The 62,019-nt window shown below is 46.3% G+C and overlaps 3 protein-coding genes across 5 annotated transcripts in view; all 3 read right to left on the reverse strand.

The window, feature by feature from the left end:
* The window catches only part of CXCR3 (C-X-C motif chemokine receptor 3), a 19,228-nt gene extending 10,629 nt beyond the window's left edge, over positions 1–8,599 (reverse strand). Inside the window, exons 1-2 of one of the 2 annotated variants that reach the window (XM_083627706.1) lie at positions 8,372–8,599; positions 2,546–2,673 (exon numbers count right to left, since the gene is read on the reverse strand). In XM_083627706.1, coding sequence (XP_083483832.1) covers positions 2,546–2,548 — 3 coding nt within the window. In that variant the 5' untranslated portion in view covers positions 2,549–2,673; positions 8,372–8,599. Of the gene's footprint in view, positions 1–2,545; positions 2,903–8,371 lie in introns of those variants that run through there. The other variant, XM_083627705.1, reaches the window with a different exon arrangement.
* Positions 8,600–26,911: 18,312 nt separating this feature from the next.
* LOC310769074 (galectin-5-like) lies at positions 26,912–42,468 on the reverse strand. Of its 2 annotated transcripts, none has more exons than XM_083628160.1 (6): positions 42,358–42,468; positions 39,903–39,997; positions 35,879–36,116; positions 30,382–30,501; positions 29,937–29,987; positions 26,912–27,875 (listed from the first exon to the last, which is right to left on the reverse strand). In XM_083628160.1, exons 1-6 carry the CDS (start codon positions 42,358–42,360, stop codon positions 27,867–27,869), a joined length of 516 nt encoding a protein of 171 aa, XP_083484286.1. In that variant the 5' UTR covers positions 42,361–42,468; the 3' UTR covers positions 26,912–27,866. The 2 variants fall into 2 exon arrangements, with proteins under 2 accessions (XP_083484286.1, XP_083484285.1); XM_083628159.1 differs by having other exon boundaries at positions 26,912–27,878; positions 42,358–42,467.
* Positions 42,469–45,410: 2,942 nt separating this feature from the next.
* On the reverse strand, positions 45,411–56,154 carry LOC310769098 (galectin-9-like). Its single transcript, XM_083628199.1, has 5 exons — positions 56,016–56,154; positions 53,665–53,753; positions 50,649–50,844; positions 46,564–46,672; positions 45,411–45,551 (listed from the first exon to the last, which is right to left on the reverse strand). Exons 1-4 carry the CDS (start codon positions 56,043–56,045, stop codon positions 46,565–46,567), a joined length of 423 nt encoding a protein of 140 aa, XP_083484325.1. The 5' UTR covers positions 56,046–56,154; the 3' UTR covers positions 45,411–45,551; position 46,564.
* Positions 56,155–62,019: the final 5,865 nt, after the last annotated feature.

A 62,019-nucleotide genomic window follows, 5' to 3' on the forward strand; every position in this document is an offset into this window, starting at 1 on the left:
AGCTGTGCACTTCAAAATGCAGCCGTTGCTCCAGCCAGCTGCTCTGAACAAAGATAAATGTGGACGAGCCTGGGAGTTCAGGGGCAACAACACATGAGCAACCACGAAACCAAAGGCCCTGTGTTCGATTCCTGGCACCTCCAACTCAGAAAAGAATCAGGCAGCAGGTGAGTCACCCCAGAGAGCCCCGTCAGTCACAGTTTCCAGCCCTGATAAGTCTGTTCTGGCAAAAACAGCAAAGGCACACACTTTACATTTATAGCACTCCCCGCCCCCTGCAAGAAACCCAGGAACTGTAGTTTGCCTGCACAGAACTGCATTCCCCTGCACCCTTAACAAACTACAGTTCCCAGGATTTCTTGGGGTGCATGCATGTGCTTTAAATGTATGGTTGTGTGCATAGCTGAAGAGCCTTGAGGTGTGACATCCCATAAATGCACGCCGCATAGGTCACAGATGGACAGATAAATAGCCTGACCTGGTTTGTATCCTGCACAAGTTGGAAGGAGGCAATCAAGCTCCTTTGCCTCTCTCCAAACAGCTGATAGGAACAATCACGGATTTTTCTTAAAAGAAGAACTCTGCACATGCCTCTAGGGCAGTGGGATCAGGGAGGGAAGCATAGGGGATGCCTTATTCTCTGTTAGCATCTTGACCCGCTCAGCTCAGCGTCGTCTTCTCTGACCTGCAGTCGCTCTCCAAAACATAAAAGTGTTTTCAACGTATTTTAAAATGTTGTAACCTACCCTGGGGCCTTTGGGTGAAGGGCAGGTAATACACTGAATTTTTTTTTAAGAAAAATAGCAAAACCATTACTACAATCATGGCAAGAGCAGTCAAAATCCAGCGACTAACAAGAAAAGCAGAAAAGAAAAGCTATTGCAGGTCATGAGTTGCAAATGAAAGTCAACTGCGGCAGCAGTCTCTAAAATAGTTATGAATGAATCTCTGTTCTACAGTCGCAAGCACACCCCCCCCCCATTTATTTCAATATAAGTGTCATAAATATCCCCACATGGCTTATCCATTTCATCAGTAATGTTGGTTTGTTGCTCATGAGAGTTATCTTCTTGAGGATTAGAGACATGTATAGTGCCACCTGAAATAGGTTTAGAGGAGGTTCTCCGTTTTGCTCCTCTGTAGCTTTAGAGGTAACAAATCTGAGACTGGAATCCTTCGAACATCAGGGAGTGGGCTTCCTTGAGCTTAATAGGACTCCCCACTCCCCAATTGTATGCACGTAGGATCAGGCTGAGAGGAACAATCACAGGTTTTTCTTAAAAGAACTCTGCACATGCCTCTAGGGCAGTGCGATCAGGGAGGGAAACATAGGGAATGCCTTATAGATCAAACCTCTCCATTCTTAAGGAAATCAGCCCTGAGTGCTCACTGGAAGGACAGATTGTGAAGCTGAGGCTCCAATACTTTGGCCGCCTCATGAGAAGAGAAGACTCCCTGGGAAAGACCCTGATGCTGGGAAAGATGGAGGGCACAAGGAGAAGGGGACGACAGAGGATGAGATGGTTGGACAGTGTTCTTGAAGATACCAGCATGAGTTTGACCAAAGTGCGGGAGGCAGTGGAAGACAGGAGTGCCTGGCGTGCTCTGGTCCAGGGGGACACGAAGAGTCGGACACGACTAAATGACTAAACAACAGCAACAGCAACAAGGATCAGGCTGCAAAATAATCTCAGAAGGCAAATCTGGATGGATGGCTGTCCGCGCTTTTGGCAATGTTGCTTCTCGCGGCACAACTCTTGATTCTTTAAATGTCTCAGAGGGGCTTATTAGAACGGTGATGCTGGAAGTTTGAATCTAATATCTGGGATATGGCACCTGTGGTCGTCTAGGCGATGCTGAACTCCCAACTTCTGTCAGCGCAGCCAGCATGGTCAGTGCTGGGAGTTGCAATCTAACAACATGTGGAGGGCTACAGATTCCCCATTTCTGATCTGAATACAGCCTGATATTCAGTTCCATTCAAACAAGGGTAGCAGTCTAGTGAGAAGAGTTCCTGCCTTCAATGCCCTCTGGCAAACTGCATTCCTAAATTATTTCACATGGGTTAGTTCAGTGGCTAGATCACGAGACTTTTAATCCCAGGGTTGTGGGTTTGTGTCCCATGTTGGACAAAATATTCCTGCTTTGCAAAACTAAATGACTCTCGTGGCCCCTTCTAACTCTGCCATTCTATGATTCTGTCCCCGCACTTGTTTTTTCAAGGCATCAGGCTCCCCACCCACCCATGCTCTGTGAATTTTTACGTTCCCTGCCCACCGCTTTGTAGGATGTGCAGCCTACAAACGTGCGTAGCCCCATCAAAACCCAGACCACAATATCATCAGCTAAGTGTTATTGGTAGGTTTTCTTTCATATTAGTAACCCACTTTAAGCAACTTCTCTGTGGATGGGGAAAATGACACACACAAACACACACACATAACAATTAACCCAGTTTTAAGAGCAAAGTAGATTAGATTCAGCACTGTCTATGCCTTATTTGATTATATAATCACAAATCACAACCAGAGATGGAGAAACTCACCATAGCTAGAAGTGTTTAGACTCCACGTAGCCCAACGGAGTACACGGGAGGAGGTTCTGCAAAGGATGGAGCCTTTGATCTGGCCTAGACTTTTATATCCTCTCTCTGCTGAGCGGAGGGCAGGAAGTCTGTTGAGGTAAAAGTATGGTGTGATTGCACAGCATGAAAGGGGGCTGGAGATTTGCCTCCCCCTGGCCTGCCAAGGCTCCTGACATCGTGCAGAGTGCATGTCCCCCTCCTCTCAGCAACGACTGGATGGGTCGAAGAATCCAGGGCAGAGAGAAACCTCCCAATGAGGCTTTGAAAGAGGCACTTCTCAATTCAGAAATTCAGCATCAAGTGGAAAGTAGGAGTGAAACCTACTTTCCCTCAGTGGAATCCATTATGTACATTAAAAAGGGGAAAGAAAGCTCTGTGTGTGTGTGTGTGTGTGTGTGTGTGTGTGTGTGTGTGTGTACGCGCATGCATACTTGAAGCCAGAAGCTGATAAACTATTTCATCACAATAAATCATTAATTGATTTAGGATCACCAAGCCTGCTCCCCTCACCAGATGCAAACATGTACAGAGATCTTGTATTTTTAAAGCGCATGTAGAAGAAAGAGAGCGTTGTCTTAAGTGCATCAAAAGATGAAATCTTCCTCCTAAGTGTAGATCACCCGAGTCACCCGGAATAGGCATGGCAAATGTTTATTAAACACATAAATTGTTCAGAACGTGGCAGGAATCCACCCAGGAAAATGTGGCACCATCTCTTAGAGTAATCAAATGAAACTTTAACACATGACATGATAAAAGCCTGTGATTTTATCACGGCAAGTTACTTGTTTACTGTTGTAACAACTGTTTTCTCAAAATGTATCTTCTGTACCATGAAAATAAATAAAAACAGTGTGTGTGTGTGTGTGTAGGCATCACTACATATTGCAGAAGTGTTTCGCATCAGAAAGGACTCATCCAGGCTACCCTTTGCACCACACTTTCCAAGCACAGGTCCAGTATTTAAATCTCTTTGTCTGAGCATTCTATTTCTCTCTCTCTTTTTTGGGTGTGTCCAGTTCTTTCCCTGGGAAAACCTGAGTTTTGCTGCTGAATCAGAGCAAATGGCAAATCCGGGGGAAAATTGATTGCCGTTTTCTCCGATTCAACGGTAAAACATGGGTTTGCCCAGCGAAAGCACAGGGACCAAAAAAGAGAAAGTATGGCACAAAGGGAATTCTGGAGGAGCCCCCAGTCTGCACCAATTATGCCTGATTCACTGAAATATCACACATCACAGTATCAATATGGGTTTTTACGTGTGCTAGCTATACAAGTAGTAGATCCTGCAATTCCAGTCAAATGATACATCAAATTGCCATAGTATTCACAGACTGGCTCCTGAATCCAAAAGAACCATTCATGGCTCAGATCGCAACTCCCCCTGTTTTTCATATTTAGCTAACACCTAAGGCACTGTGGGTTAAACCACAGAGCCAAGGACTTGCCAATCAGAAGGTTGGCGGTTTGAAACCCCGCAACGGGGTGAGCTCCCGTTACTCGGTCCCAGCTCCTGCCAACCTAGCAGTTCGAAAGCACGTCAAAGTGCAAGTAGATAAATAGGTACCGCTCCGGCAGGAAGGTAAACGGCATTTCTGTGTGCTGCTCTGGTTCGCCAGAAGCGGCTTAGTCATGCTGGCCACATGACCCGGAAGCTGTACGCCGGCTCCCTTGGCCAATAAAGCAAGATGAGCACCGCAACCCCAGAGTCGGCCACGACTGGACCTAATGGTCAGGGGTCCCTTTACCTTTAAGGTCTTCCACTGCAATGTGTTTGTAACGCTGCTACAATAGTCCAACCTCCACAAGGGCCACTAAAGTTTAGGTCTCCCTATCCGTCACCTTCTCCTTTCATCTCACTCTGAATCACAGCAAGGCTTCTGCCTTGAGCCTGAACTTCAAAATCAGAGCAAGGTCTCTGTGCATTCCCACCAGCCCCTGTTTTATCAGCTTGCCCGGCAGGATCGATGACGCGAATCCCTTTCTAGCACAGGGCTAAGGTCCGTGGTTCATTATTATAAGCACAGGAGCAGGGACTGGTAAAATGGTTGGCAACATTGCCCTGAAGGTAGGCTGAATCCAGTGCTAAACCTTGGCTGGACTGAACCTGAACCCAACGGGCAGAGCTTTTGTCAAAGTGCAACCCAAATTGAAACCAAATTGAAACACTCCCTATCTGAGTAGATCTGAGCCAATTGGGATTCTGTTGGTGAAAGGCTCCCTAGCAGCTGCACATTTCCTTGCTATGTGCCTGCAGTCAACTCTACTTTATCTGTTGCCTTATTATGAAGCAAACAGGAGTAGCTGGATCAGAGGGAGTGTACTGGCTGGCTGTATTGACATTTGGAATCTTCTTCAGCGATCACTCGTAGCCGAGTAAGATTGTCTTCCATGAACGGTGTGTCCGTAGGTGACTATGGAGGCCAATTCTGAATCCACACGTCCTTCCACAGTGGGGACATTGGTTTCCAGGCAGGAGTTGATCACAGTAAGGATTTGCCAAATTTGCCTTCCTCTTAGCTCGTTTCTCCCTTTCATCCTGAGTTCATGCTTCTTCAAAGTCCACAATGCCTTTGGTAAAGGCTACCGTATTTTCCCATTGGAGCGCTCGCAGGCCAGTGTTTCCCAATTTTCTGTGCTTATGCTGCATTTCTTTTTAGATTTGCATGGAGAGCATCTTTAAACCTCTTTTGTTGTACTGGAATAACCCAGGCCAGACTGAAGAGAAGTGAAACTCTTGGTTTTAAGAAACGCAACAGTTTCTTTTCCATGCTCAGATCATCAAGAAACTTTTAACTTTTAACTTTGTGTCCATACACTCAAGACAATACACATAAATGAATGTTCAGCTTGAATTCTGCCGACCGGGCATTTGAAGTCATATCTGCAGAACTGATGAAACCAGGAGGAGCAATTAACTAGCAGAGGTGTGAAAACGTTCAATTGTGGACAGCCATCAGAAACATTTCTGGTTGATGTTTTTTTAAAATTAATTTTTAAAAAAATTAAAACATGCCAAGAGAGAGCAGCAATAAATATGTACCGCTAATTTGCCACCGTTTCGTAACTCAACCAATCTGAGTTTGTTCAGGAGGCCCACAAGCTGTCCATCTCTTATCTGCACCCAAGGTTGCCCACTGCCCCCTGCCCTACCCTGGCCAGTCATTTTGAAAGACTGAATCACACATACATGTGCATCATGGGAAATGGCAAGAGCATCTGTTTTGCATGCAGTAGGTCCCAGATTCAACCCTCAGCATCTCCAGGTAGGGCTGTGAATGTTCCTCACCTGAATTCCTGGAGGGCCACTGCCATTTAATGTAGACAAAAGCTAGATGGACCAACCTCTGCTGGGTGTAAGGCAACTTCCTCTATGAAAGTTGTTGTTGCTGCTACTGCTGCTGCTATTATTATTATAACTATTTCCCACATCTCCTCCAAGGAGCTCAAGGAGGTGCACGCATGGTTCTCCCCGCTGCTATTATTATTATAACTATTTCCCACATCTCCTCCAAGGAGCTCAAGGAGGTACACGCATGGTTCTCCCCTTCCCTATTTGTGTCCTCATGAAGAAGAAAAAGAGTTTGGATTTGATATCCCGCCTTTCACTCCCCTTAAGGAGTCTCAAAGCGGCTAACATTCTCCTTTCCCTTCCTCCCCCACAACAAACACTCTGTGAGGTGAGTGAGGCTGAGAGACTTCAGAGAAGTGTGACTAGCCCAAGGTCACCCAGCAGCTGCATGTGGAGGAGCGGAGACGCGAACCCAGTTCCCCAGATTACGAGTCCACTGCTCTTAACCACTACGCCATGCTGGCTCCCTGACCTGAGGCACATCAGGGTAATCAGGTCTGTCTGAGAAGTGGGCTGGCTCTGGAAGACATTTGTTTACGCAGTGCCCACCCCCATTTCACCACTGTCACTGGCTCCTGACAACCTGACAAGGCAAGTCAGGCTTAGAGAGACTGGGACTGGCCCACAGTGAGTTGAGTCCAGAGGCGTCAGCTTCTCCAGAGGATCGGGGGAGCCCTGTGTGACATTGAACGTTGTTGTCAGGGAATCAGGAGCAGGAGCACTGGGGAGAGAGGAATTGGAGAGCGAAGGGGAAGAATCCGAGGGCAGCCTAGGGGAGTATGACAGTGGCCCGAGAGATTCTATGAGCTTCTCCAGCGAATCAGAAGATTCCCAGAAGGGGGCTCCGATGGTCAGGGCAAGGGAGGTCCCAGGGGGGACGCACCAGAAACAAGGAGCCAGAGGGGAACCCCAAAGCAGCAGTGGAGGATCGGGACCAGTTTCCCCACCAGAGCGTAGTGGGGGGGAAGAGTCACATGTGTCAGGGCCAGCGTCTCCTCCGGAGGGGAGGGAGAGTGAGTCAGGGCTGACCACGCCTCCATCGGAGAGTGGGGGAATGGAGGGGAGGTCAGTTGCAGCTAGCCCACCTGAAGGGGGAAGCAGTGACAGCAGCAGTGAAACGGTTAGGAGGAAAACTGCTGGCTGGGCGCGCGCGCCAAGTTCAAATGTACAGGCGCGCGGGACAGCAGGAGACCCGGATGGGGAACCAGCTCCTAAAGCCCGCCGGAGGGAGGGAGAAGGCTCAGGGGAATCAGCGTCAGAAGAGGCTAGGAAGGGCGAGACCCTGGCAGGCAGACGGACCCAGAGGAGGAAGGAGCAGCGGAAAAGGTGGAGCAAGGCGAGGGTCTTAAATTGGTGTACAGGGGGAGGAGATTCAGAAGGGTCATCAGCGGTCTAAAGCTTGAGACGTGGGGCTGCGCGCTGCGGCTCTGGAAGTGAAACTGAACTTCAATAAAGACTTTTGTATTTAACAACAAAGCAGCGTTGGTCCTTTGTGAGCTGGGACCTTGGGCAGCTCTGACAGTTGTCCTCTGAATATTCAGGGTGCTGAAACTGCCTCGGCCCCTAGGAGTCGGCACCTATGGTTGAGTGGGAGGATTTGAACCCTAGTCTTCCAGGTCCTGGTCCAACATTCTAGCCAATACACTTGTTTCACACAAGCTGGCTACCTGCAGCAGGAGTTGAGATCCCTCTTTCAGCCTGAGGGTTGGCTTCCCACCTGGCCAATCTTCCAAGTGCCAAAGGCGCAGGTTCCAGAGGCAAAGTGGGGTGCGTGGGGCAAGATGTTGAGCCTCTTACTGTGATGGCCTGGGATTCAGACTCGGATGCTGAACCTGAGGGATTCCAGCCTGCAATGGATTCCCCGCCTCCAGAACCAGCTGAACATGAGCCTGAAGGGTCTTCACCTGTGCTGGATCCTCAGGTGCAGGCACCAGCTGAGCCTGCTCTGGCCCCTGAGGTGATGGAGGACCCATTGCCTGCAGGTGCTCCACTCTCAGCCCCGTCAGAGGAAGCGGAGGTTGCCTCTGGGTCCGGTAACCCTCCAGCCTCTCCTGAGCTGCAGAGGCTCAGGTCAGAGAGGCAGAGGGAACTAAGTTCCCGCAGGAGGAGTGCTCACCTCCAGGCCAGGAGAGGTGAGTCACCAGAGGATCGGAGCCGCCCTATGCCTCGGGGCAGATAAAAGCCGGCCAGCCCCAGTCCCGAGTTGTGGGAGCAACATTGTTGGTTGCTAGTTCCTGCCTGAACCTGGTTCTGCTTTTTTGCCAGAGCTCCTGACCCGCCCTGGCTCCCTGCTTGCAAGCCTGTTCCTGACTTCACCTGACTCCCTGCCCTGCACCCAGCTTCAGCTACTACGCACTGCCTCTACGTTGCACCTTTGACCACGGACCGGACTTGGACCTCGCCTCTTGGGTAACCCACGGGACCAGCACACTTACCTTTGCTGCAAGTGACAGAAGCATCTGCATCACATGGCCTCTTGCTGAAATTCTTGAGGGGGCCTCATTTCCTCTCCACGGAAATCCCAAGAGGGCTGATTGCCATTCCTGCACTCCAAGATCTTGAGAACTTCAGACACATGCATGCACAGGAGCATGGTGTGAAACTGGTTCTCGCTTCTGCTCAGCAAAAGTGGGAAGTGTGTGGGGTGGATCTCTGGAAACGGAGGAAGAGCTCAGGAGCCTCAAGTGGAGATTTGGCAGAGTGGAATGGTTCGCATTGGCAAGAGTTGCGGAGATAAGGAACACTGAAGGTCACTGTCTAATTTGAAATATCCAGTCAAGCTGTTGTCTGCAGGTGGTAAGAAGTGTCTTCTGGGTGAGACAAAATGGCCACCTAGTTAAGGATCCTGTTCTCAGAGTGGCTGAAACAAAAGACAGATAAAAGGGGTAGCAGAAAGATGGCCCCTCCCACTTTTGCTCTGGCCACACCCGCTGCAGGCTTCATCCTGCCCTCAATTGGTGTGTGGCCCTGAAAGACAGACTATGAAGGAATGTGTACAAAAACTTGGTCTACACTCTAGCTCTGTGATACATCCACATTTCCTCCAGTTCCTTAGACAGGGATTTGCACATCAAGTACAGTGGTACCTTGGTTTAAGAACAGCTTAGTTTATGAACAACTTGGATTGAGAACGCAGCAAACCTGGAAGTAGGTGTTTGGTTTGTGAACTTTGCCTTGGATTAAGAACATTTTCCGCTTCCTGTTGAGTGTGTTCCATTTGTAAATTGAGTCCCCCACTGCTATGGGAAAGCACGCCTTGGCTTAAGAATGCTTTGGTTTAAGAACAAACTTCCGGAATAGATTAAGTTTGTAAATCAAGGTTCCACTGTAATCTAAAATTGACAATACCTACCCAGTGAAGACGCGGGTGGCGCTGTGGGTTAAACCACTGAGCCTAGGGCTTGCCGATCAGAAAGTCGGTGGTTCGAATCCCCGTGACGGGGTAAGTTCCCATTGTTCAATCTCAGCTCCTGCCAACCTAGCAGTTCGAAAGCACTCAGTGCAAGTAGATAAATAGATACCACTCCGGCGGGAAGGTAAACGGCGTTTCCATGCACTGCTCTGGTTCACCAGAATCGGCTTAGTCATGCTGGCTCCCTCGGCCAATAAAGCAAGATGAGCGCCGCAACCCCAGAGTCGTCCGCGACTGGACCTAATGGACAGGGGTCCCTTTACCTTTACCTTTACCCAGTGAAGAAACAGAGGGACAAAGTCAAAGTGTAACCCAGAAGAGGGCTGATGTGGTGCAGCAGTGAGAGTTTGGGATGTGGACAAAGGTGATCTGAAGTGAAGACCAAGGGAGCAAGAGATGCAATTTCCAAGTGCTTGGAAAGATTTCCAAACGAATAGCCTTGAATTTTGTTGGCACCTGCCTGTCTCAGGAGTTAATGGAGGAGAGGGCCTTTGGGGGTGAAGTCAAACGCTTAGAAGGTTGCAGCGCCTGCTGTGGCTTTAGAAACTGATAGGGGAGAGACATGTTTTGTTGCAGCTGGGGCAGATGGGGGTTTCTGGTTGTGCTTCTGCAGACGAACCATGGTGTTTCTTCTCTCTGTGTTCCTCTCAGAGGTCATCCCTCCTTTGGTCACTGCTATGGATGCACAACCTGATGCAAGGGATTCGCACATGACAGGCTGATGTTAAGACCAAACTCTCTGCAGACTTGAACAAAAGGGTTGGTGAGTCTCTGTAGAGCTTCTTGGTGTGCTGTCAAGGTTGCATCATCTGCAGACACCATCTCTCAGAGAAAGGCCCACCATGATTTTTTCTTGGTGCGCAAACATGCCAGGTTGGACAGATGCCCATTTCTCTTTGATGCAGCTTTGACCATCTTCAGTCGAGCTGAAGGCACATGAGAGCAACAGGGAGAAAAAAGGGCCAAAGGTAGCCTGGAACCTGCAAGGCAGATGCTTATTAATTAAAAAGTGGAACAAGCGAGATTTTATTTATTTGTCTGCTCAATTCTTCCAAGTGATGATGTTATCGTAGATGATTTATTTGCAACAATCCTCAACGCCACTTTACGTTCAGCTAATTGGTTCGCATTGAATGAGACGGTTCCTTTTGTGTGCCTTTCTTTAAATTTAATAAAAATCATTCAAACCAAGAAACCAAAAGTAATATGCACAGAGCAGTTGCTCAGCAGGTTTCCCCCCCCCCCCCACAATCTGAGCTCAGATTCCCAATTTGCATAGCAGACGTAGGAGGAAATAACTCTTTGGTTCAGTTCGCCTTCCCCTCGATCTTCATATGGTCTGCTGCATTCCAGTCCTTAAAAAAAGGTAGGCAAGCAGGTAGGTGGAGTATTGCAAGCCTGTTCAGATATATAGAATATTAGCATGTGTTTTAATCTGTTTTTAGGGACGCAGGTGGCACTGTGGGTTAAACCACAGAGCCTAGGACTTGCCGATCAGAAGGTTGCTGGTTCGAATCCCCGCGACGGGGTGAGCTCCCGTTGCTCGGTCCCTGCTCCTGCCAACCTAGCAGTTTGAAAGCACGTCAAAGTGCAAGTAGATAAATAGGTACCGCTTCAGTGGGAAGGTAAACGGCGTTTCCGTGCGCTGCTCTGGTTTGCCAGAAGCGGCTTAGTCATGCTGGCCACATAACCCGGAAGCTATACACCGGCTCCCTCGGCCAATAAAGCAAAATGAGCGCCGCAACCCCAGAGTCGGTCACGACTGGACCTAATGGTCAGGGGTCCCTTTACCTTTACCTTAAGCTTACTATTGGTATTCTTTTTCGAACGTTTAAAACAATTGTTTTTACCTATTTTGCCAATAATTTTATTGCGCTATTCTTTACACAAACCGCTTTGAGCGTTTCTTTCAATGATCGTGCGGTATAGAAACGTTATGAAATAAATAAATAAGGGCTCGTGGTGTGGAGTTGTTTGAGCTTTTCTGTTCTGAACATCTTTATCACACCATCTCGACACCTGCTCAGGTCCTTTCAGCATCGGCTCTGCCTTTCCCCAGTCTGATTGGCACGACGGAGCTCAACAGGAAGACCAAGTAAGTCACACATGGCAGTTTCGTTTTCGCACCTTCATCATCGACGAAAAGGCTGGCAGGTTTTCTGACCTCCCCTCTTCTCGTTGCGGTTTCTGAGTTCGCACTTTGCTTACTTTGCAGCCAGGTGGAAAGACATCAGAAAGGGGAAAAAACCAGGACTGTAAAAGAGAGAGAGAAAGACGTTACGTGTCATGTCATGAGCTCAGCGACACTTCCACTTCTCATTGGTGTAGGGTTTTTTTGTTTTGCATTGAGTTCAGTTTCAAGTAGGGGCATTTGATTTGGCTTGCACTTAAAGGTGAACTTTCCTAATTTGCCCGTTCTGAGACAACGTGCACACTGGAACACACCCATCCTTTGAAATTCACACTTCCCTGAATTTTGCAGTTCTCCAATGTTTACAAAACTGCATATTCTGAGGTTGTTATGTACTGAGTTGAATAGGATCCAAACTGCAGCAGTCTGATTGGTCCTAGAACAATAGGATTCAGAATGCAGCAGTCAGATTGGTCCTAGAACAATGCAGCAATATGATTGGTTGGCAGGAACCACCCAATCATGCTCCAGATAGAAGTGAATCCACAACCTGATTGGCTTACAGTAGAATTCCGGAATTAGCCAATCATGTGCAGCCCATTGTGTAAATAATGTATATAAAGCAGATACCTTGAGGGGACTTTCATTCATTCCTCCTCACCACTATGAGCTGAATAAAGAGCATGAAATCACTTTGCGACTCTGAGTATATTTCACTGGCGACGAGGATGGGATCCCGCTGAGCTGACTGCCACACACAGCACCGCAGCACCGCCACCTGCCGCACCGCTGCCTCGCACCGTGTATCCAGGCTTCAGCTCCGGGACACAAGGAACTCAGAATGGCAACTGACAGCAGCTTCTCGCCGTTCAACCCAGCATCTGGAGACTGGGAAGCGTATGCCTCCCGTTTCACCTTCCTCCTAGAAGCCAAAGGGGTCACCGATGAAGAAGACGCCAAGAAGAGGGCGATATTCTTCAGCGTCTGCGGAGAGGAGACGTTTGAAATCGCCCGGGCTCTCCTTGCACCCGAAGACGTCGCTACTGTTCCATACAAAACAATAATGGAACAGCTGAAGGGGCACTTTTCGCCACAGCCCTCTGTGGTGGCTCGTCGAAATGCCTTCTATGCAAAGCGGCAAGCCCCTGGGGAAACCATAACTGGGTTTGTGACCTCTCTCCGCCAAGCTGCCCGGTTCTGCAACTTCTCAGAGCTGGAGAACATGCTTCGTGACCGCCTCGTCGGTGGCCTGAAGGATGAGAAGCTGCAACGACGCCTCTACGCTAAGAAGGACCTAACGTTCCAGGTCGCTCTGGAGGAGGCCCTGGCAACGGAAGCTGCCGAGAGGTCGACGCAAGAGGCACGGCCGAGCCAGCCGTCCCAACCGAGGGTCCACCACGAAGACCTCACCGACGACTCAGGATCCAACAGGGAGGAGGTGCACCGAGTACAGCAGCGCACTCAAGCAGCCCACATACCACAGCTGCCTCGACGAGAAGCAGGGAACTGCGCAAGCTGTGGAGACAGTCACGAGAGGAGGACCTGCCGTTTCCGCAACGCAGAGTGCAGGCAGTGCAGAAAATTGGGACACATCGCCCGGGTGTGTCGAGCTCGGCCCACCCGACGCCAGGCATCAGATGACCAATCCAAGAGCCCCAGGTCCCGGGGCCCAACACACCAAGGCAACTCGACGGAGCTCACGGACTTCCAGGTATACCAGTTGCCCCACCCCAACGTAGAGAAAATTTATGTAGAGGTACAGATAGAGGGGGCCCCATGCCGCATGGAGCTTGACACGGGTTCAACTCTATCCATAATCTCGGCAAGGACCTTAAGGAAACTGTGTCCTACTGGGGGTCCCAAACTCAGGCCGGCCCCATTCACCCTCCGGGACTTCCAGAAACGTAAGGTCCCCACAATGGGGGTGGGGACCTTCAGGGTGCAATACCGAGGGCGGACGCGGCAACTGGACTTGCTTGTGGTCAAGGGCCCCTACATTAGCTTACTGGGATTGGCATGGTTTGGACCACTGGGGCTAGCCGTCACCGGGGTGAACCACACGAGCTTACAAGTGGACGTGGACGCCATATGCAAGGAATTTCCGGGGGTTTTTGATGGGAAATTGGGACAGTATACGGGCCCCCCCATTGCTCTACAGCTTGACCCCGCAGTACGACCAGTCAGGCTCAAGGCCCGCCGGGTCCCGTTCGCCCTGAAACCCCGTATAGACGAGGAATTGGACCGACTCGTGGAGCAAGGCGTGCTGGAGCCGGTGCCTAATGCCCCCTGGGAAACCCCAATCGTCACACCCGTCAAGCCGAATGGTTCGGTCCGCATCTGCGCAGACTACAAATGTACCATAAACAAGGCCCTCACGGCCCATGCATACCCAGTGCCAGTGGTCAGCCATGTCCTTGCCACCCTGGCTGGGTCGAAAATTTTTGGCAAGCTGGACTTGGCCCAAGCATATCAACAACTGCCAGTAGATGAGGCCACAGCAGAGGCACAGACGATTGTGACGCACAGAGGAGCGTTCAGGGTAAAGCGGCTGCAATTCGGTGTCAGCGTGGCACCAGGCATATTCCAGAATCTAATGGACTCTCTCCTTAAAGGGATTCCTGGCGTCACCCCCTTCTTCGATGATGTGTTGATTGCCGGGCCCACACCAGAGGAGTTTGAGGACCGCCTCCGCACCGTTCTGCACCGTTTCCAGACGGCGGGTCTCAAGGTGAAGCGGGAAAAATGTCTACTAGGAGTGCCTCAGGTGGACTTTCTGGGATTTATGGTGGACGCAGAAGGGGTCCACCCGACTGGGGACAAGGTACGGGCCATTTGTGATGCCCCAGCGCCCAAGAACAAGACTGAACTTCAGGCCTTCTTGGGACTATTGAACTTTTACCATTCCTTCCTTCCCCACAAGGCGGCGGTAGCGGAGCCCCTACACAGACTCCTGGACAAGCGGGCCCCTTGGGTGTGGGGCCAGCGCCAGGAGGCCGCATTCCAGGCAGTCAAGGACTTGCTTGTCTCAAACTCGGTCTTGGCACACTTCGACGAGAGGCTGCCGGTGGTGCTAGCATGCGACGCCTCACCCTATGGCATTGGCGCTGTCCTGGGACACCAACTCCCGGATGGAAGAGAGGTACCGGTGGCATACTTTTCCCAGACACTCAACGCAACCGAGCGGAACTACTCGCAAATCGACAAGGAGGGTCTGGCAATCGTGAAGGGAGTAAAAAAATTCCATGATTTCTTGTACGGGCGGCCCTTCACCGTGGTGACTGACCACAAGCCCTTGCTTGGCTTGTTTGCCTCCGAAAAGCAGACCCCCCAAGTGCTGTCTCCTCGTGTCCTCAGGTGGTCAATTTTCCTTGCCAGCTACCAGTATGCACTGATTCACCGCCCTGGGAAGGCGATGGGCCATGCGGACGCCCTCAGCAGGCTACCACTACCGGAAACAGGCCCCGACCCAGCACCTGCACAAGAGGTTATGAGCCTGGAGCTGCTTCCCGACCGCCCCATTCAGGCACAAGAAGTTGCACACCATTCCAAGAAAGATAGGGTCATCTCCCGCGTCCTGGACTGGGTGTGGAGGGGATGGCCCAGCAGCAGCCCCGGGCCAGAATTCGCCGGCTACACAACCCGCAAACATGAACTGTCAGCCCACAAGGGGTGCCTGTTATGGGGAAGCAGGGTCGTTGTTCCCCAGCCCCTCCGCAAAAGGGTCCTCACAGCCCTACACGAGACACACCCAGGGGTAGTAAGAATGAAGGCCCTTGCCAGGAGTTATGTGTGGTGGCCGGGGATCGACGGAGAGATAGAGGCCTGGGTCAAACACTGCCAGGCCTGCCAAGAATCCCGCCCAGATCCCCCAAGGGCCCCAGTCCAGTCCTGGGAGTCCGCCCGAGCACCATGGTCACGCCTGCATGTGGACTTCGCTGGCCCCTTTCAGGGGAAAACATTCTTCATAGTGGTGGACTCCTACACCAAATGGCTGGAAGTCGCACTGGTACCGTCCACTTCTACGTCCGCAGCCATCCGGGTACTACGCAGGCTGTTTGCAACCCACGGGCTCCCTGACACTCTCGTCTCAGACAACGGGACTGCATTTACGTCAGCAGAATTCCAAACCTTCACAGCGCAGAACGCCATCCGCCACATCCGTTCGGCGCCATTCCACCCTGCCACCAACGGCCAAGCAGAACGCATGGTGCGGACCACCAAGGACACCCTTCGCCGCATGACGCAAGGGGATTGGGAGTACCGCCTTGCCACATTCCTCCTAGCACAACACAGCACCCCCAGCTCAACGACTGGCCGGAGCCCCGCTGAACTACTAATGGGTCGGCGCCTTGCAATCAGATTGGACCGCCTTCACCCCGATAGAGCTCAGGATGAGGTAGTGGTGGGGGAAGGCAGGAACCCCCGGACCTTCGAGGCCCAGGACCCAGTGTACGCAAAGAATTTTGGGGCAGGCCCAGCATGGGTACCCGCCACAGTCACCAGGGTCACTGGTCCCGTGTCGTACGAGGTGCTAACGGATGGGGGGCAATGCTGGCGCCGCCACTGCGACCAGATACGGCGACGATTCCCGGGAGAAAACCAGGAGGAGGAAAGGTCAGAGGAGTCCCAAGGGAACAGAGGGGCAGTGAGGCCCATAGAGCAGGAGGGGCCAGCAGGAGAGGCAGAATCAGTAAATACAGAGAGGACCCGCGAAGCCAAAAGGACACCGGAACCAGAACCACGACTGAGCGAGCCGGTTGCACCAGACCAGACAGGCCCATCACAGCCAGCATCCTTGGAACATGAGCCAGAACCTGAACCCCGGACCAGGGAACACCCCAGGCCGCAACGCACACGTAGGCCGCCAGCGTACCTTGAGGACTATGAATGCGACCTCCCGGGCAGGACTGGAACTTAGAGGGGAGGGGTGTTATGTACTGAGTTGAATAGGATCCAAACTGCAGCAGTCTGATTGGTCCTAGAACAATAGGATTCAGAATGCAGCAGTCAGATTGGTCCTAGAACAATGCAGCAATATGATTGGTTGGCAGGAACCACCCAATCATGCTCCAGATAGAAGTGAATCCACAACCTGATTGGCTTACAGTAGAATTCCGGAATTAGCCAATCATGTGCAGCCCATTGTGTAAATAATGTATATAAAGCAGATACCTTGAGGGGACTTTCATTCATTCCTCCTCACCACTATGAGCTGAATAAAGAGCATGAAATCACTTTGCGACTCTGAGTATATTTCAGAGGTGAAGTGTACGTATACCGGTGAAAGTAGCATATGAACGGACAAAATATTAGGGCTTTGCTGAAGTGTGTGTCTCAGGCAAAATTACGTACAAAATGTGTATATAAGGAGGAATTCACACTAAAATGCTGATGGATCATCATGAGGAGCTCTTTTTTTCTTTTCTTTTCTTTTCTTTTTTTGCAAAGTGATGTGAAAATGAGAACAAATGATAAACTGAGAGAAACGGAAGTTGACAGCTTCGCTCATCCCTGTCCGTAAGCATAACATAAAGAAACATGGGGATGCAAGAATCGCAGCCAGCGCTTTTTAATCTTGACTAGAAATCTGATGAATCTTGCCCCATCACATTGCAACCCACATACAGAAAAATGGTGCTGAAACCAAGATTTTCTGCGTCAAAGAGCCGGTGAGATTTCACTGGCCTACACTCTTTCATTTGATATTGATTGATTGCTACATTTCCCCCCAAAATATGCTTAGAGTGAATAATCTAATTGCAGAGCAAGCATGAGGAGACCCATCTGCTTCCCCCCTGACTAGCACTCCACTCGATGGGGCTGCAGTGAGGGTGCTGTGATGGCAAAAGAAGGGCCTTTGTCCTCCTTATATCGTGTCTTGCTTGCCTTTCCTAAATCACCCAGGAAAGGGAAAAGGGGAGCAGGAAATTAGATAATAATAATATAATAACAAAAATTTATTTTACCCTACCCTTCCTGGTTCAGAAAACCGGGCTCAGGGCAGCTAACAACAAATTTAAAACACTTAATTGTTATACAACAACAACAACAAAACCAGCATAAAAGCGTGAATAACAATAAATTCAAAGTTCTAAAATTTAGGGGGGAAATTTAGGGGGAAATCCATCCAATAAACATTAGATGATCACCAGGGCTAGCTGGCTAAATTAGTCCTATTTGGGCCAGCAAGGAGGCCAGGAGAGAATTAGCTGTGGGATCCCAGAGCGGGTAATCTTCATAAAAAGGGAAGGGGGAGGGAAGGAAGGGGAATAAAAGATCAGGCTAAATTCAAATTGAAAGCCATGCAGAATAGCTCTGTCTTATAGGCCCTGCGGAAGAAGGTTAAATCCTGCAGGGCCCTGTTCTCATGGGACAGAGCATTCCACCAGGTTGGAGCCATCACTGAGAAGGCCCTGGCCCTGGTGGAGGATAATCTGACTTCCTTAGGGTCCGGGACCTCTAAACTATGATTATTCATGGACCTTAAGGTCCTCTGCGGGGCATACAAGGAGAGGCGGTCCCGTAAGTACGAGGGTCCTAGGCCATATAGGGCTTTAAAGGTCAAAACCAGCCCGATACTCCACCAGGAGCCAGTGCAACTGGTAAAGCACTGGGTATGAATATGCTCCCATGGCAGGGACCCCATGAGGAGCCTCGCTGCAGCATTCTGCACCCACTGGAGTTTCTGGGACAGTTTCAAGGGCAGCCCCGCGTAGAGCGAATTACAGTAGTCAAGCCTGGAGGTGACCGTCGCATGGATCACTGTGGCCAGGTCGGGGCAGAAAAGGTAAGGGACCAACTGCTTGATACAGCAAAGGTGGAAAAATGTCACCTTGGCTGTTGCTGTAACCTATGCCTCCATGGAAAGGGAGGCGTCAAGGATTACACCCAATTACTATTTTCCTGTTGTTGTTTTCATTGTAACTCCAGAAGGTGGATATCTCCAGAGCTCTGTCTAGGACCTAAATCTCCTTTGAGATGTCTGGAGTCATGATGAGAGGCTGCCTGTCCCCTTCTGGAGAAAGCAAAAGTTGGCAGACCGTTTCTGCCTCCTGAGGAACGATATAGCATGCCCTCTGGAATCTGGGGAGAAAGGGCAGCTTAATAGCCGCATAATGGTGCCTTTTGGAGAGCCCTGTTCTATATCCAAACCTCGTGCGGGGGGGGGGGGCGGGAATCATCAAATGCCTGAAATATAGACATTTATATATGTTACTAAAAAGGCACTCGAACAATTGTTAATTGGGTGAATGGTGACTTCTCCATTTTAATTCTCAGATCTCTCTTCGATTTGATTTGAAGATCTTTGGTACTTCACAACTTCCCCTTGGCTAGGAGGAAGTAGACAAGCACCACCCATGTGGTTACCACATCTGGGCTCTTTCTGGTCCAATAGGCATTTTGGACTTCCATTTTTACAATGGTGTGAATTGCGATATATATATAGTCCCACAACAAAGAATTTGTTAATTCTTTGCCAAAGAATTAACTCTGCTAAATCTTTCTTAAAGTGCTTAGGCATTCTTTCGCTTTGAAAGTTTGTTTTGAATTTTTATTAGTTAAAATTAGTTAATTAATGACTGCAATCCATTATTTCCTTAAATCCAAAAGACACAAGCTCACTTTCTTTGGTTTCCTCTGCCAATCCCTCACAATCCACCCCCTTCTGTTTGCAAGTCCTGGCTGGGGGTCAGCAAATGTTTTCAGCAGGGGGGCAGACTATATTTTGGAAAAAATAGTAGTAACAAATTCCTATGCCCCACAAATAACCCAGAGATGCATTTTAAATAAAAGCACACATTCTGCTCATGCAAAAACACCAGGCAGACCCCACAAATGACCCAGTGATTCATTTTAAACAAAAGGACGCATTCTACTCATGTAAAAACACGCTGTCCACGGGCCGGATTTAGAAGGCGATTGGGCCGGATCTGGCCCCTGGGACTTAGTTTGCCTACCCGTCTCCCAGAGGCTGCAAGAGGTAAATAGACCTGGTGAAAGAAAGAAGAACATGAGAGAAAGAAAGGATTAAAATGGGTGAGAAGGTGGAAGAAAATGCCAGCAGAGGGGAAAAGGCAGCATGCAGGCCGCTGTTGATAAAGGATTTGGAAAGTTGCTGCTCGAATTTTACTAGCTAAAAAGTGGAAAACCGAAGAATTACCGTATTTTTTGCACCATAACACTCACTTTTTTCCTCCTAGAAAGTAAGGGGAAATGTCTGTGCGTGTTATGGAGGGAATGCCTACGGGTGGATCCATGGTTCCTCTTCCTTCCCTCCTCTGTGGCTCGCTTTGAAACAGCAAAGCGGGAGAAGAGCCGCTGAGTGGGGAGGAGAGAGGGACAGAGAGCCTGCTTCTTTAAAGGAGCAAAGCGGGAGAGGAGAGGAGCCACTTAAACGAGTGTAAGCGGCTCCTGTCCGGTTGGTTCCTTTAAAGAAAGCAGGCTCTCTGTCCCTCTCTCCTCCCCACTCAGCTCGCTACACAGCAGCAAAGTTTTTCAGCTCCCTAAGCCGGGGAGGAGGGAGAAAAGCAGAGCCTGCTTGCTTTAAAGGAGCAAAGTGGAAGAGGAGAGGAGCCTTCTCCCCTTATACCCCTCTCCTGCATTATTAGCAGCATCCTTCTCCACACACCCCACACGTGTTCCTTCTCCCCTTAAATCCCTCTTCTGCATTATTAGCAGCATCCTTCTCCACACACTCCACGTGTGTTCCTTGTCCCTTGAGTGCTTTTCCTTCCCTCCCCACTTAAAACGTGGTTACAAAGCACGGATCCACATGGATCCTCAGGATTTTTGCACTGGGTCACCCCAAATTCACCATCAGATCACATAGCATGTCCATGGCTACAGCTTGCACCAAAAAAATCACGCACCCACTGTTGCCTGGGGCCGCAGTGGTGCAAAAACGTGGTTACAAAGCATGGATCCTCAGGATTTTTGCATTGAGCTACTCCAAACTCACTGTCAGATCACATGTCTGTGGCCATAGCATGAACCACAAAACTCATACATCCACTGTTTCGTTTAGAATATTTTTTTCTTGTTTTCCTCCTCTAAAGACTATGTGCGTGTTATGGTCGGGTGCGTGTTATAGAGCGAAAAATACGGTACCAGCGGTGGAAGAATGGCAGATGAAGATGATGGATTTTTCGGAGCTAGCCGACCTAACCAGAAGAGTCCGCGACCAGAAGGAGGAGGAGTATCAGGAAGAATGGACAAAATTTAATGATTATTTAGCTAAATTTGTTAAGTTAAACTAACTGGAAATAGCTTGCAGGTAACAGATTGGCTTAGGAATTTATATAAGTTAAGTGATGTTTAACATGTTTAACTTTGAATTGAAAAGATATAAGGATGTTAATAGACTAAGTTAAGTTTATAAGAATTATGATTTGGAAAGCTGTTAAAAGGACATGCATGGAAATTCAGCCAAGGGGAAGCAAGGAAGTCACTTAACAATGTTAATAAGTGTAATTTTAATAAGGTTATGATTTATGTTTGTATGTTTGTTTATTTGTTTGTTTGTTTATAATTTTGTGAAAATTAATAAAATGGGGGGGGGGATAAAGGATTTGGAAGGAAGGTGAGACAAGGGACAGAGTGGCAGCAGAAAAAGTGCAGAGAAAGGGCAAGGAGGCAAAGAGAAAGCAGGAAAACAAAACCAAAGCAGAGGACAAGAAGTGCAATAAGGTAGGAGAAATAAAGGGAGGTGACAGAGAAGGAAAATAGGTTTTGAAAGCAAAAGAAAGTAGTAGAAGACACAGAAGATGATCCTGTGAAAAACCCCAGAAAGCAGAGAGAGAACACAACTACTGAAAGTTTGGCCAACAATACATGAAATATGGTTTCACGTATTGGGGAAAAATAGCATGTCAAGATATTTGCATGTGAAGGGTGGTGAGATGCTAGCAAATGAAAATTTGCATCCATCAAAGCTGTTCATTCATTCATTTAGAAACAAAGCATGCCATTTTGAGATTTTATTATTATTTTCAAAAAAAACTGGACAACCAGTTTTAGAAGAGCAGGGAAACTTTGTTCCATATGCGACAGGAAGGAAGAATGGTTGGATCCAGTCTGTTCAGAAAGCAACTCTGATTAATTGCTTTCTTCTCCACAGAGAATAATAATAATAATAATAATAATAATAATAATAATAATACTTTATTATTTATACCCCACCCATCTGGCTGAGTTTTCCCAGCCACTCTGGGCGGCTCCAAATCAAATGTTAAAAACAGTACAGCATTAATATTAAAAACTTCCCTGAACAGGGCTGCCTTCAGATGTCTTTTAAAGAGAAGATAGCTGCTTATTTCCTTCACATCTGAAGGGAGGGTGTTCTACAGGGCGGGTGCCACTACCGAGAAGGCCCTCTGTCTGGTTCCCTCTAACTTCACTTCTCGCAGTGAGGGAAACGCCAGAAGGCCCTTGGCGCTGGACCTCAGTGTCTGGGCAGAACGATGGGGGTGGAGACGCTCCTTCAGGTATACTGGACTGAGGCTGTTTAGGGCTTTAAAGGTCAGCACCAACACTTTGAATTGTGCTCGGAAACGTATTAAGAGCCAATGCAGATCTCTCAGGACCAGTGTTATGTGGTCCCGGCAGTCAATCCCAGTCACCAGTCTAGCTGCCGCATTCTAGATTAATTGCAGTTTACGGGTCACCTTCAAAGGCAGCCCCACGTAGAGCGCATTGCAGTACAAGCTTCCAAACACATGAGTAAAGTCCTGCATTCTGTCCTAGGATGACATGTGAAAATTGTTACTTTCGTCGAAACTAGTGCTCTTGACAGAAGCTGTCTGCAAAGAATTGGGTTCTGAACACTGAACTCTGTGGTTACGCATAGAAGTGAGGTGACTGCCGTGAGGAAAAGGGTTTGAAAGGCTGTTTGAACTTCAACACAAAGTTCTTGAGAGATAAATTGTTAGCATATGCTCCATTAGTTGACAACTCCCTTGCGTCTTTTAAGGTTGGCACACCTTGTGGATGTGTTCAGATGTAAAAAAAAAAAAAGGCATTCAAAAATAATAGTAATATTGAAATTTGTTCACATGGTGAATGGTGTAGCACACTCTGCTGGGCAGAAGAAGCAACTTATGAAAATGAACCATAAAGCAAGAAGCCAGTCTGCATTTTTGAAGTGTCGCTGCTTGCAGTGAGCAAGAAAAGTGGGTGCGAAGGGTTCAGGTGTAGGAGTGCAACTATCCAGAGTGTGGGGTCAGGTGGGATTACTATGAGGAATTATAAAATATGCATCAAGCCATTGTGTCCACGATGAAGGCATTGTGTTGACTGGGTTTGATTCATTGACAATAATTTCTGATCAAATCCCACAACCCTCTGCATCTCTGGCCGTTTCCTCTACTGCCCATTTCTCTTGCTTGACAAGTCACGTACACAGCCCAGTTGCTTTGCCAGGCATGCATCCCGGGCCATAAAGATAGTGGGCAAGTTTCTTTGATGTAGCTTTTCTGATATGTTAATCTTAGGATGTTAATCTTAGGGCCAGGAAACAGATCTCACCTGAAGGTGATAATGACCACTGTCTTCCTGGCCATCCTTCTTCTCATGTATATTGCTTATCACCTCCGGGGTTGCCAAATGCACTCCTTTGTAGTTCTGTTCTTTGTTTACCCTAGAAATATGCGTGCTTAATTAGTTTTGGTAGTTTTAACTTTTCCCCATGTGGGGTTTGTTGAAATGCTTAGAAGAAATCTGATTAGTTCTTACGAACACTCTGTAAAAAGTTCTTTTGTGAATAAAACGACCTGGGCCAGGGGGTAGAGAGAGAGATTATTATACGCACCCTTCCCAGAGTCTTGCTGGTTCAAGCCTCTGTGTGTATTCTTATTAATCAGAGTTCAATCCTTCCTTTACTTTGAGAACGCCTCATTCAGGTTCTGGTAGGCTCCCAGAAAACCCCTTTGCCACCTACCATTTAAACCAGGAGAAGCCAACAAAGTGCCCTTCAGATGATGTCTGACTACAACTCCCATCAGCCCTAGCTAGCCAGCATAATCAGTGGTCAGGAGTAATGGGAGCTATAGTCCCAATATCAGGAGGGCTCTGTGTTGGCTGTTCCTGATTTAGACCAAGACTGGTAGGAAACCTTATGTAAAAACAACCCATTGGGCCATAGTATTTGTGAATTATTCACTTATAAAAAGAGCTAAGGTTGGTTCAACCTATTGGAAATGAAAGCCATTGCTATATAGCCCCATATTTTGACATTCTTTGACCTTTGGGGCTGTTTTTCCTCTTCATTTACCGGCCTAGAAGATTCCGGCCGTTGGTAGCAAAGAAGAAGAAAATCCTTTCTTTGTGTTATTTCTTTATTGACCCTCCCAAATAATTCAATAAAAATATAGTTGGAAGCAGTGGAACCTCATAACCCAAAATTCTTACGAAGTTTAATTTATTTCCAGATTGATTGATTATTTCCAGTCGCCCTAAATGTGTGGGTGTGGGGAACAACCTTTTCCTTTCTAATGCGTTTGCAAACACAAACAGATAGAGACATATATACAGTATTTCTCCACACTTCCCAACATCCCTGTCCATTGGCCAAGCTAGCAGGGGAAGTGCCAAGGGAACTTTGCACTTAAAGGAATTCACACAGCAGAGAGTTAAGTCTTTATTGTCAGAGATAACACTGACAGTCACTTCTACAGCTCTGGATACAGACACACACCAATCTAGCTCCCAGGCAGCTATTCCACATCCTTGCGACCAGGATCCACCCATCCAATCCATCAGGTCTGCCATAAAATCATGCAGGGGGAAACTAAACAGTGAGTCTGCAGGGTCCAAAGTGGGGGCTTGGGCAGATTAATTCCAAATATATGGGGCCACCATAGAATATGTCTTGTCCCTGACAGCCTCATGAAGGCACCTCTGGTTGAACACTTCATCACACATCACCATTTGGATACAGATTTATTATTTACAGTACTATGGGTAAACCAGAAGAAACGTGGGGTTGGGCGAGATTTTGAGCAGCTATTACATCAACAAGAAACCCGTTTATTTGTTTAAATCCACATATCCTGGGGGGGGGGGGGTTGAATTCAGAACTCGACTTCAATTGTTTTATTTAAAATCTGTTTTATGTAAAATCCATTGTATTTAAATACTATTTCAAAACCATCCTAATCTTGTACGCAACAACAGCAGCAAGAATACTTCTCGCTAAATATTGGAAGACACAAGATTTGCCCACCGTGGAAGAATGGCAGATGCAAGTGATAGACTATATGGAGATGGCAGAAATGACTGGCAGAATTCGAGACCTGGGAGAAGAGTTGATGGAAGAGGATTGGAAAAAGTTTAAAGATTATCTACAGAAATATAGTAAATTGTTTGAATGTTAAAATGATGTGGGATCTAAAGGTAACACGGCATTTGGGATATAGTTAAAAGAGCTATGAAAAAAAGGATTTAAAAAAGAGGGGAAATTAGAGATATAACAAGTGGGAGTATACAATTATAAATGAGATATGAAAGAGGGTTAGAATTTGCTGAATTTGACGGAATAAAGAGGAACACAAAAAAGGGAGATGTGAGGAGGTCAGGAAAGAGGGTTATAGAACCTTGAAATTTAAAAGTGGATTCTTTTTCTTTTTCTTTTTTATTAAGTGTGTATTTTTCGGTTTTTTGTGTGGATTTGTTTGTTTTTTATGTGTTGTAAAATTCTAATAAATATCTATTAAAAAAAAAAACCCATCCAAATCTGTTCTGTTTTAAGTCTGTCACTTTGTGGGTTGTCTTTGCATTGTGATGCCAGAATTGACGTACTGCTCCTCTAAGTTTCTTTACATTGTCTGCAATTAATTGTTATTTGAGACACTTGTGGTCAACTTTATACGTCCTACGCATTTGTGTTGCAAGCATCAGCAGCGACACTATCCGGTGAACACTGATCCACTAGCATGATCCTTACTAGTATGAATATTTTATTGATAATTATTCAGTATGTACCTCTTTAAATATTTTGTTCTATTGTATAACTTACACGCAGGTTGCTCAGTTTTGTTGTCATTCATTGCTTGCAATGCCTTGTATTCCATTTCCAGCTGATGAAGACTTTATTCCGAAACAGTTGAACTATTCCGGATATACTGTCCTGTTGAGACTTCTGAGAGACGTCTTCCTTTGAGACTTTTGTGAGACATCTTCCTTTGAGAGACGGCTTGGCGTTCCTCGCTATTCATTGATTTGCTTGATTCTTTGACTCTGATACATATAACAACTTGTAGCTACATGTATATTTTGTGAGATGTGTTGTGTGATATATAAGTGGCTTATTCGTATATTTTGAATGACATCATAACCAATTATATATTCACTAATAGTTATTAGCCAGCGTGTTGCGTTTGCATTTTTGTAGATCGTGGTAGACTCAGCAGGTTCAAATTTTGCCTGACCTGCTTCTGAAAAACCCAGCCACACCCCCACATCTCTCACCGGCCCCACTATGAAAGCTCCTTAAGTGCTTTGTCTGGCTGGAATACCTCCCTGAACTCCGATGATGCCACTTCCTTGCCTGGAGGGAGAACACAGGTGTGTGCTTGTGCAGAAACTAGCCTACCGGAGGACGGCAAACATTAAATTCCTGCTCTGCTCGCTTTTGCCTAAGGCCGTATCCACCCCTGGCATGTGGGCTGAAAATGGTCTCCGCCAACCTGAATATCATCAAAAGTCTCTGTTTGATCTTTTATGGTGTAAAGCAACCTCCAATGTGCAAGCCATATTTGGCTGGCTGCTGGTCCCAATTTGGCCTACGAATCCTTTCCTCCCCCAAACCACATCCACCGGCCCGACACTTGACATGGCTGCTGTCAGAGAACTGCCATCGGTTCAGGAGGGAGAAAGGAAAAGCCGAATGGATTATAAAGAGCCTCCAAGGATCACGGGAAGCAGCTCCTCTCCAACGGAGGAGAGTAACCACGCCTCCAGTGGAGAGGAGCTGCAGGGCTCGGAGGAGGCGAGGCGGTACCAGGACACCTTGTCTGGGCAAAGCGGGGAGGAGAGGGGTCCTCCGTTACCCACGCCCTCCTTGCGCAGTAAGCTTCCGCGCAGAGAGGGGAGGCGCAGACTGGGCGTCAAGAAATTGCTTTGCTGGGGAAAGTTTAAGAACCGCCCACTCACGGATACTGCCAGTGAATGAGCCAGCCACGATAGAGTGGCGCTCTGGACAGATAAAGTTTATTTTTGCAGCTAAAGCAAGGCTTTACTACCGAGTAGGCAGGTAATTGCCTGCTTGCTCTCGAGCAACCGCTTGGAACCCTTACAGCTGCCAATGCACAAGTGGCAGTCTTAAAGTGTGCTCCTGGTTGTGCCTGGGCAAAAGGAGGATTGCCCCTAATGTAACGTGCATTTTAGAGAAATCACATAAAAGTAATGCAATAATTCCTAAAGGATCGCACCTTTCGCTTTTCTGTTATTTATATAGCACTTTTATTTATATATTTCAAATTTCCAAGCTTGTTTGTTTCAGTTCTATACCACCTTTGCAGGTGGTTAACAAAGTTATTAACATGACAAATTAAAGCAGAAGAAAATAAAAAATGGAATTACCAGTCAGCACAAAAAACCTAAAACCTAAAACCTAAAAGCCAGCATAAACACAAGCAGCATAAAGTACATGCAGGTCCTGCTGTCCACCTGCTCACTATCTGCAGGTTCATTTATCCAAACATAAATAATCATGCCCAAACCTCGCTATATACCCCACAGATTCACATATCCAAAGAGCCGGCGTTTGCCCACTTCCTCACTTGTGCTTGGCTGGTCAGTGGCAGCCATTTTCGGACAGAAACGGTGGGGAAAGGGAGTGGGGAGAGAGATTGGACAAATCTGTTTTTTGCTTTGCTTCCCTTTAGCTGGTTGGCTGCAGCCATTTTAGGAACAAACCATGGCAGGAGGGGACAGAGATAACCGATTCCCAAAGGCATCAATGGAAATCGTGGATTTGTTTGCAAACATTTGCCTAACAAAGGATTTCCAGGAAATGTATTGAGGACGGCTAACAGGATCTGCTGGTAACAAAGCATTGGTGGTGACTATTGAAGGGCCTTGAGTTTACTTGTGTTTACAATGTTTATTCCCCAAGCCTTGTCGTTTTGCAATCCCCCACTGCCCTCACAACAGCCAACAATAACAAAGTACAGTATATAGAAAACATGCAAATATTTAGCTAACTACTGGTTTTTATGAGACTACTTAATTTTGCTTCATTCCACACATAACAGCTGAACTCTATCCTCAGTGAGGTCAGGAAAAGAGCACCCAACCCTTTACCCAACCAGCCAGGGCTTCCGTTTTCCAAAGGATCACGCAGGCTCATCTTGGGTCTTCACTATTTGGTTGACTTTGCTTCTGGGGCATGCTACTCTTCCTGCTGAGTGGCAGAGACAAAAGAAAAGAAAAGCACAGAATGAAGTCAATGCCAGGTTATCACCAACCTAGGTGAGCTTATGGAAGACTGCCATAAAGGAAACGGGGTCAAAGCTTGTCCAATCATAAGGAGGCTAGGGTGACTGCTTATTGCTGTTGCAGTGCTCAATACATATAGCACTAAAACTTGAGTAAAAGCAATGTTTTTTGAAGGAAAATTGCTCTGAACAAACCCAAAAATCCTAAACTTTTGTTAGCCAGCAGAGGCAGTGACCTTTTAGTGGAAAATATGCCTTTGGCAATGACAAACCTAGACAGCATCTTAAAAAGCAGAGACATCACCTTGCCAACAAAGTTCCATATACTTAAAGCTATGGTTTTCCCAGTAGTGAGGTATGGAAGTGACAGCTGGACCATAAAGAAGGTTGATCGCCGAAGAATGGATGCTTTTGAATTATGGTGCTGGAGGAGGCTCTTGAGAGTCCCATGGACTACAAGAAGATCAAACCTCTCCATTCTGAAGGAAATCAGCACTGAGTGCTCACTGGAAGGACAGATCCTGAAGCTGAGGCTCCAATACTTTGGCCACCTCATGAGAAGAGAAGCTCCCTGGAAAAGACCCTGATGTTGGGGAAGATGGAGGGCACAAGGAGAAGGGGATGACAGAGGACGAGATGGTTGGATGCTGTTCTCGAAGATACCAGCATGAGTTTGACCAAACTGCGGGAGGCAGTGGAAGACAGGAGTGCCTGGCGTGCTCTGGTCCAGGGGGTCACGAAGAGTCGGACACGACTAAACAACTAAACAACAACAACAACAACATGCCTTTGGACATCATGGTAAAGCCCAAAGGTCTACAGGCTGTGTTAAGATGGAAGGCAGAGGTGCAATCTCAGTTAGGATACATGGGGGAGAAATCTGATTCAGTTTGAAGTGAACCTCCCTAATTCACAGTTTCCTAAACAGTACGCAAACCAAAACACAGACATCCTTTGAACGTCACTTTTCCAAATATTGCAGTGCATTTTCAAAGCCAAATAATGTGTACAAAGATGCATATACAGTGGTAGCTCGCAAGACGAATGCCTCGCAAGACGAAAAACGCGCAAGACGAAAGAGTTTTCCGTTTTTTGAGTCGTTCCGCAAGACGAATTTCCCTATGGGCTTGCTTCGCAAGACGAAACTGTCGGAATCTCAGCCATATCAATCAGAGGAATTTGGCCACTCTCCAGGTGCCCGGCTTGGATTCCTTGTTGATCTCCCCCGTCAGCGACTCCCGGCACGACAAGGCGAGATCCCGGCGATCCTTCTTCAAACGTGAGAAGAACACACCTTTCCTCCCCCATCCCCAGGGAGGGGAGAGAGACAGACAGAAATGTATTTACATGCCTTTATTTCTGTCTTTCCAGCAGTGCAGAGAAAACATGTCTGCACTGTCTTCAGCAGCAACAGCAGAGAGAGAAAAACTCCTCCCATGTACTTCCAGTACAGGGTCATGTGACACTCTGAGCTAACATCTGGTGCTCAGTGCACATAATAGACTGTCCCTTGTTCCCACGGTACAGTCCCATAACATCAACATCCTGTTTGGCTTTCCAGCCATCTGGAGCACTCAGCAGCATTGCTCCTTTTTCGTAACAGAAACGTCTTGCGAGTTCTTGCGAGTTTGTTTCCTTTTTCTTAAAGCCGCTAAGCCGTTAATAGCCGCTAAGCCGCTAAGCCGTTAATAGCCGCTAAGCCGCTAATAGCCGTGCTTCGCAAGACGAAAAATCTGCAAGACGAAGAGACTCACGGAACGGATTAATTTCGTCTTGCGAGGCACCACTGTAGTATATTTTTAAAAACAACAACACAAGAATGTGCATTCTATTAGCGGAAGTACAGAATTGTACACACATATGCATATCACAATAAATTCAATTAAACTGCTAATGAATCTTCATGAGGACTTTTTTTAAAAAAATTATAAACTGATGTGCAGAATTGAGCTTACTGAAAAATCTTTACCAGTTCCATCCATTATTGGGAGAGAAGTACAAAGAAACACAAGGGACTGACTTACTTTGTTATATGTGGGGTCACCGGAATCAGGCGGGCTGTAAGGGGGTGGAGCCTGGAACACAAAAATATAGATACCAGGGGATGAGAGCAGATGTTGAAAAGTGCATGGCTTCAGATAGTGGGGACTAAGCTTTAGAAATCCAGCCACTTGCATCATAACAGTTTTCTTGTTTCAGCTTTTCATCCTCAGAGACCTGAAACTGCTATGCAGTCTCATCCATCTTTTCCAACTCTGTGCTGAATCACTTAAAAGCAGAAATCAGGCATTCTCCCAGAAATCATTAATATCCCGTCCAGAATTTTGCAGGTAAAAAGGTGAGGGCCTCCTCAAATTATTTTTGAGGAGCCTCATCTCTTTGACAAATGGCCGTTTCCCAGGTTAGATGCCCCATAAACCACACTGGCAAGTTTAAGCTAAGGACGAAAGACGAGAAAAACCAACTCACTTTAATCTCAGAAAATTCAAAGCGCTTCACTGAGACATGACCTTTGACCTCCAAGGTCTGGATTTCTTTGAGGGGAACACGGTGCTTGTACTCCAAAAAGCGATTTCCATTGACATACACCTACAGGAAAAATGAAACAAGCATTCCCTCATTCAGTTACCAGCTGGCAGGTACAAGAAGAAGGCTTCAGGTGTTTTAAAGACTACCAGGCGTAATACAATGTGAGTTCTTGTGGGATATAGCTTCTTAAAAAACCATCTTTAGATGCGGCCACGATGACCAACTATCGCCCAGTCTCAAATCTTCCATTCTTGGGCAAGGTGATTGAGCGAGTGGTTGCTGAACAACTCCAGGCACGCCTGGAAGAAGCGGACCATTTGGATCCAGTCGGGATTCAGGCCCCATCACGGGACTGAGACTGCCTTGGCCGCACTGGTTGATGATCTCCGGCGGGCTAGGGACAAAGGTGAGAGCTGTTTCCTAGTTCTGCTGGATCTCTCAACGGCCTTTGACACCATCGACCATAACATCCTTCTGGACCGTCTAGAGGGGCTGGGAGCTGGGGGCACTGTTATACGGTGGTTCCGCTCCTTCCTCCTGGGCCATGTCCAGAAAGTGGTGTTGGGGGATGAGTGTTTAGACCCCTGGGCTCTCACTTCTGGGGTGCCTCAGGGTTCCGTCCTCTCCCCTGTGCTTTTTAATATCTATATGAAGCCGCTGGGAGAGATCATCAGGGGGTTTGGGCTGGGTGTTCATCAGTATGCAGATGATACCCAGCTCTACCTCTCTTTTAAATCAATACCAGTGAAGACGGTGAAGGTCCTGTGTGAGTGCCTGGTTGGAGGATGGATGGTGGCTAGCAGATTGAGGTTGAATCCTGACAAGACAGAAGTACTGTTTTGGGGGGACAGCGGGCGGGTGGGTGTGGGGGACTCCCTGGTCCTGAATGGAGTAACTGTGCCCCTAAGAACCAGGTGCGCAGCCTGGGAGTCATTTTGGACTCATAGCTGTCCATGGAGGTGCAGGTTAATTCTGTGTCCAGGGCGGCTGTCTACCAGCTCCATCTGGTACACAGGCTGAGACCCTACCTGCCTGTGGACTGTCTTGCCAAAGTGGTGCATGCTCTAGTTATCTCCCGCTTGGACTACTGCAATGCACTCTATGTGGGGCTACCTTTGAAGGTGACCCGGAAATTGCAAATTTTTTTTATAAGATATTTATTAAGATTTTTTAAAGTATTACAATAAAAATGAAAAAATAACAAAAATACAAAATAAAAATAGTTAAAAACACACAGATTTTCCATTGCTTATTTTCCTTTAGCTTGTTTCCCAGACCTCCTCATACCTCCCTTTTTTGTATTCCACTTCAAATTGTTGGTTCAGCAAATCCTTACCATTAAGTTTTTACCTATTTATAACCCTTTTTTCATATTCTCTTAAAACATTACAGCTGGAAACCACTTAATTTCTATCCAACATCATTCTAACATTCATTAATTTTACAATATTTCTGTAGATAGTCTTTGAATTTCTTCCAATCTTCTTCCACCGACTCTTCTCCCTGGTCTCGGATTCTGCCAGTCATTTCTGCCAATCCCATATAGTCCATCACCTTCGTCTGCCATTCTTCCAAAGTGGGTAGATCTTGCGTCTTCCAATACTTTGCAATGAGTATTCTTGCTGCTGTTGTAGCGTACATAAAAAAGTTCTGTCCTTCTTTGGCACCAATTGGCCGACAATGCCCAGAAGGAAGGCCTCTGGTTTCTTCAGGAAGGTATATTTAAATACCTTTTTCATTTCATTATAGATCATTTCCCAGAAAGCCTTAATTCTTGGGCACGTCCACCTGCGACTTTGGTTTTGCTCTCAATTTCTTCTCACTTTCTTTTATTTTCTCCAAAATTTTATCTTTCTTCTCATTTTGACTTCTCTTCTTTATTGCATTCTGTTGTATCAAAAACCCTCTCATAACAGCTCTGCTTGCGTCCCAGATTACTCTTTTTTCTACATTAGTATTCATATTTATTTCAAAATAATCTCTCAAAGTTTTTTGGGCCTTTTTATACACTTCTTCATCTCTAAATAAGGTGTCATTCATCCTCCATCTGAAGGAGCCAGTTGATATTTGCTTCATCTCCATCCTTACAGCGTTATGGTCGGAGCAAGTTTTTGGGCAGATTTCCACTTTCTTTATCTTTGGTGCCATTCCTCTAGTTACCCATATTTGGTCAATTCTAGTCCATGTCATCTTGGCTTCAGAAAAGAAGGTTCCCTCTCTTCCCAAGGGGTTCTTTGTTCTCCAAATGTCCACTAAGTCCATATTGTCTGTCATCTCAAAAAAAGTTTTTGGTAGTCTACCATCCTTGGTAACTACCTGTCTTTGTGCCTTGTCCATGTTTGTAGATACTACTCCATTCATGTCCCCCATCAGAATCAGATTGTAATCCAAATAGTCCAATAAGGTCTCATGCAACTTTTTAAAAAAATCAGATTTCCCCTCATTTGGTGCATAAATTCCTACAATCAGAAATTTCTCTCCTTGAACTTGAATTTCAATTGCCAGGAATCTTCCTTGTTCATCTTTGAAAATTAATTTCAGTAATAGTCTCTCCTTTGCATATATCACAACTCCTCTTTTTTTAACTTTGTCAGATGAAATAAACTCCTGTCCCAATCTCTTATTGATAAGTAGTTTCCTGTGTAACCTTGTTACATGAGTTTCTTGTAGACAAATCAAGTCCAATTGTTCCTTTTTTAGTAAATGAAAAACACTTTTTCTCTTCCGAGGAGAGTTAAGACCGTTACAATTCCAACTTAAAAGTTGCAGAGCCATGATGGGGTTACTTCGCTTTGCCTCCGACTGCACCAAGTGTCTGTTCTTGTTCTGTCAATGGTGTCTCTTTCTCTGGACCGTGCAATCCAAAAGATAGGTTTGCTATATCTAGTATTCCTTTTTCCAGTGCTCTTGGCTCTTCTCCGGATTCCGCTTCTTTCTGTAGATCTTCTTCATGGTCTTTCAGAAACCTGTCTTTGTCGTTAACTGATCTTATTTTTATCTTTCTTCCTTTATATTTAAAGGATAGGCCTTGGGGAAATTCCCACCTAAAGAGAATTCTATTTCTTCTCAACAGGGCAACTAGATCTCCGTAGTTAAGCCTTAAGTCCAAAAGATGTTTTGGAATATCCTTAAATATCTCCACACTTGAGTCGTCAATTTCCAAAGTCCTTTGATAGTGCAGGTTCAAAATTTTGTCTCTCTCCTCTTTTGTTCAAAGAGTAATCAAGCAGTCCCTCACCTTGTTCCTCCTTTGTCCTTTTCCAAGTCTAAACTTCCAAGTCCTCTTCCAAGTCTAAACTCACTATCTTAAATTCTTCCTTCCCCAAGTCCTGTTGCCAAAAATTCCTGTGTAAGAAAGTCAGCCAGATTATCCTTCTCACATTCTGGTACAGCCCTGATTCTTAAATTTCTTTGTTTCTCTTTCAGTTCAATCATGGACAATGTCAAACCGTGGTCCTCCAATTGCTTATATACTGGTGGTATCTTCTCTTGAGTAGTAGTTGCAATATCTTTTGCTTCTTCAGCTATCTTTCTGGTCGAAGCAGATTCCTGTAATAATTTTTCAATAGACTGTGTATTGGTATTCACCTTCTGTCCCAAATTATTAATGCTTGTAGTATTCAGATCAATTTTAACTGATGCTTCAGCTACTTGTTTGTCTCAGCTACCTGCTTAGCTAAATTTTCCAAGGATTCATTAATTTTTCCAAGTGCATGTGCCAAAACGTCTTCGGACGACATAACTTTTGGTTTGACCTGTGGAGGAGCAGCCCCTGATGTTCCAGATGCTCCAGATGTTGAAGCCCTTCGCTGCTGCGCAGTGTCTGTCCGATAGTGTCTGCCAGACCTAGTAGTTTTTTCCCACGCCAGCTCTAACTTTCCTCTCCCATCTGCCATAACACTCTCATGAGAATCCAAGGTCGATCCCACGGTTGAAAGTTTGTTTTGAAAAGGAATTTTCCTGTAACCCAGTTGTTATTGTAGCAATGTCAATCCTCCTCTAGGGGGACACAGTAACAGCCGGAGCTTGCAACTTTTAAAAACAAATATAGTCCTTATGAGTCCCCCAATTCACTTAAAAACAACAGTTTCAGTCCACTTAGACAGTTACTTTAAAACCAGAAGTCCAGAAACACTGTATCTCTTTTTGCAGAGCTATGTCAAAAGTCCTCTGCTTACCGAAAGGCTTTCCACTGAGCGACTTTCCTTGTCTGGGGGCAGTCCGTTCCCAGGTTTTAGGCAGCGGATTTTAGCTTCCTTTTCCTCTTGTTTTTGCAGGTAAATACACCTCAAACTTTCCCCCCTCCTCTCCTGCAATCTGGAGGGGAGACCGCTTTCCTGATGTTAAGATTTAAGTCTTTTTCCAAAACGTCTTTCCAAGTTTCCACTTTACAGTCTCTTTGCTTTAATCTGTTTACAAGAAGGGAAGGCAGACTTCCTGTTTATACCTTCCCGCTTCGGTGTCGAATTAACTTATTCTTACTCCTTTTAAATCCAATTTAATCCTACTCATGGGTAGTTGTTTTCAGAGTCCAATTGTCCCAGGAAAAAGTCAGCGCTCTCCGATAACGGCTGTGCGGCTTCACTCCGTGGAAGAAGCAGTCAGCTCTCAGCACCGCGCCGCTCACCCCGTCCCGCTCCGGAGCCCTTAAAAGGGTCCCTTCGCAAATTGGGGGGGCCGCAAATGGTGCCCGCCGAGTCCCCACATTCACAGGCTTCCCCCGCCTGTGATTTTTAAAGGGCCTGCACTTTGCCACAGCGGTAAGACCCGATCCCACGGAGCTGGTCCCTCCGAGACTCAGAGGGAATCCGCCATTAATCGATGGCGCTGACCCGGAAGTCTGCCCGGAAATTGCAATTAATCCAGAATGCGGCAGCTAGACTGGTGACTGGGAGTGCCCGTCGGGACCATATAACACTATAGTTCCCAGTACGTTTCCGAGCACAATTCAAAGTGTTGGTGCTGATCTTTAAAGCCCTAAATGGCCTCGGTCCTGTATACCTGAAGGAGCATCTCCAACCCCATCGTTATGCCCGGACACTGAGATCCAACACCGAGGGCCTTCTGGCGGTTCCCTCATTGCGAGAAGTGAGGTTACAGGGAACCAGGCAGAGGGCCTTCTCGGTAGTGGCGCCTGCCCTGTGGAACGCCCTCCCTTCAGATGTGAAGGAAATAAGCAGCTATCCTATCTTTAAAAGACATCTGAAGGCAGCCCTGTTTAGGGAAGTTTTTAATATTTAATGCTGTATTGTTTTTAATACTTGATTGGAAGCCGCCCAGATGGGCGGGGTATAAAAAATAAATTATTATTATTATTATTATTATTATTATTATTATTATTATTATTTCCTCCTCAGCCTTTCCTCTTCCAGCTGACACTCCAGGTTACTTGCTATCAAATGGAGTAACCTGGCTCACCGCCCCAGTCCCACCGCACCTGATAGCAGCCACTCTCAAGATTGACGGTCATCTCAAAAGAATTGTTCTGCTTGAAAGGCATGCTGGGGGCAATTTCCTCTTTCCCCCAGAAGACTTCGTCACTCTTCCAGAACTCCAAGAGCGTTTTTTCACTTTTCATCTGCGTGTTGCACACGACCACCGGCTTTGGCGTATCAAATCGCGGATTGAAGTGGAAGGCGATGTCGCCATTGGCGCACAGGAAATTCACTGCAAATCTGAAATGTGAGAAGGGTAGACGCACTGTGAGGAAGGAGAGAGCAGCCGATCACAGAGGGAAAGGAACTGGAAAGGCCAAGTGGACAAAGAAGCAGGAACAACAATACACATGTGGTGGGGTTGTGAGGAGATTAAGAAATTTTGGGGAGTAATACATGAGGAATTAAAGAAAATGTTGAAAATCGCAATTGTTAGAAAGCCAGAGGCATATCTCCTAGGCTTGATAGGGAAAGCTATACCGCAAGTGAAAAAAAAGAATTTTTCTATATGCAACTACGGCAGCCAGGGTAGTGATTGCTTCTAAATAGAAATCTCAAATCTTGCCCTCAAAAGAGGGGTGGGTGGATTTGCAAATTAAATGAATATTTAAGTTACAGGGAACCAGGCAGAGGGCCTTCTTGGTATTGGCACCCTCCTTGTGGAACGCCCTCCCACCAGATGTCAAAGAGAACAACAACTACCAGACTTTTAAAAGACATCTGAAGGCAGCCCTGTTTAGGGAAGCTTTTAATGTTTGATGTATTACAGTATTTTAATATTTTTTTGGAAGCAGCCCAGAGTGGCTGGGAAAGCCCAGCCAGATGGGCGGGGGTATAAATATTAAATTATTATTATTATTATTATTATTATTATTATTATTATTATTATTATTATTTAGAACTGGCAAAGCTAACCTCAATCGTAAGATATCAGTCAAATCAAAAATTAAAAAAGGAATGGAAATGTTTCAAAGATTTTATGTTAAAATCTTGTACTAAGAAAGATATGCTAATATGCCTAGAATAAAAATGTAAAGTATATCCATGAATTGGAAAAGAGAAGAGATAAATTGGAAAAGAGAAGATATAAAAGAAATACAAAGAATGATAAATTTGGAGAATGCAAAGATAAAAGCGGAAATAGAGATTCAAAGAAGTCGAATTGTGGTGGAAGAAAGCTGCGGGTGGGGGGGAGTATTATATGATAAGTATGTAACATTTGTTTTCAACGTTTTTGGATTGTTTTCAATCTTTTTTTTCCTTTTTTGTTGTTGTTTGGTTTTTTTCTGTATTATTTAAACAAAAATAAATAAACATGCAAACCAAAAAAGAAAAAAGAAAAGGCCAAGTGGAGGGGAGAATGGAGCAAGAGAGAAAGGCAAGGTTTGGAAAGGGCAGGATTCATGAAGGCTGACCAGAGGGAGCACAACTGGGACTCAGCAAAAGGAAGTGGGAACACCACAGCAAAGTTTAAACCACAGAGCCTAGGACTTGCCGATCAGAAGGTCAGCGGTTCGAATCCCCGCGACAGGGTGAGCTCCCATTGCTCGGTCCCTGCTCCTGCCAACCTAGCCGTTCGAAAGCACGTCAACGTGCAAGTAGATAAATAGGTACCGCTCCAGCGGGAAGGTAAACGGCGTTTCTGTGCGCTGCTCTGGACTAAGCCAGAAGTGGCTTAGTCATGCCGGCCACATGACCCGGAAGCTGTACGCCGGCTCCCTCAGCCAATAAAGCGAGGTGAGCGCCACAACCCCAGAGCCAGTCACGACTGGACCTAATGGTCAGGGGTCCCTTTACCTTTACCTATAGCATGCCCATTGATTATCCTCCCTGAGTCTTTTAAGCATGAATATAATTCTATCAAGGCATGTACTTGCCAGTGCTCTGAATTAACCCTCCAACGAATAACAGGCTGAAGTTCATTCCCAGATCCTTATCCCCGATTCCCGGTTCCTCGCTTGACAAAACAGAGAGCTGAGGGAACAACTTGAATCAGGACTTCCGGTGCATGTGCCCCGGCAGTCCAATGCACCTCTGTGGTAAGATGCTCACTAGCTCTCAGCTATAACAATGCAAAACCAGTAATATATATATATATATATATATATATATATATATATATATATGTATGTATATATATTCCAGGGGAAGACATATTCATTAACATCCAAGTCTCAAGATTTGCTCTGGCCACTGAGAAAATGCAAGCCAGGTTCCAAGAAACTTGGTGTGTGTGTGTGCTTCTGTTCTGTTGTAATATTTAACACTTTATAGCTTATTGAAGAGTTACTGTTATGTACTGAAGTTCTCACCCTGGGCCAGCAGGGGGATACTGTAGATAGTTATGCAAATGAAGGATTGAAAGTGACATTCAGTGATTGGATAGTTTGTATGCAAATGAAGGATTGAAAGTTACGTTCAGTGATTGGATAGTTTTAGAAAGTTGTTACAGTATCAAGGTACTGGAGCTCTATATAAGCAGGCTGACTGAGCCCTTCAGTTTAGTTCAGTTCTGGCCTCAGAATAAAGAAGAGCTGTTTGAAGAATCGCTGTGTCGTCTGATATGTTCGCCCACAACTTAACAGTTACAGTGTGTGATATGCATGTCATAGAATTCTATTTAATATTGATCCAGAGCAGAACCCCAATATACAGTGAAATGTACTCCAGGCTTAGTACATAACATATAGTTAACAGAGTAAAAATCTAAACACGTTGCAGGATTCCCTAAAAATAGACCAAAGGCTATTAATATTTCACCCAGCAGAGCTTTACTGCTGCTGAAGGCAGATAAGCATAATGGTCACAAATCCAATACATTCAGGATTGACAATGTCCCTAAGAAATCCAGTTGCACCAGACTTAACTTAAACGTACGATAACTTATAATAAGTCTAAACCTTAACACTATACGGTATACAGAACACCACACCAAAAGGAAAAGAGATAGAAAGAGAAAGTGAAGTCCAGACTCCTTCTGGCCCTACTTTAAGAGTCAGCATGACCTTCACAGAAAGAGATAAGAGAACCAGTTTAAACTAGCTGTACTAGCTTCTCTGAAGATATAACTCAAACATCATGAACCTTCTTGCTTGTTTCTTTCATACAGAGAAGCTTTCAGAATCCTCTTGAATTAATTAAAATAGGAAAGATCTCTACACATCAGATCAATACAGTGGTACCTCAGGTTACATATGCTTCAGGTTACAGACGCCGCTAACCCAGAAATAGTGCTTCAGGTTAAGAACTTTGCTTCAGGGTGAGAACAGAAATCGTGCTCCGGTGGCACGGCAGCAGCAGGAGGCCCCATTAGCTAAAGTGGTGCTTCAGGTTAAGAACAGTTTCAGGTTAAGAACGGACCTCCGGAACGAATTAAATACTTAACCCGAGGTACCACTGTACTTTCTGCACCAAGAAAGGCAAACTGACAGTGCAAGGGGGTGTTATTCATTTTCAGGGGTGTGGGTGTGTGTGGGTGCGCTGAATACCTCAAAATGATTATTTAGCTCAGCCAGTAGACCACGAGACTCTTAATCTCAGGGTTGTGGATTTGAGCCTCACACTGAACAAATATTCCTGTATTGCAGGGGGTAGACTAGATGACTCTCATGGTCCCTTCCAACTCTACAGTTCTGTGATACTTTTCTTTGTTTGTTGTGTCTTTACTGTGGTGGTCTATTGCAACAACAAATGGCAACAAAATCAAGCGGCAAAATAAGCCCCACAGTAACACATTCAAATCAGCAACAACGCTTTTCAAACTTTTTTTTATTTTATTTTAAATCAGCATTTCTTTATGGAGTACTATTTTTGTAAATTATTCCTAAATGAACTCAAGAAGATTCAGCAGCAGAACATGGCAGCTTCACTACCCTGACAGACTGCATACATCACCCCACATCCATGATTTTGGTCACAGAGAAAGAAGAGAGGATGGGGATGGAGGATGGAGAGGAAGAGATGGATGGGGCAGAACAGCTCCCAAAAAACAAAGGGAATCGAACGTGGCCAGCAGGCTTTACAAACCTTTTCGTGTACGGTCCGACAAAGCCTTGGATGAAAAATCTCTTTCCCTCACTGAGGCCTTCAATATTGGTCCAAGCAGCAGCAGTGGGTAAACTCTGTGGAGTGGGGAGGAAAGTGCAAAAAATAAGCTCATCACATTCTCGATCCAATAGCCTCAAACTCAGCCTCAAAATCATCCCAACCGTCATGAAGAAAACTCACATTTTAATGGAAACTGTTTATATCGGCTGCATACATGCTATAGTTTTAAAGCACATTTGAAGCACATTCTCTCCTCACCTCATTGTACTTTGTCAGGGGTTGCTGAGAATCATAACTCTCTGGGCCCTGGGTGGAGACGACAGCACTGCACAGAGCCCCAGCTCAGGTTTTGAGAGTCTACCCCCATATTCTGTGCTAGTATAAACTGCATTTGTTGTTGTTGTTGTTGTTTAGTCGTGTCCAACTCTTCGTGACCCCCTGGACCAGAGCACGCCAGGCACTCCTGTCTTCCACTGCCTCCCGCAGTTTGGTCAAACTTATGCTGGTAGCTTCAAGAACACTGTCCAGCCATCTCATCCTCTGTCATCCCCTTCTCCTTGTGCCCTCCATCTTTCCCAACATCAGGGTCTTTTCCAGGGAGTCTTCTCTTCTCATGAGCTGGCCAAAGTCTTGGAGCCTCAGCTTCAGGATCTGTCCTTCCAGTGAGCACTCAGGGCCGATTTCCTTCAGAATGGATAGGTTTGATCTTCTTGCAGTCCATGGGACTCTCAAGAGTCTCCTCCAGCACCATAATTCAAAAATAAACTGCATTTATATACTAATATTCATTCCATCATCTTTTATTGGCATAATTTAGACACCACATGATAAGGCTGAGCCAGGAGCACCACCACTCTCCCCCATAAAGAAAGTGTTGTTCCCCCTCTGAAATGCACTATCTCTGCACCCCGCCCGCCATCTTGGAGCTGGTTCATCAACTTTCGTCTCACATTCTCCTGGCGTGAAAGTGAAAGCAAAGCCTCATCTATCAAACATCAACCTTCCTCAGGAAAGGAGTGGGACACAAAGCTGACAGCTCCTTTTGAGCAAAGTTCAGGCCATCCTTGTGGAAGGGAGGGATGGGCCAGTCTGTCTTTTGAGCAAAGTCTGTCTTTTGAGCAAAGTTCAGGCCACAGGGAGAACATCCTTGTGGAAGGGAGAGATGGGCCAGTCTGTCCATTTTGGTTTTTCTCAATTTCTTATTTCTCCAATCCTAAGCATAGCTCTCCACACTCCCACATCAGGTGCACTTTCTTTCCTCAAAGCCCCTATGAAAACTAAATCAGCACTTTGGTGTGCATTTCTTGTAATATACCGTATAACACGTTCTCATGCAGTCGCACCTCATACACATATTTTTCCAAATCGATTTCCCCTGATACAACACGTTTCTGTATATTATTTTCATATGTGTGTTTTTATTTCCGCATTGCCCCAGTACTCTTGTGCATATTATTTTGCTACATTGTTAAATTCAAAGGATAGGAATCATAACTCTCTGAGGGGTAATGCCAGAATGCCCAGAATTCTTTGACGGGGGAAAGGTGTATTGAGTATTCATTCATTCATCCTTTATTGGCATAATTTAGACAATAAAAATCATAAAAGAGAGGGGGGAATCTATAAAACATAGGTAATCCAGACATATTAAACACATAAAACATAGAAGACTCAGTACTAAAAATTAAGGAACGGTAAACCTCAGAGCACATTCTCGGCTAAGGAAGTTATGATCAGTACCAGGACCAAGATCAAAAGTATTTTTGCCCAAAACCCACTCCTAGTTCTCCACCCCCAAACCCCTGTGTCCTTTTTCAGCAACCTAACTTGGGGTCAGGTAAGCTTTTCAGTTAGAAAAGATCCTGTTAGAAAACTAGAGTCGTAAACACTTGCCAATTTGTGACAAATAACTCCTGAGAGATCTCAATCTGCCTTCTGCTCACCTGACTTCCTGAGAGCAAAGGCTCTTCTACCTTCCCCAAACATCTTTAGGCTGCTTTCCCATACCCTGCAAGCCCCATTTAACAATGGGACTTACTTCAGAGTAGCCAAACTTTCAACCATGTAGGTGATGTCACGGAACATGGGATGGAGAGGAATATTCTATCTTACACAGATTCACAAAACTTTTGAGAAGTCCTCAACATGATTTTCCCACAAGGCAAAACAGGGGCAGTGCTCTGCTAAGGAAAGGGGCATTAAATAGGGGATGTGCCAGCTAAAACGAGGCCGTTAAGAGCCGATCCTTTCCTTAGGAGTGGACTGCATCACATATCAAGAAAGATGCTGTCGCTTTTCCTGATGAGGATAGAGCAACAGCTCAGTGCTGGGGATCAACAGCACATGTTAAGGCTGAACCAGATGCACCCCCCACTCCCCCATGAAGAAAGTGTGGTTCCCCCTCTGACATGCCCTTTCTCTGCACCCCACTCACCATCTTGGAGCTGGTTCGTCAGCTTTTCTTCTCACCTTCTCCTGGAGTGAAAGTGAAAGCAAAGCCTCATCTAGCAAACATCAACCTTCCTCAGGAAAGGGGTGGGACACAATGCTGGCAGCTCCTTTTGAGCAAAGTTCAGGCCATCCTTGTGGAAGGGAGGGTGTTATGTACTGAGTTGAATAGGATCCAAACTGCAGCAGTCTGACTGGTCCTAGAACAATAGGATCCAAACTGCAGCAGTCTGACTGGTCCTAGAACAATAGGATTCAGAATGCAGCAGTCTGATTGGTCCTAGAACAATGCAGCAGTATGATTGGTTGGCAGGAACCACCCAATCATGCTCCAGATAGAAGTGAATCCACAACCTGATTGGCTTACAGTAGAATTCCGGAATTAGCTAATCATGTGCAGCCCATTGTGTAAATAATGTATATAAAGCAGATACTTTGAGGGGACATCCATTCATTCCTCCTCACCAGCATCCTTTCTTCACATTGGCCAACCAGGTTCCTGGGAGAAACCTGAGGGATGTGAAACACATAGCAATCAAGTACAACATTCCTATGGGACGCGGGTGGTGCTGTGGGTTAAACCACAGAGCCTAGAACCTGCCGATCAGAAGGTTGGTGGTTCGAATCCCCGTGACGGGGTGAGCTCCTGTTGCTTGGTCCCTGCTCCTGCCAACCTAGCAGTTCGAAAGCACGTCAAAGGGCAAGTAGATAAGTAGGTACCGCTCCGGCGGGAAGGTAAACGGCGTTTCCGTGTGCTGCTCTGGTTCGCCAGAAGCGGCTTAGTCATGCTGGCCACATGACCCGGAAGCTGTACGTCGGCTTCCTCGGCCAATAAAGCGAGATGAACGCTGCAACCCTAGAGTCGGCCACGACTGGACCTAATGGTCAAGGGTCCCTTTACCTATACCACATTCCTAGAATGGACATGCTAGTGGATGCTTTGTACCAGCCAGGAGTCTAACTTCCTGTTTCCTCCTGAGCTGGGACAAATTTCCTCTGCATGTGACTAGAGGCCTGTGTGTGTGAGGCCTAATCTGGGGAAGAGGAGTACACCATCTTCTTTAGCTCCTCTCTCTTCTCCATTTTGTTTTTCTACATGTTAGCAGAAGTGACTGCCTGTTATCACTCACTTGGGACTAATTCCCTTATGGGATAGTTCCACACGTTCGTATACTTTTGTAACCTAAGTCTGCCTTCAGGGATCCAACTGTGAACTGAATGATTGTGAGTAAACTACTTTTATATTGTGTTTAATAAGATTGCCGTGTCTATTCTTTTTAATAGGGACAAGAAGGGATCTTACCAGGAATCTTATATTGAGAGGCTCAGACGAGCCTGCAACAAGCTAACTGCAGTGTGTTTAAAGGGGAATGTTTAAACTCTGCTAAGCTATAGAACTTGCTAACACAAGTTAGGAAGGATATCATTAAACAATATATCCTCTCCTGCCTCCCTGAACGTTCCCACAAAGCCAGCAAACAGGAGTCAGGACTCAAGCATAAGGGCATTCTCCCTTCTGGTGCAGTGGCGTGGCAATGGGGAGAGTAGTGCGCCCTGGGTGCCATGTCTGGGGGGGTGACAAGGCACCCCGCGAGGGCTTGCGGCGGCGTGAGCAGCCATCGTGCCGCCGCAGCTGCATGTAGAGGATCCTCCGCAGCTGCAGCCATGAGCAGAGGATCTTGGCACAGGCGGCAAACCGCTGTGTACAATGCATGTGCGGCATCGCACGTAACAACACCGCACATGCGCTGTACATAACAGTTTGCCGGTGGCGCCACTCGAGCGCCGTACGGAAAGTGGTGGGATCCCTCCATCGCCACTACAGCCGCAAGCAGAGGATCCCGGCACCGTCCGTACGACGCTGGAACGGCGCTGCCGACAAACCGCTATGTGCAGCGCATGTTCTGCACCACTACGTACAGCGCATGCGTGCGACGCCGCACATGCGCCGTACATAGCAGGTTGGCGCCCCGGGTGTCACGACGCCTTTGTTTGCCCCTGTTCCTGTGACATCCAGCAAGTCAGATGCATCACTGCCTGCAACTGTGGAGCTGGAGCTATAACCCATTGATTGCATAACCCCCCCCCCCCACTTCACCAGCACACCCCCACCCTCCACCGCCCGCAGAAAACTCATCAATCCTGGTTTGATTTTATTCTTTGGTAGGTTGACAAGAAAAACACACTCCAATAAATAAATTTTAGAAAGGGGCAAGATTAGATGTTGACGTACAAAGCATTTTTAAATTAAAAAAACCCAAGACTTCTTTGTTCTCCGCTCCCCCTTTCTTCCTATCCAGGGCAGCCCTGCCCTCTGCCTGCCCCTCAGAGCCAGTGCCTCATGTGGGGCTGGGCCTTGGCAGCGGCAGAGAAAGGCTGGGAAGGGATGAGGAGGTGTGGAGCTCCCTCCGCACAGAGCTGCATCTGACACCTTGCCCCTGGCAAGTGCTGGACACACAACACTTTGCCCTGGCTTTTGAAACTTGAGGTGTTTATTTTTTGGACCCACCTTATTTTTGTGACTGCAAGTTTTTTTGAAACAGTTTTAAACATTGTGTTTTAATGTTGTAACGCGCCCCGGGGCCTTAGGGCGAAGGATGGGTAGCTAATAATAACAATGGGTTCTGATTTCTCTGTGGATTGCTGTTTCCATGTGCACATTTGTGTTCCCTCATCCATACATGGGCACTTTCAATTTTATGGCTCCAAAATCTATGTCAATGTTTGCCATTCCCACTAGTGGGCAGAGTGCTTGGTGAAATATATTTGCATTGTCTGTTGCTGTCCCCTCTCCTAAATCGGCACTTCTCTGCCCCCCATAACTTCTAGAAACCTCAGATCCATTATGGGCATGCCTGCAAGTATTTGTTGATTTTATTTTTTTAATGAGAGGATTGATCTGTTGCAAAAGATATTTTCTTGGAGCAATAATGGCTTCTCTTCCTAATGTTCACAGACTCTTCAGAATCCATATGCAAGAGGCCATGAAAGCTCAGACTCGTTTTTATATACCAGTCAACAATATTTCTTCCACAAATATTAAGTTGCATTCTCTTTTATTTTATTGTAAGTAGATAAGGTATAGCAGTTTATAATCCTTTTTAAAAAATAAATTTGTTTTCTGTTCTGTGTCGTCTTTCTGAGCATTGTCTTCTCTTTTCCCCTCTTTTTGTTTTGTTCCTGTAAAAAAAAACAACCACACACAATTTTAAAAATGCAAGTGAGTTACCGGCACCACAGGTATTCCCCATTCATCACAGCCCAAAAAAGTGGTCCAGAATGATACTCTGACTGATTGCATCAACCACCACCAAGAGATCCAGGAGATTCATCAGGGTCTCAGCCTCCCTTGTTTTCCAGGGAAGATCATCCACTGGAGCAAGGAGAACCAATGTTGTGTAGGTTGCCATATGTCCATAATTTCCTGGACATACTCAGTATTCAGCCCTCATAAACAGCGTCTGGGCGGAAATCGCTTAAATGTCCAGGAAAATCTGGCCATATGGCAGCCATGCTGGTAGTGTGTCCGGATTTCCACTTTTTGAAATATGGCAACCCTGTTGTTGTACCCGCTACACGTTTTGAACTACAACTCCCAACAGCCCCAACAAGCCTGGCCAATGTAGAGAATTGTGGGAGTTGTAGTCCAAAACATCTGGAAGGCATTACATTGGCTACCCCTGCCCTACAGCAAGCAAAGCAGTTTAAGATTTCAAAACTAGGATAGACATCACAACGGAACAGATCCAAATAACCTGCCTTCATCCAAGCGTACATAGCAGTCACGTTGTCCTGATACATCAGATTTGGCTGGTCAGTAGTATCAGTAGGACTAAGGTGTTCCTTTAAGAGAGGTCTGACTGACTACTGCAGACTTTCCTCCTCCAACAAACCTTTTAAATGGAGTTCGCTCCCAGTTTGCATCTGTATTGGAATTATGTTCAACGTGTTTTTATTGCTTTATCACTTGTTGCTTTGCAAATCTGTCTCCTTTGGGAGGAAGGGTGGGAGATATCAATGTAATAAATAAATAAACTTGCCCAACAACAGCTCCTTTAAGATTAGATTGCCTCATTTCAAAGGACTTCTCTTTAACTGACAAACGGCTGTTTTCCTTACCGTAAGCAAGAGAAACCACGTTGACAAGTTTTAAATGGGGAAGGATAAGAGGCTATAAAAACCTGCCACTCACCCTAAGAGACCCTCTGCAAGTTGACATCCCCTTTGATCTCCAGAGCCCGGGCGCTAAAAAAGGGAATGCGGTGGACGTATTTCAGGAAGTCTTTACTATTGACAGTTACCTAGGGAAAGAATAGAACAAGAAAGTGACAGCACAGGCAGATTTAGGGCAGCACGACCGGTACCTCCGCATAGGGTGCCGAGCAATTGCCATCCAAGACATGTGCCCTCTCTGAGGGACGTGTGGAGGGTGGTGGCATGAGAATGGGCCTTTTCGGTGATGGCTCCCTGCTTGTAGAATGCTCTCCCTAGGGAGGCCTGCCTGACAGCATCATTATACAGTGGTACCTCGGTTTAAGAACAACCCTGTTTACAAACTATTCGGTATACGAACTCCGCAAAACCGGAAGTAGTGTCCCGGTTAGCGAACTTTACCTCGGTCTAAGAACGGAAGCTGAACGGTGGAAGGGCACCGGCGGCGGGAGCAGTGGCGTAGTGTGGGGGGTGCAGGGGGGGCCGGCCGCACCGGGCGCAACATCTGGGGGTTAGGGTTAGGGGGCGCAAATCCACGGGTTAGGGGTGCAAATTACTTGCCTTGCCCCGGGTTCTGACAACCCACGCTACGCCACTGGGCGGGAGGTCTCATTAGGGAAAGAATGGCTTTGGTTGAAGAATGGAACGGATTAAGTTTGTAACTGAGTTACCACTGTATACAGTAGTACCTCAGGTTATGTACTTAATTCGTTCTGGAGGTCTGTTCTTGACCTGAAACTGTTCTTAACCTGAAGCACCACTTTAGCTAATGGGGCCTCCTGCCGCCGCTGCTGCACGATTTCTGTTCTCATCCTGAAGCAAAGTTCTTAACCTGAGGTAATATTTCTGGATTAGCGGAGTCTGTAACCCGAAGCGTATGTAACCTGAAGCGTATGTAACCCAAGGTACCACTGTATCTTTATGCAACAACGTTTTTTTTCACCCAGGCTTTTGCATGTAAATTTGGACGGTTTCAGAGATTTGTTGTCTCTTTTTAGTGGGTGAGATGTGTAAATCCTGCGAAAAAGCTACTAATCAGTAGAAATAATAATAACTATCATAATAATGACTACCACTAGGAGTCAGTGAAGTTGTTTTGATACTGGAGAGAGAGGTCTCATCCCCTAGCTCCCATTAGCAGCCTCGCCAGGTCGTTCTCAGCTAGCTGCTGCCTCTGAACTGTCTTCAAAGGCAGCCACACGTGGCCAGATTCTCTCTGTCCAAGAGAAATCGTAGTTAGGAAGCCAGTCTCAGAAATGCTTCGTGCCTCAGAGGCTATTTGCACCTCCAGTGACAAAGATGAGTTCACTAGGAAGGTGAATTCATACTTTGAAACATACTTTAGATAGGAGAGGGAAACGTGCCTTATCTAATACATTAACATCAGGGGCTGTGTGTTTTCCGAAAACAAGGAGTAAAGCTCAGAGCATGTTTGCATTTGCTCATCCTTGAGAGTATTTGCAGATGCGAAAGAATAGGGGGAAAAGCAAACTCAGAAGCTTTATGCTCATCTATGTTCTTGAGAGTCCCATGGACTGCAAGAAGATCAAGCCTATCCAATCTGAAGGAAATCAGCCCTGAGTGCTCACTGGAAGGACAGGTCCTGAAGCTGAGGCTCCAATACTTTGGCCACCTCATTGGAAAAACTTTTAAGAACTCACATTAGGTAGTCAAAGAACAGTAATTTAAACAAAATGTTTATAAAAAAAATAAGATAATTACTTAACGTTTAGCTTCTATTGCACATTGTATCCACTGAAGTCAAAAGAAAAAGTATAAAAGATGGTGTTCTAGGTGTGCCCTTTGAGAAATTTGGTTTTGGCAACTGCAAAACAACATCCTTGAAATCAGCGCTTGCCTTATCTTCTACAATGGGGAAGACAAACATACAAGATCCTGTTTTTCCCCCTGAGATATGACACTTGATAATCGGTCATATAATATTTAGAAATGACTTTGACTATGTAGTAAACAACAGTTTTTTTCTTTTCAAATTTCATGAGTAGGAAAACAGTTTTGAGATTTCATGCAAACTTGTATATTGGGGCACCATTGTACACTAGTGGGGCACTTTTATATGTATCAATGGCCCCATGTTTTAGTGTATCAAAGTGCCCCAACAGACATTTTCAGAAAACTAACATTAATTAATAAAACCACTGAACTTATTTAAAAATCATGTTTAATCCTGATTACTGAGTGGGATAACCTACCTTTGGTATTTTTAAATCTTAACTAAACGATGTAAAACAGCATTGGAACACTTTTACATTTCACATAATTTTTTAGTTGGCCTCACTGAAAACACACCTACTCTCATCAAACCCCAACGGCGAACTGGCAGGTGGCGCAGTTGCAGCTGTCGTACTCACACATGTATAGACATCACGTTTTAGTGATGTCACGACACAAATAACGTTTCTCGATATTGAAATATTATTGGTGTATCAATGTGCCCCTTGCATCAATGTGCCCCGCCTCCCCCTACACTATTCTGGCCACAGCGGTCACGTAAAGAAATAGATTAAGTGCTCTTTTTTTGGTATATCATCATCTGTTATAGCCAATAGAAAGGCTTCGGGTTTTTTAGGGAACATAAATTTAAAGATCCTTTTAAGTTCCACATACACCATGTCCCAATAACCTTTACCAAATGACCACCACATAGGTCATTCTCATCAAGGTGTTCACATCTCTAAAGGGGATGATGAAAAGACATACCCCTGCAATTTCTTCTGAATGTCAAAACGCAGGGCTTTTTTTCCAGCCAGAACTCATCAGAACTCAGTTCCAGCATCTCTCAAGAGGGCGCCATTGCCATTCTAAGAGAACGAGGGAGGCGTTCTTGGTGAGTTCTGGCACCTCTTTTTCTAGAAAAATAGCACTGCCTAAACATAAAGCTGGGACACGGGTGGCGCTGTGAGTTAAACCACAGAGACTAGGACTTGGCGATCAGAAGGTCGGCGGTTCGAATCCCCGCGACAGGGTGAGCTCCCGTTGCTCAGTCCCTGCTCCTGCCAACCTAGCAGTTCGAAAGCACAAAGTGCAAGTAGATAAATAGGTACCACTCTGGCGGGAAGGTAAACGGCATTTCCGTGTGCTGCTCTGGTTCTCCGGAAGCGGCTTAGTCATGCTGGCCACATGACCCGGAAGCTGTATGCCGGCTTCCTCGGCCAAGAAAGCGAGATGAGCGCCGCCACCCCAGAGTCGGTCACAACTGGACCTAATGGTCAGGGGCCACTTTACCACTTTACTTTATTAAACATAAAGCCATCTTGCCCGTTACAGAAAAAGTAAAGCCATTTTGAGCCACGAGAATTAAAAGGCCACAGGTGCCGCGCCACCTTCCCGCTGCCCCCCGAGCTTGTGGAGCTGGCGGTAGGGGGAAGCGCTGTTTTCCCCCACCGCCAGCCTCAAAACCAGGTCGGGGAGCAGCGCAGAGGCAGTGTACCACCTTCCCGCTGCCCCCCGAGCTTGTGGGGCTGACGCCACCTTTGTACAGCCTTCGTAGCCTCCACAGGGAAGCGGGGTGCCTGCGGAGGCTTTGCGCAGCTAACCCCAAGCTACAACAGCGAGACGGAGCGCTGCGCAGAGAGACGGAGCGCTGCGCAGCGCTCCGTCTCCCTGTTCTGGCTTTGGGCTTAGCCACACAGCCTGCATTCACTCTATAGTACGCACACACATTTCCCCTTAATTTTTGGAGGGGAAAAAGTGCGCCCTATAGAGCGAAAAATACGGTAGGTACCACTCCGGCGGGAAGGTAAACAGCATTTCCGTGCGCTGCTCTGGTTCGCCAGAAGCGGCTTAATCATGCTGGCCACATGACCCGGAAGCTGTACGCCGGCTCCCTCGGCCAGTAAAGCGAGATGAGCGCCGCCACCCCAGAGTCGGCCATGACTGGACCTAATGGTCAGGAGCCACTTTACCACTTTACTTTACTAAACATAAAGCCATATTGCCCGTTACAGAAAAAGTAAAGCCATCATGAGCCACGAGAATTAAAAGCCCACAGGCCATGAGAAGACTGTTTGATGGAGAATCGATATGCCCCGCTGGCAGCCTCACCCTGTAGCAGTCGCTCATGACATCGATGATCATCATAAAAGTGGCCCCTGCCTCGAAAGGAATGGGCCAGCGTTCCTCTTTTCCCCAACCTCCGTTTTGCTTTGTATTGCAGACCACCTCGTTTTCATTCATCCGCGGGTTGAAGTGGAAGACGATGTCGCCATTCTCGCCCAACAGATTAACAGTGAACGCAAACCTGAAATGCGATATTGACACTGAAGCTACGTAGGAGGAGATGGTACTGAAGGGAAAGGTGGGGTGAGGGGGGTTAATAGCGGAGGGGTAGTGGGAGAAAGGGGTAGTTTGAGGCTGAATTAAGAAAGGATGTCCTGAAACTCACCTTAGAACCATAGAATCGAAGTTGGAAGGGACCCTGAGGATCATCTAGTCCAACCCCTTGAAATGCAGGAATATGCAAATGTCCCATATGGGGATCAAATCAGCAACCTTGGCATTATCAGCGCCATGCTCTAACCAACTGAGCTATCCAGACTTTGGGATAGGATGGGCCATTGTTGTTGTTGTTGCTGTTTAGTCATTTAGTCGTGTTCGACTCTTCGTGACCCCATGGACCAGAGCACGCCAGGCCCTCCTGTCTTCCACTGCCTCCTGCAGTTGGGTCAAACTCATGCTGGTAGCTTTGAGAACACTGTCCCACCATCTTGTCTCCTCTGTCGTCCCCTTCTCCTTGCGCCCTCCACCTTTCCCAACATCAGGGTCTTTTCCAGGGAGTCTTCTCTTCTCATGAGGTGGCCAAAGTATTGGAGCCTCAGCTTCAGGATCTGTCCTTCCAGTGAGCACTCAGGGCTGATTTCCTTAAGAATGGATAGGTTGAATCTTCTTGCAATCCATGGGACTCTCAAGAGTCTCCTCCAGACCAGAATTCAAAAGCATCAATTCTTCGGCGATCAGCCTTCTTTATGGTCCAGCTCTCATTTCCATACATCACTACTGGGAAAACCATAGCTTTAACTATACGGACCTTTGTTGGCAAGGTGATGTCTCTGCTTTTTAAGATGCTGTCTAGGTTTTTCATTGCTTTTCTCCCAAGAAGCAGGCGTCTTTTAAAGCTTATTAAATACATACTGGTGTATAGTACAAGGGAAACTGCTTAACGCAAAGATGGCTGTAGTTTTCACCTCCTTAAATGTGTTGCATTTCAATGCATTTTCAAGTATCTGCCTAAAAGAAAAGGGTGGGGAGGTTTGCTCACCCCGAGGGCCACATTCGCTTTCTGGACAACCTTCTGAGTGCCACCCCCCAGTGGTGAGCAGGGCCAGAAGCAAAATGGAGGAAGGAGTGGTACTTACTTAGTAATATAATTTTACCTGTTGTGCAGCAGATTAGTTTCTCCATCAGCTTTCACCAGCCTGGTGTCCTCCAGATACTGTGGGACAGCACCGGGTTGTTGAAGGCTGTCCTACATCCACTCACCCATCCATCCCCATCACCGCTTCCCTTCACCCAGGGAAGCAGAAAATACATGATCAGAGTTTGAGGGCCAATTCCAGCCAGGCAAAAACACTCTGGATATGAAGTAGGGCCAGTGAACAGTGTGGCCTGTGGAGAGCTCCAAGGGCCAAATGCAGAGGCCTGGAGGGCCGCATTCGGACCCCAGGTCTGAGTCCCCCATACTAAATTGTCACAGAGTAGTGGTGTGATGTGTAGCCAGTGCAAAAAAAAAAAAAAGATGACTTTTTAACAGCTGTACAGAGGAATTCTGGCAAATGTGATTTGTCCTGAAGGGGTGGGAAAAGTTGTGACAAGTATTGACATCCTGCAAGGGAACATTGGGCAGGGAGCAGCTATAGAATAAACTCTAGCTTTCTTTTAAAAATAACAACTTTTGATAGCAGTCATTATTGAAAGGAAATTGTGACCGGTCCAGGCTTTTTAGTCCCAGCACTTTCCTCAGGAAGACCCAAATTTCACCACTGAATCGGAGCAACTGGAAATAGGGTTTTTTGGGGATTGCCATTTGCTCCAATTCACTTGGGTTTTCCCAGGTAAAACATGGGTTTTCCCCGGGAAAACATGGGTTTTCCCCGGGAAAACCTGAGGACACAACAAACAAACACTCGAACACAGAGCTGGAAAGCCTGGGCAGTTGCCTTGAAAGCATGAAAGCAAAGGTGAGTGTGAATGAGCCCTCAGTGTTGCTCATAGTATCTTTTCTATGTGACAAAAAGTCAAAGAGTTAATCTCGGTGTGGTAGAGGGTTTGGGCTCCCTAAGATAACTTTTGCCTGTTGTCTTTGTCCATGGAGTTTTCTTGGTAGGGATACTGGAGTGGCTTGCCGGTTCCTGCTCCAGGTGGATCACGTTTGGTCAAAACTCTCCACTATGACCTGTCCATCTTGGGTGCCCTGCTTGGCATAGTTCATAGCTTCTCTGAGTTATTCAAGCCCCTTCGCCACGGCAAGGCAGTGATCCATGAAGGGGATCACTTCATTCCCAGTAGTGATGTATGGAAGTGAGAGCTGGACCATAAAGAAGGCTGATTGCCGAAGAATTGATGCTTTTGAATTATGGTGCTGGAGGAGACTCTTGAGAGTCCCATGGACTGCAAGAAGATCAAACCAATCCATTCTGAAGGAAATCAGCCCTGAGTGCTCACTGGAAGGACAGATCCTGAAGCTGAGGCTCCAATACTTTGGCCGCCTCATGAGAAGAGAAGACTCCCTGGGAAAGACCCTGATGTTGGGAAAGATGGAGGGCACAAGGAGAAGGGGATGACAGAGGACGAGATGGTTGGACAGTGTTCTCGAAGCTACCAGCATGAGTTCGACCAAACTGCAGGAGGCAGTGGAAGACAGGAGTGCCTGGCGTGCTGTGGTCTATGGGGTCACGAAGAGTCGGACATGACTAAACAACTGAACAACAACAACAACAAGAAGATAACTTTCTGACTTCAGCCTGGGAAATTATTTAGTAATAGAAGAAAGATTGGTGTAGAAGGGGTAAGGGCATTTGTTGAGGGAGGGAGGGCATGGGAGGCAAAGAGGAGGCATACAAACCCTTTTGCAGAATGTAGGACCTGGCCTATGATGCAAATCGACATCCCCCCACGCAAGGGCGCATGAAAGTATTGCAGAAAGGGAACACCCTGTGGAGCATAAAAGCAAAAGTCATCACAACCTTGTTCCTATTCTCCAAAATGAACTATACATTTATCATCATCATCTATTATAAATCTCTACTGCAAGTAAAGGTAAAGGTAAAGGGAGCCCTGACCATTAGGTCCAGTCGCGGACGACTCTTGGGTTGCAGTGCTCATCTTGCTTTATTGGCCAAGGGAGCCGGCGTACAGCTTCCAGGTCATGTGGCCAGCATGACTAAGCCACTTCTGGCAAACCAGAGCAGCGCACAGAAATGCCGTTTACCTTCCCGCTGGAGCGGTACCTATTTATCTACTTGCACTTTGACGTGCTTTCGAACTGCTAGGTTGGCAGGAGCAGGGACCGAGCAATGGGAGCTCACCCCGTCACGGGGTTTCGAACCGCCGACCTTCTGATCAGCAAGACCTAGGCTCTGTGGTTTAACCCACAGCGCCACCCGCGTCCCCTACTGGAAGTAGTTAAGTTTTAAAAATCAGGAGGCTGCTTCTCAAATATGCACACTTGGTCCTAGAGTTGGAGATACTCTAGGCAGCAGAGACCTTAACTTGGGGATAAACTTGAAGCCACTGGTAGACCTCAGCTGGGGGAGCAAGGGTTAATTCCTCCTCCATGCCCACCACAGTCCCAAAAATTATCAGGCCTTCCAGCTAATGCTATTCCATTGGCCTTAGGGGGTGGAGGGAGCCCAGCATGTTAAATGCAAAGATGCATTTAACACATAGCTGTCAACGTTTCTCTTTTTTTTAAGGGAAATTCCCTTATTCCGAATAGGATTCCTCGCAAGAAAAAGGAAAAGTTGACAGCTATGATTTAACCTCCTCCTCTGGTTTGGAGAGGAGGAAGGAATGTGAGCCACATCACTGCTGAGGTTAACTGGAAGTCAGCGGTTAGGATTTGCCATCAGGAATAACTTCCTGGTGGTAAGAGCTTTTTGATAGCGGAACGGACACACTCAGAAGGTGGTGAACTCTCATTCCTTGGAGGTTTTTAAGCAGAGGTTGCCTGGCCATCTGTCATGGGTGCTTCAGTTGAGATTTCTGCATTGCGGGGGTTGGACTAGATGACCCTCAGGGTCCCTTCCAGCTGAACCATTCTGTTATTCTATTATCTTAGCTTTCCCTCCCCCCCTTTACTGTGCCTTGAACAGCAGCCTGGCAGACAAAATATTTAAGGAGGCAAGCTTTTCCCATCACCCAATTCCATGCCATAAACCCTGCTGGGATCCTTTGCAGATGACTGCAATGCCTGGAGACAGACAGTCAGGTCATGTATCCACAGCAGTGATTAGAGCAGGAATGACCAATAAAACAAAAAAGCAGGCACTGTAACTCTTCAACCGTTTGACTGTTGCCCCGATGGCACTTTCCTCCATTGTCCCGCCAGGCAGATGGATGACAACTTCAATTCCATGCCAAAGCTCTGCCTACTTAGTTTCTGCATTTCCTATATGTTTGAATCAATATCTGATCCTAGTTGCAGGTCGCCATTCCACCTGCAAGCTTGGTCAGGTTGCCTGCAAAAACTCTGCTGCGAAGGAGGCAGGAAAGGGACTGTAAATCTGCTTGGCCACTTATTTAGAGATCTGCTTTAGAGATCTGCCTCACCATATGAGATGCATGCTGTTATTTAGAAAGCTCCAGCTTTGTGCTGCATGTTGCACAAACATACCGTATTTTTCGCTCTATAGGACGCACCGGAACATAGGAGGGGGAGAACAGGGGAAAAAAATTCTCCCCCTCTCTGCTCAGCCCCCCTTCAGCAAAGTGGCAGAAGAAACGGAGCCCCTTCCATTTCTCCTCCTGCTTCGCTGAAGGGGCGCTGCGCAGAGAGGGAAAACTGTGCAGCGCCTCTCCAGCGAAGCGAAGCCTGGAGAGCGAGAGGGATCGGTGTGCACCAACCCCTCTCGCTCTCCAGGCTTCAGGCGGCTATCCGCAAGCCTTCGGAGCGCAGCGGGAACTCCTGCTGTGCTCTGAAGGCTTGCGGATAGCTGCCTGAAGCTCCTGGAGCGTAGCGGGAGTTCCCTGTGCTCCGGGGGCTTCAGGTAGCTTCGCGTTGCTATCGCTGAAGCCAAGGAGCCTGCATTCACTCCATAAGACGCACACACATTTCCCCTTAATTATTGGAGGGGGGAAAGTGTGTCTTATAGAGTGAAAAATACAGTAATCTATTTATAAGATGCCCATGCCACCCTTCTTCCCATTGCAATCCCAAAAGCTTTCATCTCTTAAACATCTTATTTCTATACTCACTGGATGCAAAATAGGTGCAGAGAAAGCCATCTTATAGAGCTTGCTGGAACTGACCGAATGATTCTCCACCTTTTTCTGCCCTCCAGCAACGCAACGAAAGGAGATGCTTATATAGAATTAAGTTTCATTTCCTCAGGAAGCAAAGCGTGTGAAAGCAAAACCACCAGGACTGTTTTACCTTTAAATGAGATGGTTCTTGGAAATCTGCTTTGCTGCACAAGCATTTTTCCCCACCTGCACTACGTTGCCCTGTGACTGATGTCAGCAATTTCAGAAAGCTGATAGAACTGTGGCTTTTACTTTTAAAAAAAATACTATTGTTTGATGACATACCTCTACGCTCTTTGGAAGCCCAGAGCACTTACTTGAATTGTTATAATTTTTCCTTTTATTCATGATTATTTATTGGGGAAACAAAGTGCTTTCATTCATTAGGAAGCCGTTTTTAAAATTTAAATTTGAAGAAATGTTTATGGGTATTGATGCTTTGCTTTGTTGTTTATAATAATAAATGTGAGAGAAACAGGATTCTTTCTGGGTTAGAAAGTTTGCACAAGTATTAACCCCCTGCAAGGGAACCTTGGGCAGGGAGGAGATATAGAATATACTTTAGTTTTCTTTTTCATAGAATCATAGAATCATAGAGTTGGAAGAGACCACAAGGGCCATCAAGTCCAACCCCCTACTAAGCAGGAAACACCATCAGAGCACTCCTGACATATGGTTGTCAAGCCTCTGCTTAAAGACCTCCAAAGAAGGAGACTCCACCACACTCCTTGGCAGCAAATTCCACTGTCGAACAGCTCTTACTGTCAGGAAGTTCTTCCTAATGTTTAGGTGGAATCTTCTTTCTTGTAGTTTGGATCCATTGCTCCGTGTCCGCTTCTCTGGAGCAGCAGAAAACAACCTTTCTCCCTCCTCTATGTGACATCCTTTTATATATTTGAACATGGCTATCATATCACCCCTTAACCTCCTCTTCTCCAGGCTAAACATGCCCAGCTCCCTTAGCCGTTCCTCATAAGGCATCGTTTCCAGGCCTTTGACCATTTTGGTTGCCCTCCTCTGGACACGTTCCAGTTTGTCAGTGTCCTTCTTGAACTGTGGTGCCCAGAACTGGACACAGTACTCCAGGTGAGGTCTGACCAGAGCAGAATACAGTGGCACTATTACTTCCCTTGATCTAGATGCTATACTCCTATTGATGCAGCCCAGAATTGCATTGGCTTTTTTAGCTGCCGCGTCACACTGTTGGCTCATGTCAAGTTTGTGGTCAACCAAGACTCCTAGATCCTTTTCACATGTACTGCTCTCAAGCCAGGTGTCACCCATCTTGTATTTGTGCCTCTCATTTTTTTTGCCCAAGTGCAATACTTTACATTTCTCCCTGTTAAAATTCATCTTGTTTGTTTTGGCCCAGTTCTCTAATCTGTCAAGGTCGTTTTGAAGTGTGATCCTGTCCTCTGGGGTGTTAGCCACCCCTCCCAATTTGGTGTCATCTGCAAATTTGATCAGGATGCCCTTGAGTCCATCATCCAAGTCGTTGATAAAGATGTTGAATAAGACCGGGCCCAAGACAGAACCCTGTGGCACCCCACTAGTCACTCTTCTCCAGGATGAAGAGGAACCATTGATGAGCACCCTTTGGGTTCGGTCAGTCAGCCAGTTACAAATCCACTGAGTGGTAGCATAGTCAAGACCGCATTTTACCAGCTTTTTAAAATAACAACTTGCATGAGCAGTCATTATTGAAAGGAAGGGTGTCCCTTACAAATACTGAAGATGTATGGTTCTGTTACTGTTTGTATGGTTATGTGTTAAGATAGTTTGTACATATGTTCATGATAAATCTATGTATATATTGAAGAAAGAAATGTAACGTACTGCAATCTGTGAATCAATATAACGTCCAGAAGATTCCACCTTCTGTATCATGTGTGTTACATCAGTGGAGTTTGCTGCCTTCTTAGTAGTTTGGTTTTTGTTTGATTTTATCCTCAGCTGAACACCAAAATGCGTAGCTAACCCAGGGACAGGGAACATTCCCCTCTGAGCAATCATCTGTGGGTTGAGCACAAGCCAGTGATGGTCAGGGCCAGAGGCAACAGCGAACATAGCAACAAATCTTAATTCTACCTTCACACCATACACAAGACCATAAGAGAAGCCTACTGGAATAATCCAATGGCCCATCTAGTCCAGCATCCTGCGGTCACAGTGGCCACCCAGATACCTGTGAGAAACCAGCAAGCGGGACCCGAGCAAAAGAACATTCTCCCCTCCTGTGGCTTCCAACAGCTGGTATTCAAAAGTAATATTGCCTCACTGTGGAGGTGGAGAATAGCCATCACGGTTTCATAGAATCATACAATTGTAGAGCTGGAAAGAACACCAAGGGACATATAGTCCAATCATCATCTTTTTTTCTCTCTGGGGCACATCTCAAGGCCAAGTCTCTGTGATTTATTCTAGCCTAAGTATTTTTGTGGGGAACATTTGTTTAAAGGTGGATGAAGGCAGATATCAATCTAAACAACTTGTAATGTTGCTCTCCGCTGCACATGTTCCAGCTTGTCAATATCCTTCTGAAATTGTGGTACCCCACAGTACTCCAGGTGTGGTCTGACCAAGGCAGGTGTGGTACTATTGCCTCCCTTGAATAAAACCTAGAATAGTGTTAGGGTTTTTTTTGCTGCTGCATCACACTGTTGACTCGTGTTCACTAAGACCTCTCCGTCCTTTTCACATGTACTGCTAGTAAGCCAGGTGTCCCCCATCTTATATTGGTGCCACTGGTTCTTGCTGCCTAAGTGCAGAACCTTGCATTTGTCCCTGTTGAAATTCATTTTGTTAGCTTGTGTCCAGGTCTCCAATCTGTTAAGGTCATTTTAAATCCTGATTCTGTCTTCTGCGACGTTAGCTACCCCTCCTAGTTTGGTGTCATCTGCAAATTTGATGCACATACCCTCAATTCCTTCATCCAAGACATTGAGCAACAACAGGCCTAGGACAGAACCCTGCGACACCCCACTTGTCACTTTTTTCCAGGATAATGAAGAACCATTAATGAGCACTCTTTGGGTTAAGTCACTCAACCAGCTATGATGAAATTAAACTAGCTATGAAAAAAAACTGAAAACCAAATGAGCACTAGGCCCAGATGGTGTTTCTTCAAATTTCTACAAGAAGTTTAAAGATTTGATTCTTCCTTTTTTAATTATTTTATTTTAAAAATTGGAATGGTGAAGAAATACCAGGCACTTGGAAATCGTCTCAAATAATTTTGCTTACAAAACTAGAATGTTTATAATCTTTTTTATTTTTGTCTGTTATAATTGTTCTTTTTCTTTTATATGCATTATAAAATGAAATAATAAAAAACTTTACAAAAAGAGAGTAAAATTAAATAAACACTTTTAAATCTACAATATATTAGACATCTTACAGCTGTGATTCCTGCACTGCAGGAGGGTGGACTAGATGATCCTCATGGTCACTTCCAACTCTATGATTCTATGACTGGCAAGCATTAAAGCCTTACATAAAAAGCTATCATTTGACCTAAATGTCTAATGCAAACAAACAGGAGCACAGGGAGGATGAGGAAGAGTAAGGGTGGTTTCTTTGGAAAATCAGAGGACAGCAGTCACTGGATATTTCCAATGATAGCATGCATTGAATGAGTGATTAAATCCATGCTTCTCCCATTTATTTTACCATCTCCCATGTCCCACAAGAGGGGACAAGACACTAGATAAAGTTTATTCGAATGTAAATCACGGCTATAGGGCTTTACAGCTGCCACACTTGGGCCAGTCCGACCATATGTCTTTGTTCCTGGTACCAGCATATATCCCACTCAGGAAACGGGCTCCCACAATATTAAAATCTGTTAAAATCTGGCCTGAAGGTGCTATTCACCAGCTGCAGGACTGTTTTGAGAGAACTAATTGGGATATTTTCGATCGTTCAGACCTGGAGGAGCACACGGCGGCAGTTCTGTGCTATATCAATCACTGCACAGACACTGTCACAGTAAACAAATCCATCCGGTTTTATCCCAATCAGAAACCCTGGATGAATAGAGAGGTCCAGGGCCTGTTGCGGGAAAGGAACAGGGCTTTCAGGTCAGGCGAGGTGCAGCTTTACAGTGTGGCAAGAGCAAACTTGAAGAGGGGCATTCGACAGGCAAAACGGGATTATAGGCTGAGGATTGAGGATAATTTAAGGAGCAACAACACAAGACAGATGTGGCAGGGGATTCAGCACATTACCAACTACAAACCTAACCTTGGTGCTGTCGACGGTGACCCTTTGCTGGCGGAGGAGCTTAACCTCTTCTTTGCTCGCTTCGAGAAGGAGCCACCTGAGACGCCGGTATTACAGCCACCAGCCCTTAGGGGCCCCTCATTCACGGTAGAGGAGCATGAGGTGAGAAAGGTATTGAGGATGGTGAATCCGAGGAAGGCGGCTGGACCTGATGGCATCACTGGAAAGGTGTTGAAGGGCTGTGCGGATCAGCTGGCGAGGGTCTTTACTAAGATCTTCAACAAGTCCTTACACCAGTCTATTGTCCCACCCTGCCTGAAGTCGTCAACTATTGTCCCTCTGCCCAAAAAATCCACAATCAGTAGTTTGAACGACTACAGACCAGTTGCACTGACTCCAATCATCATGAAGTGTTTTGAGAAACTGGTGCGCCGTCATATTATTTCCTGTCTTCCATCAACTTTTGACAACTACCAGTTTGCATACAGGGCAAATAGATCCACAGAGGACGCTATCACCACCACTCTCCATGCTGCTCTGTCCCATCTGGAGCAGCCGGGGAGTTATGTGAGGCTGCTGTTTGTGGATTTTAGCTCAGCTTTTAACACTATTCTCCCCCATAGACTGGTGTCCAAGCTAGAGGCGATTGGACTCTCCAACTCCACCTGTCTCTGGGTTTTGGATTTTTTGTCAGAACGTTCTCAGAGGGTTAGAGTAGGGTCACATATGTCCACAGCCCTTAGCCTTAACACCGGCTCACCACAGGGTTGTGTGTTGAGTCCCCTGCTCTATGCTCTCTATACGTATGACTGTACAGCCATCTATTCCAGCAACAAAATCATCAAGTTTGCTGATGACACTACGGTGGTAGGGCTCATTTCAGGAGGGGATGAGTCCGCCTATCGGGACGAGGTGGAGCGGCTCTGTGTTTGGTGTGGAGAGAACAATCTGGCTCTTAATACGGCTAAGACCAAGGAATTAGTGGTGGATTACAGGAAAAAAAAGGCGGACATTCAGCCCTTGTATATCAATGGGGAACGGGTGGAGAGGGTGGCGGAATTCAGGTTTTTGGGAGTAACTATCGATCAGGGCATGACTTGGAGCGCAAATACCACTGCTCTGGTGAAGAAGGCCCAGCAGAGAATTTATTTCCTCAGACTTTTAAAGAAGAACAATCTGAGTGAGAGACTGCTGGTGTCCTTCTACCGAGGCTCCATAGAGAGCATTCTTACATACTGTATTTGTGCTTGGTTCTCCAGTTGTACAGCTAGGGAGAGGAAGGTGCTCCAGAAGGTCATAACCACAGCACAAAGGATTATTGGTCAACCTCTCCCATCCTTGGAAGAATTGTACGGTTCCCGTTGTCTTAGGAAAGCAAACAACATCCTGCAGGATTCATCTCACCCGGGATACAGTCTGTTTGCACTACTGCCGTCTGGCAGGAGATATAGAAACATCAAGTCAAGGACAAATAGACTGAAAAACAGTTTCTACCCGAGAGCTGTGGCCCTTTTGAATGCTGTAACTCGATAGTGTGACTTGGGAGATTGATGGGTGGGGGTGTGGGTGTGGCTGGAATGTGGTTTGTGGGTTGTTGTTGTTGTTTTGCTTTTGTTGTTTTTAAGGGATGGCATCCAATTTCGTTGCACTTGTGCAATGTTGCACGTGTGTAATGACAATAAAGAATCTATCTATCTATCTATCTATCTATCTATATCAGGGATGGTCATCTGGT

Source organism: Podarcis filfolensis, assembly GCF_964270895.1.
Source record: "Podarcis filfolensis genome assembly, chromosome: 8".
NCBI classification, from domain to species: Eukaryota; Metazoa; Chordata; class Lepidosauria; order Squamata; family Lacertidae; genus Podarcis; species Podarcis filfolensis.

Coding starts and splice junctions, on each gene's coding strand:
- LOC310769074 (XM_083628159.1), bottom strand. Junction 36,117..39,902: donor GTCGGACCGTACACGAAAAG/GTTTGTAAAGCC, acceptor CTCACATTTCAG/ATTTGCAGTGAATTTCCTGT. Junction 29,988..30,381: donor TTGAATTTTCTGAGATTAAA/GTGAGTTGGTTT, acceptor TTTGTGTTCCAG/GCTCCACCCCCTTACAGCCC.
- LOC310769098 (XM_083628199.1), bottom strand. CDS start 56,045: ATGGCTTTCTCTGCACCTATTTTGCATCCA. Junction 53,754..56,015: donor CTGCACCTATTTTGCATCCA/GTGAGTATAGAA, acceptor TATGCTCCACAG/GGTGTTCCCTTTCTGCAATA. Junction 50,845..53,664: donor GTCCTACATTCTGCAAAAGG/GTTTGTATGCCT, acceptor ATCGCATTTCAG/GTTTGCGTTCACTGTTAATC.